General features: G+C 56.4%; 1 protein-coding gene across 1 annotated transcript; it reads left to right on the top strand.

Annotated features, from left to right (window-relative positions):
• The first annotated feature begins 43758 nt into the window (after positions 1-43758).
• On the top strand, positions 43759-55917 carry LOC147091101 (claudin-7-like). Its single transcript, XM_085977577.1, has 4 exons — positions 43759-44254; positions 51228-51392; positions 54304-54388; positions 55335-55917. The coding sequence occupies exons 1-4, from the start codon at positions 44032-44034 to the stop codon at positions 55501-55503; spliced, it is 642 nt and encodes a 213-aa protein (XP_085833703.1). The 5' UTR covers positions 43759-44031; the 3' UTR covers positions 55504-55917.
• Positions 55918-72089: the final 16172 nt, after the last annotated feature.

The following is a 72089-nucleotide window of genomic DNA, read 5'->3' as shown; positions in this document are numbered from 1 at the left end:
CAGGCATGCGGACAATGTGACCCGTCCATCGGAGCTGATTGAGCGTGGTCAAAGCTTCGATGCTGGGGATGTTGGCCTGAGCAAGAACACTGACGTTGGTGCGCCTCTTCATTCCAATGGATTTGCAGGATCTTGTGGAGTCAACGTTGGTGGTACCTCGCCAGTGCTTTGAGGTGCCTGCTGTGCATGGTCCATGTCTCTGAGGCATACAGCAGGGTGGGTATCACTGCTGCCCTGTAGACCGGGTTTGAGGTCCTGGTCTTCAAACACTCTCTTCCTCAGGCGACCAAAGGCGGTGTTGGACTTCGTCGTCGACGTCTGCCCTTGTTGACAGTAGGCTCCCGAGGTATGGAAAGTGGTCCACATTGTCCAAGGCCTTGTTATGGATTTTGATAATCGGGGGACAGTACTGTGTGGCGGGGGCAGGTTGGTAGAGGACCTTTGTCTTACGGATGTTTAGTGTAAGGCCCATGCTCTCGTACGCTTCGGTGAAGGTGTTGACGGGTCCCTTAGTAGAGGGGTCAATAACCAGGGGGCATAGTTTCAAAATAAGGGGCAGGCGGTTTAGAGGGGATTTGAGGAAAAACCTTTTCACCCAGAGGGTGGTTGGAATCTGGAACTCACTGCCTGAAAGGGTGGTAGAGGCAGGAACCCTCACAACATTCAAGAAGCATTTGGATGAGCACTTGAAACACCATAGCATACAAGGCTACGGACCAAGTGCTGGAAAATGGGATTAGAATAGACAGGGCTTGATGGCCGGCGCGGACACGATGGGCCGAAGGGCCTCTTTCTGTGCTGTATAACTCTATGACTCTATATCTGCTCAAGTATTGACGATTAAGGGGTGGTCTGCTGGATGTGGGGGTTCCTGGACGCCAATGAGATCCAGGACGAGACGTCTGCGGTAAGTGTCTGCGGCTCACAGTGCTTCGACTCAGAGTTGATGAGCTGGAGGCTGAGCTGCGGACTCTGCGAGGCATCAGGGAGGGGGAAAGTTACCTGGACACTTTATTCCAGGAGGCAGTCACACCCCTCAGGACAGGGTCTTCTGATTTGGTCAGTGGTCAGGGACAGGAGGATGTGACTGAGTGAGGCAGGTATTGTTGAGTCTGAGTGTCCCAGATATGCTTATTCTAAATCACTGGACACAGACAACAAGAATAACTTAAACAGGTCTTTACTAATCGAAGGTCAGGGCTGAACTGCTTAGCAAATTACTACACAGAGTTTATATACCGGTGTGGTCACCACCGGTACTACAATATACAGTAGCCAAGAGAAAGTAGTCCATCTCTTAAGGTAGTCTCTTAAGGTGGTACAGGTTACATACACCACAGGTATGGGGACCCAGGAGGTGGAGGAGCCTCAGCCTTTGCAATTATCCAATTGGTTTGAGGTTCTTGCGGCCTGTATGGATGAAAGCGGTGGCTGCAGGGTGGATGAGCAAACTGACCATGGCACTGAGGTACAGGAAGCCATTCAAGCAGGGGGGAGTTAATAGGAATGTAGTGGTAATTGGTGACGGCATAGTCACGGGGGATAGATACAGTTCTCTGTGGCCAAGAGCGAGAGTCCAGACGGCTGTGTTGCCCGCCCAGTGCCAGGGTTCGGGACATCTGCTCTGGGCTGGAGAGGAACTTGCAGTGGGAGGGGGAGGAGCCAGTGGTTGTGGTCCATGTAGGTACCGATGACATCGGTAGAACTAGGAAAGAGGTTCTGCTGAGGGAGTATGAGCAGCTAGGGGCTAAATTAAAAAGCAGAACCTCAAGGGTAATGATGTCTGCATTATTACCTGAGCCACTAGCAAATTGGCACAGGATAAATAAAATGAGAGAGATGAATGCGGGGCTCAAAGACTGGTGTGGGAGAAATGGGTTTCGATTCCTGGGGCACTGGCACCAGTACTGGGGAAAGTGGGATCTGTCTCGTTGGGACGGTCTTCACCTGAACCGTGCTGGGACCAGTGTTCACACGAGTCGTATAAACTAGGGCGGTAGAGAGGGCTTTAAACTAAATAGTGGGGGCATGGGATCAAATTTGGGTCAAAATCCTGGAACTTGCCCCCCCCCCCCACTAACAGCACTGTGGGAGCACCTTCACCACACGGACTGCAGCGGTTCAAGAAGGTGGCTCACCACCATCTTCTCGGGGGCAATTAGGGTTGGGCAATAAATGTTGGCCTTGCCAGGGATGCCCACATCCCAGGAATGAATAAAAATAAAGATGTTTAAGATAATCAAAGGAGCTGATAGGGTGGAGAGAGAGGAACTATTTCCTCTGGTGGGGGGAGTCCAGAAAAAGGGGCATGTTGTGTCGGTACCTTTCTACCTAGACACAATTTAGGACTCAGAACTCAGAGATTCAAACATGAAGTGCTTTATTGGAAGGAAAGGAAGTTCTGGCAAGTTCCGAACAAAGAGAGCTAAACTTAACAGAGAACACCGAACCGTTTATCTGCTGTGACAGCGCCACCACAGTTGGGAGGAGAACACACAATACATAACATTTCCTCCCCTCTTAAATGGAAGGTCCACATTATTCCTCAACAGGTAAGTTACTTTCAATGCACTCAACGAACCTAGGGTAGAGGTAGACTGCCTCAAACCCTGACTTTACCCTGGGGTTTATTCTGCCCCAGTCTTGTGGGTAAGTCACTAAGCCTACAGATCCAAGCGTCTTGGAGGCCGCCGCTCTCTGACAGGATACCGGCGGTCATCGCTGGCTTCCACAGCAGTAGGCATTGACACAGGCCTGGATGGAGAAGGTGCCTGTGTCAGTCAAAAGTCAGGAGTTTGCACAGGTGGAACAGTCTCTTTGACTTCCTGTGTTGGAGGATGCAAAGGATGCTGGTTTGCGGTATCATCCGGAAACAGTTCAGGCCAACCAGCCGTTGGAGCCTCTGTGGCTGTCTCTGCTCCTAGCAACAGTTGATCTGTGTGTCTTCTCCAGACGACGTCCTCAGCAGTCTCAACCGTGTAAGACACAGGGCCCGTCTGCGCGATCACCGTAGCAGGAACCCATTTCGGTCCAGTGTTGTAGTTTCGAGCTAGGACGTGCTCTCCAGGGTGAAACCGTCTCTCCTTGGCTCTTTTCTCTCTCTTTTCAACTTGAGCTTGTTGTTGACAATGGACAACCTGTTCTGCCCTTGGAGGTTTGAGTAAGTCAAAACTTGTCCGCAACTGCCTCTTCATCATGAGCGAAGCGGGGGAAGTTTGGTTGTGGCATGCGGCTCGTTCCTGTAGGACAACAGGAAGCTGTTCAGACTTTGGTGGATTGAGCCCTGACCTTGCGATGCCTTCAAGGCGTGCTTCAAAGTTTGCACAAACCTTTCTTCCTGGCCGTTAGTAGAGGGATGATAGGGCGCAGACCTGATGTGTTGGACACCATTCACATGCAGGAAGGTTGCAAACTCCTGTGATACAAATTGTGGACCGTTGTCACTTACGAGTTGTTCTGGTGAGCCATAATGGCTGAACATCTCACCAAGTTTCTCAATTGTTTTCTCTGCCGTGGTAGACCTCATCACAGCGACCTCCGGCCACTTGCTACGAGCGTCCACAACCACCATAAACATCTTCTCTTCGAAAGGACCGGCGAAGTCCACATGTACTCGCTGCCACACTTCTGCAGGCCAATCCCAGGGGTGTAGGGTTGCCAGCTGTGGAACATTCCGGACCCTTTGACATGGGGAACATGTTTTGGCTTTCTCCTCAATATTCCCATCGAGACCTGGCCACCAGAAGTAGCTTCTTGCCATTTCCTTCATCCGAACCATCCCACAGTGGCCTGTATGAAGTTGTTGCAGTATAGGTTCCCTCAGAGGTGGCAGAATGATGACACGGCGTCCCCAAAGAAGACAACCTGCCTGGACGGAGAGCTCATTTCTTTTTGAAACGTAAGGTTTCAAACTAGGAGAATCTCCTATAACTCTCCCTCGAATGACATCGTCCATTACCTCAGACGACTGGATTGTTGCGGGTGTACCTTCGCACCTGAACTGCAGTGACAGGTGCTCCCTCCACTTGTCTAAAGTAGAAGATGTCTATCTGACGAGGCTCTGGGGGAGTAACAGGCAAGGGTAGCCTCGAGAGACCGTCTGCGTTGCCGTGCAAGTCTGATTTGCGATATTTGATGTCGTATATGTGTCCTGACAATAGTAAAGCCCACCTTTGCATCCTGCTTGCAGCGAGAGACGGAATTCCGGTGTGGGGCCCGAAGATTGAAGTCAATGGACGGTGGTCCGTCAGGAGTGTGAACCTTCTCCCAAACAGGTACTGATGAAATTTTCGAATTCCAAAAACGATTCCCAAGGCCTCGCGCTCGATCTGCGCATAGTTACTCTCGGCCTTGTTCAAGGTGCGTGATGCGAAGGCGATAGGTTTCTCTTCACCCGAAGGCATGATGTGGGATATGACTGCTCCCACACCATATGGTGATGCATCACATGCTAGCTGCACGGGTAGCTTTGGGTCGAAGTGTGTCAGGACCTCCGATTTCAGCAATGCTTTCTTTGCTTAGGCGAAAGCTTCGTTGCACAGTTCAGTCCATTTCCATATTTTGCCTTGACATAGCAACTGATGTAACGGCTTCAGCAATGTTGCTAAGTCTGGAATAAACTTCCCATAGTAGTTAAGTAGCCCCAGAAATGAACGTAACTGGCTCACATTCTGGGGTGCTGGGGCCTCCACGATCGCCTTATGCAGGCCAGTAGTGTCAATCACATGCCCCAGGTACTCAACTGAAGACTGAAAGAATTCACATTTGTCTTTACGAACTCTGAGTCCATACTCTTTCAGTCGTTGTAGTGTCGCATCCAAGTTCAGAAGATGATCCTCCTCATTTGTCCCAGTGACAAGGATGTTGTCCAGGTAGCACTGGACTCCTGGCATTCCACTCAAAATCTGATCCATTGCCCTTTGGAATAGAGCAGGGGCCGACGTAATTCCAAACGGAAGGCGGCAGTACCTGTATAGCCCCTTGTGTGTCACAATTGTCAGCAGCTCCTTTGATTTGTCATCAACATGCATTTGTAGATAAGCCTGGCATAAGTCTATTTTGCTGAACTTTTGCCCTCCGGCCAGGCCCGTAAAAAGATCATCAATGAGGGGAAGAGGGTACTGTTCCGCAGACAGCACCGGGTTAATAGTCACTTTAAAATCCCCGCAGTCGAACAGATCCATCCTTTTTCAGGACAGGAACAATGGGTGTGGCCCATTTGCTCACGCTCACAGGCTCCAGGACTCCATTCTCGACTAAGGCCTCCAAGTTAGCCTCAACTTTTGGCCTAATTGCATAGGGTACAGGTCGGGCTTTGTGAAACTTCGGCTTGCTGTCAGGTTTAATGTCCAGTCTCACGCTGATCTTTTTCATGCTCCCAAGTTCCCCATTGAAGAGTTCTGCATGTTTGTTTAACACTGCAGTCAGACCTGACTCCCCTTTTGACATCATGCGGACTGCAGGCCAGTCCAGCGTGATTTTCTCTAGCCACGCACGTCCCAGTAGCGATGGGTAATTTCCCTTTACCACATATAGTGGCAGTTTTGCAGTCTGTCCGTTCAATTTAACTGTCACCTCAATGACGCCTCTCATGGCCACAGGTTCGCCGGTATACGTCTTTAGCACAATGTTTGTTGGCTGAAGGGTAAGATGCTTTAGCATTTTGTTGTAGACAGTGTCTGAAACAAGGGACACAGCCGCGCCTGTGTCCACCTCCATCCGCACTGATTGTCCCTCCACCAGTGGTGACACCCAGTAGCCATTTAAATCACCTGCAACCGTCAGTATGTGCACCTCTTCCTCCTCAGAGGTGTCGCTCCCCTCTGTTTTGCTTGTTCCATCATACTGCACTGAATGAACACTCTTTTTCCTCTCTTGTCCAAATACAGACATTTTGCTTCCATGCTTCCCAGCTCTGTCTGTTCTTTTTTTACCTCTACAGGCGCGTTCAATGTGACCCTTTTTGCCACAATTTCGGCATTCCAGCTCCGTACACCAGCAGTCCTTAGCGTGATGGCCCGTTTTCCCACAATGGTAACATGTGCCGTTCCGTGCACCTTTAGGCTTAGACGACACCTTGTGAACTCTCCCTGTTGAACTCAACTGGTGAGCCTCCTTTTCCGCCATCTCCATGGAGACACTAACTTCAATGGCCTTTTCAAGAGTAAGGTTGTCCTCAGTAAGAAGGCGCTTCTGTGTGGCTGCATTTTGCAGACCACACAAGTCTGTCTCTAATGGTGTCATTCAGCACCTCCTTGAACTGGCAGTGTTCCGACAACCTTTTTAAAGCAGCAATAAACATCGTCACTGATTCCCCCTCCTCTTGATTCCGTTTATGAAATCTAAATCTCTCAGCAATAACCAGAGGTTTTGGTGAAAAATGTGCTCCAAGAATTTCCACTAGTTGCTTATATGTTTTAGTTCCTGGCTTATCTGGTTGCACGAGGCTGCGAAGTAAATTGAATGTCTTCGGCCCGATTACACTCAAAAAGGTAGGCATGACCTTTTCATTTGCCACCGCATTCGCCAATACAAAATAGTCAAAACGTTCTGTATAAGCGCTCCATTGCTCCATATTTTCATCAAAATCACCGATGTTTCCTAATATAGTAGCCATCTCACGTTTCAAATTAAATTTTCTGTTTACTCACTGCACCCGTAACATACGCAGATTCATTCGCTCCTCGGTGCCACTTGTTGTGTTGGTACCTTTCTACCTAGACACAATTTAGGACTCAGAACTCAGAGATTCAAACATGAAGTGCTTTATTGGAAGGAAAGGAAGTTCTGGCAAGTTCCGAACAAAGAGAGCTAAACTTAACAGAGAACACCCAACCATTTATCTCCTGTGACAGCGCCACCACAGGTGGGAGGAGAACACACAATAGAACACACAATACATAACAGGGCAGAACCTTAAAATTGGAGCCAGGCCGTTCAGAGTTTAGAATGAGAGGGGATCTCATTGAAACGTATAAAGTTCTGACAGGGCTAGACAGACTGGATGCAGGAAGGATGTTTCCCCTGGCTGGGGCATCTAGAACCAGGGGTGACAGTCTCAGGATACGGGGTAGGACATTTAGGACTGAGATGAGGAGAAATTTCTTCACTCAGGGTGGTGAACCTGTGGAATTCTCTACCACAGAAGACAGTTGAGGCCAAGTCACTGAATATATTTAAGAAGGAGATAGATAGATTTCTAGACACAAAAGGCATCAATGGGTATGGGGAGAGAGCGGGAATATGGTATTGAGATAGAGGATCAGCCATGATCATATTGAATGGTGGAGCAGGCTCGAAGGGCCGAATGGCCGACTCCTGCTCCTATTTTTCAATGTTTCTATGTTCAGGGGTGATGTCAGGAGGCACTTCTTCACACAAAGGGTGGTGGAAATGGAACTCTCTCCCCCAAAAAGCTGTCGAGGCCGGGGGTCAATTGGAAATGTCAAACCTGAGATTGAAAGATTTTTGTTGGGTAAGGGGATTCAGGGTTACGGAACCAAGGCGGGTCGATGGAGTGAAGATACAGGTCAGCCCCGATCTCATTGAATGGTGGAACAAGTTGCTAATGGTTCGGTTACAACTCTTTCTAATTGCCAATTAGGATGATTTTTTCGTCAGTCGAAGTCAAACTAACAAAAGTGCCCCTTTTTAAAGTGGCACAATTAATAAACACCAAATTAAAATAAAACAAAAGGAAATTTATCAGACTGAATCATCTGTTGTTCTCCGTACTGACTATTCCCAAAGGACCCTCCTGTGCCCAGTGGTCGCGGAAAACCTTAAGCGGACTGGTGGACACCGCGGGCACCACAGGGACACCGCAGGCTCCACAGGGACACCGCGGGCACCACAGGGACACCGCGAGCACCACAGGGACACCGCGGGCACCACAGGGACACCGCGGGCACCACAGGGACACCGCGAGCACCACAGGGACACCGCGGGCACCACAGGGACACCGCGAGCACCACAGGGACACCGCGGGCACCACAGGGACACCGCGGGCACCACAGGGACACCGCGGGCACCACAGGGACACCGCGGGCTCCACAGGGACACCGCGGGCACCACAGGGACAACGCGGGCTCCACAGGGACACCGCGGGCACCACGGGGACACCGCGGGCACCGCGGGCACCACAGGGACACCGCGGGCTCCACAGGGACACCGCGGGCACCACAGGGACACCGCGGGCACCACAGGGACACCGCGGGCTCCACAGGGACACCGCGGGCACCACAGGGACACCGCGGGCACCACAGGGACAGTGCGGGCTTCACAGGGACACCGCAGGCTCCACAGGGACAGCGCGGACACCACAGGGACACCACGTGCACCACAGGGACACCGCGGGCTCCACAGGGATACCGCGGGCACCACAGGGACACCGCGGGCACCACAGGGACACCGCGGGCACCACAGGGACACCGCGGGCTCCACAGGGACACCGCGGGCACCACAGGGACAACGCGGGCTCCACAGGGACACCGCGGGCACCACGGGGACACCGCGGGCACCGCGGGCACCACAGGGACACCGCGGGCTCCACAGGGACACCGCGGGCACCACAGGGACACCGCGGGCACCACAGGGACACCGCGGGCTCCACAGGGACACCGCGGGCACCACAGGGACACCGCGGGCACCACAGGGACAGTGCGGGCTTCACAGGGACACCGCAGGCTCCACAGGGACAGCGCGGACACCACAGGGACACCACGTGCACCACAGGGACACCGCGGGCTCCACAGGGATACCGCGGGCACCACAGGGACACCGCGGGCTCCACAGGGACACCGCGGGCACCACAGGGACACCGCGGGCTCCACAGGGACACCGCGGGCACCACAGGGACACCGCGGGCACCACAGGGACACCGCGGGCTCCACAGGGACACCGCGGGCACCACAGGGACACCGCGGGCTCCACAGGGACACCGCGGGCTCCACAGGGACACCGCGGGCACCACAGGGACACCGCGGGCTCCACAGGGACACCGTGGGCATCACAGGGACACCGCGGGCTCCACAGGGACTGTGCGGGCTCCACAGGGACACCGCGGGCACCACAGGGACACCGCGGGCACCACAGCGACACCGCGGGCTCCACAGGGACACCGCGGGCACCACAGGGACACCGCAGGCTCCACAGGGACACCGCGGGCACCACAGGGACGCCGCGGACACCACAGGGACGCCGCGGGCTCCACAGGGACACCGCGGGCACCACAGGGACACCGCGGGCACCACAGGGACAGTGCGGGCTCCACAGGGACACCGCGGGCTCCACAGGGACAGTGCGGACACCACAGGGACACCACGGGCACCACAGGGACAGTGCGGACACCACAGGGACACCGCAGGCACCACAGGGACAGTGCGGACACCACAAGGACACCGCGGGCACCACAGGGACACCGCGGGCTCCACAGGGGCAGTGCGGACACCACAGGGACACCGCGGGCTCCACAGGGACAGTGCGGACATCACAGGGACACCGCGGGCACCACAGGGACACCGCGGGCACCACAGGGACACGGCGGGAACCACAGGGACACCGCGGGCTCCACAGGGACACCGCGGGCACCACAGGGACACCGCGGACACCACAGGGACACCGCGGGCTCAACAGGGACACCACGGACACCACAGGGACTCCGCGAGCACCACAGGGACACCGCGGGCACCACAGGGACACCGCGGGCACCACAGGGACACCGCCGGCACCACAGGGACACCGCGGACACCACAGGGACACCGCGGGCACCACAGGGACACCGTGGGCTCCACAGGGACACCGCGGGCACCACAGGGACACCGCGGGCACCACAGGGACACCGCAGGCTCCACAGGGACACCGCGGCACCGCGGGCACCACAGGGACACCACGGGCACCACAGGGACAGTGCGGACACCACAGGGACACCGCGAGCACCACAGGGACACCGCGGGCACCACAGGGACACCGCGAGCTCCACAGGGACAGTGCGGGCACCACAGGGACACCGCGGGCTCCACAGGGACACCGCGGGCACCACAGGGACACCGCGGGCACCACAGGGACACCGCGGACACCGCAGGGACACCGCGGGCACCTCAGGGACACCGCGGGCTCCACAGGGACACCGCGGGCACCACAGGGACACCGCGGGCACCACAGGGACAGTGCGGGCTCCACAGGGACACCGCGGGCTCCACAGGGACAGCGAGGACACCACAGGGACACCGCGGGCACCACAGGGACATCGCGGGCTCCACAGGGACACCGCGGGAACCACAGGGACACCGCGGACACCACAGGGACACCGCGGGCTCCACAGGGACACCGCGGGCACCAGAGGGACACCACGGGCTCCACAGGGACACCGTGGGCACCACAGGGACACCGCGGGCACCACAGGGACACCGCGGGCACCACAGGGACAGTGCGGACACCACAGGGACACCGCGAGCACCACAGGGACACCGCAGGCACCACAGGGACACCGCGGGCACCACAGGGACACCGCGGGCACCACAGGGACACCGCCGGCACCACAGGGACACCGCGGACACCACAGGGACACCGCGGGCACCACAGGGACACCGTGGGCTCCACAGGGACACCGCGGGCACCACAGGGACACCGCGGGCACCACAGGGACACCGCAGGCTCCACAGGGACACCGCGGCACCGCGGGCACCACAGGGACACCACGGGCACCACAGGGACAGTGCGGACACCACAGGGACACCGCGAGCACCACAGGGACACCGCGGGCACCACAGGGACACCGCGAGCTCCACAGGGACAGTGCGGGCACCACAGGGACACCGCGGGCTCCACAGGGACACCGCGGGCACCACAGGGACACCGCGGGCACCACAGGGACACCGCGGACACCGCAGGGACACCGCGGGCACCTCAGGGACACCGCGGGCTCCACAGGGACACCGCGGGCACCACAGGGACACCGCGGGCACCACAGGGACAGTGCGGGCTCCACAGGGACACCGCGGGCTCCACAGGGACAGCGAGGACACCACAGGGACACCGCGGGCACCACAGGGACATCGCGGGCTCCACAGGGACACCGCGGGAACCACAGGGACACCGCGGACACCACAGGGACACCGCGGGCTCCACAGGGACACCGCGGGCACCAGAGGGACACCACGGGCTCCACAGGGACACCGTGGGCACCACAGGGACACCGCGGGCACCACAGGGACACCGCGGGCTCCACAGGGACACCGCGGGCTCCACAGGGACACCGCGGGCACCACAGGGGCACCGTGGGCTCCACAGGGACACCGCGGGCACCACAGGGACAGTGCGGACACCACAGGGACACCGCGGGCACCACAGCGACACCGCGGGCACCACAGGGACACCGTGGGTACCACAGGGACACCGCGGGCTCCACAGGGACACCGCGGGCACCACAGGGACACCGCGGGCTCCACAGGGACACCGCGAGCACCACAGGGACACCGCGGGCACCACAGGGACACCGCGGGCACAACAGGGACACCGCCGGCACCACAGGGACACCGCGGGCTCCACAGGGCACCGCGGGCACCACAGGGACACCGCGGGCACCACAGGGACACCGCGGGCTCCACAGGGACACCGCGGGCACCACAGGGACACCGCGGGCTCCACAGGGACACCGAGGGCACCACAGGGACACCGCGGGCACCACAGGGACACCGCGGGCTCCACAGGGACACCGCGGGCACCACAGGGACACCGCGGGCACCACAGGGACACCGCGGGCACCACAGGGACACCGCGGGCTCCACAGGGACACCGCGGGCACCACAGGGACAACGCGGGCTCCACAGGGACACCGCGGGCACCACGGGGACACCGCGGGCACCGCGGGCACCACAGGGACACCGCGGGCTCCACAGGGACACCGCGGGCACCACAGGGACACCGCGGGCACCACAGGGACACCGCGGGCTCCACAGGGACACCGCGGGCACCACAGGGACACCGCGGGCACCACAGGGACAGTGCGGGCTTCACAGGGACACCGCAGGCTCCACAGGGACAGCGCGGACACCACAGGGACACCACGTGCACCACAGGGACACCGCGGGCTCCACAGGGATACCGCGGGCACCACAGGGACACCGCGGGCACCACAGGGACACCGCGGGCACCACAGGGACACCGCGGGCTCCACAGGGACACCGCGGGCACCACAGGGACAACGCGGGCTCCACAGGGACACCGCGGGCACCACGGGGACACCGCGGGCACCGCGGGCACCACAGGGACACCGCGGGCTCCACAGGGACACCGCGGGCACCACAGGGACACCGCGGGCACCACAGGGACACCGCGGGCTCCACAGGGACACCGCGGGCACCACAGGGACACCGCGGGCACCACAGGGACAGTGCGGGCTTCACAGGGACACCGCAGGCTCCACAGGGACAGCGCGGACACCACAGGGACACCACGTGCACCACAGGGACACCGCGGGCTCCACAGGGATACCGCGGGCACCACAGGGACACCGCGGGCTCCACAGGGACACCGCGGGCACCACAGGGACACCGCGGGCTCCACAGGGACACCGCGGGCACCACAGGGACACCGCGGGCACCACAGGGACACCGCGGGCTCCACAGGGACACCGCGGGCACCACAGGGACACCGCGGGCTCCACAGGGACACCGCGGGCTCCACAGGGACACCGCGGGCACCACAGGGACACCGCGGGCTCCACAGGGACACCGTGGGCATCACAGGGACACCGCGGGCTCCACAGGGACTGTGCGGGCTCCACAGGGACACCGCGGGCACCACAGGGACACCGCGGGCACCACAGCGACACCGCGGGCTCCACAGGGACACCGCGGGCACCACAGGGACACCGCAGGCTCCACAGGGACACCGCGGGCACCACAGGGACGCCGCGGACACCACAGGGACGCCGCGGGCTCCACAGGGACACCGCGGGCACCACAGGGACACCGCGGGCACCACAGGGACAGTGCGGGCTCCACAGGGACACCGCGGGCTCCACAGGGACAGTGCGGACACCACAGGGACACCACGGGCACCACAGGGACAGTGCGGACACCACAGGGACACCGCAGGCACCACAGGGACAGTGCGGACACCACAAGGACACCGCGGGCACCACAGGGACACCGCGGGCTCCACAGGGGCAGTGCGGACACCACAGGGACACCGCGGGCTCCACAGGGACAGTGCGGACATCACAGGGACACCGCGGGCACCACAGGGACACCGCGGGCACCACAGGGACACGGCGGGAACCACAGGGACACCGCGGGCTCCACAGGGACACCGCGGGCACCACAGGGACACCGCGGACACCACAGGGACACCGCGGGCTCAACAGGGACACCACGGACACCACAGGGACTCCGCGAGCACCACAGGGACACCGCGGGCACCACAGGGACACCGCGGGCACCACAGGGACACCGCCGGCACCACAGGGACACCGCGGACACCACAGGGACACCGCGGGCACCACAGGGACACCGTGGGCTCCACAGGGACACCGCGGGCACCACAGGGACACCGCGGGCACCACAGGGACACCGCAGGCTCCACAGGGACACCGCGGCACCGCGGGCACCACAGGGACACCACGGGCACCACAGGGACAGTGCGGACACCACAGGGACACCGCGAGCACCACAGGGACACCGCGGGCACCACAGGGACACCGCGAGCTCCACAGGGACAGTGCGGGCACCACAGGGACACCGCGGGCTCCACAGGGACACCGCGGGCACCACAGGGACACCGCGGGCACCACAGGGACACCGCGGACACCGCAGGGACACCGCGGGCACCTCAGGGACACCGCGGGCTCCACAGGGACACCGCGGGCACCACAGGGACACCGCGGGCACCACAGGGACAGTGCGGGCTCCACAGGGACACCGCGGGCTCCACAGGGACAGCGAGGACACCACAGGGACACCGCGGGCACCACAGGGACATCGCGGGCTCCACAGGGACACCGCGGGAACCACAGGGACACCGCGGACACCACAGGGACACCGCGGGCTCCACAGGGACACCGCGGGCACCAGAGGGACACCACGGGCTCCACAGGGACACCGTGGGCACCACAGGGACACCGCGGGCACCACAGGGACACCGCGGGCACCACAGGGACAGTGCGGACACCACAGGGACACCGCGAGCACCACAGGGACACCGCAGGCACCACAGGGACACCGCGAGCTCCACAGGGACAGTGCGGGCAACACAGGGACACCGCGGGCACCACAGGGACACCGCGGGCTCCACAAGGACACCGTGGGCTCCACAGGGACACCGCGGGCTCCACAGGGACACCGCGGGCTCCACAGGGACACCGCGGGCACCACACGGACAGTGCGGACACCACAGGGACACCGCGGGCACCACAGGGACACCGCGGGCTCCACAGGGACAGTGCGGGTACCACAGGGACACCGCGGGCTCCACAGGGACACCGCGGGCTCCACAGGGACACCGCGGGCACCACAGGGGCACCGTGGGCTCCACAGGGACACCGCGGGCACCACAGGGACAGTGCGGACACCACAGGGACACCGCGGGCACCACAGCGACACCGCGGGCACCACAGGGACACCGTGGGTACCACAGGGACACCGCGGGCTCCACAGGGACACCGCGGGCACCACAGGGACACCGCGGGCTCCACAGGGACACCGCGAGCACCACAGGGACACCGCGGGCACCACAGGGACACCGCGGGCACAACAGGGACACCGCCGGCACCACAGGGACACCGCGGGCTCCACAGGGCACCGCGGGCACCACAGGGACACCGCGGGCACCACAGGGACACCGCGGGCTCCACAGGGACACCGCGGGCACCACAGGGACACCGCGGGCTCCACAGGGACACCGAGGGCACCACAGGGACACCGCGGGCACCACAGGGACACCGCGGGCTCCACAGGGACACCGCGGGCACCACAGGGACACCCCGGGCACCACAGGGACACCGCGGGCTCCACAGGGACACCGCGGGCACCACAGGGACACCGCTGGCACCACAGGGACACCGCGGGCTCCACAGGGACACCGCGGGCACCACAGGGACACCGCGGGCACCACAGGGACAGTGCGGGCTTCACAGGGACACCGCGGGCTCCACAGGGACAGCGCGGACACCACAGGGACACCGCGGGCACCACAGGGATACCGCGGGCACCACAGGGACACCGCGGGCTCCACAGGGACACCGCGGGCACCACAGGGACACCGAGGGCTCCACAGGGACACCGCGGGCACCACAGGGACACCGCGGGCACCACAGGGACACCGCGGGCTCCACAGGGACACCGCGGGCACCACAGGGACACCGCGGGCTCCACAGGGACACCGCGGGCTCCACAGGGACACCGCGGGCACCACAGGGACACCGCGGGCTCCACAGGGACACCGTGGGCATCACAGGGACACCGCGGGCTCCACAGGGACTGTGCGGGCTCCACAGGGACACCGCGGGCACCACAGGGACACCGCGGGCACCACAGCGACACCGCGGGCTCCACAGGGACACCGCGGGCACCACAGGGACACCGCGGGCTCCACAGGGACACCGCGGGCACCACAGGGACGCCGCGGACACCACAGGGACGCCGCGGGCTCCACAGGGACACCGCGGGCACCACAGGGACACCGCGGGCACCACAGGGACAGTGCGGGCTCCACAGGGACACCGCGGGCTCCACAGGGACAGTGCGGACACCACAGGGACACCACGGGCACCACAGGGACAGTGCGGACACCACAGGGACACCGCAGGCACCACAGGGACAGTGCGGACACCACAGGGACACCGCAGGCACCACAGGGACAGTGCGGACACCACAAGGACACCGCGGGCACCACAGGGACACCGCGGGCTCCACAGGGGCAGTGCGGACACCACAGGGACACCGCGGGCTCCACAGGGACAGTGCGGACATCACAGGGACACCGCGGGCACCACAGGGACACCGCGGGCACCACAGGGACACGGCGGGAACCACAGGGACACCGCGGGCTCCACAGGGACACCGCGGGCACCACAGGGACACCGCGGACACCACAGGGACACCGCGGGCTCAACAGGGACACCACGGACACCACAGGGACTCCGCGAGCACCACAGGGACACCGCGGGCACCACAGGGACACCGCCGGCACCACAGGGACACCGCGGACACCACAGGGACACCGCGGGCACCACAGGGACACCGTGGGCTCCACAGGGACACCGCGGGCACCACAGGGACACCGCGGGCACCACAGGGACACCGCAGGCTCCACAGGGACACCGCGGCACCGCGGGCACCACAGGGACACCGCGGGCACCACAGGGACAGTGCGGACACCACAGGGACACCGCGAGCACCACAGGGACACCGCGGGCACCACAGGGACACCGCGAGCTCCACAGGGACAGTGCGGGCACCACAGGGACACCGCGGGCTCCACAGGGACACCGCGGGCACCACAGGGACACCGCGGGCACCACAGGGACACCGCGGACACCGCAGGGACACCGCGGGCACCTCAGGGACACCGCGGGCTCCACAGGGACACCGCGGGCACCACAGGGACACCGCGTGCACCACAGGGACAGTGCGGGCTCCACAGGGACACCGTGGGCTCCACAGGGACAGCGAGGACACCACAGGGACACCGCGGGCACCACAGGGACATCGCGGGCTCCACAGGGACACCGCGGGAACCACAGGGACACCGCGGACACCACAGGGACACCGCGGGCTCCACAGGGACACCGCGGGCACCAGAGGGACACCACGGGCTCCACAGGGACACCGTGGGCACCACAGGGACACCGCGGGCACCACAGGGACACCGCGGGCACCACAGGGACAGTGCAGACACCACAGGGACACCGCGAGCACCACAGGGACACCGCAGGCACCACAGGGACACCGCGAGCTCCACAGGGACAGTGCGGGCAACACAGGGACACCGCGGGCACCACAGGGACACCGCGGGCTCCACAAGGACACCGTGGGCTCCACAGGTACACCGCGGGCTCCACAGGGACACCGCGGGCTCCACAGGGACACCGCGGGCACCACACGGACAGTGCGGACACCACAGGGACACCGCGGGCACCACAGGGACACCGCGGGCTCCACAGGGACACCGCGGGCACCACAGGGACACCGCGGGCTCCACAGGGACACCGTGGGCATCACAGGGACACCGCGGGCTCCACAGGGACTGTGCGGGCTCCACAGGGACACCGCGGGCACCACAGGGACACCGCGGGCACCACAGCGACACCGCGGGCTCCACAGGGACACCGCGGGCACCACAGGGACACCGCGGGCTCCACAGGGACACCGCGGGCACCACAGGGACGCCGCGGACACCACAGGGACGCCGCGGGCTCCACAGGGACACCGCGGGCACCACAGGGACACCGCGGGCACCACAGGGACAGTGCGGGCTCCACAGGGACACCGCGGGCTCCACAGGGACAGTGCGGACACCACAGGGACACCACGGGCACCACAGGGACAGTGCGGACACCACAGGGACACCGCAGGCACCACAGGGACAGTGCGGACACCACAGGGACACCGCAGGCACCACAGGGACAGTGCGGACACCACAAGGACACCGCGGGCACCACAGGGACACCGCGGGCTCCACAGGGGCAGTGCGGACACCACAGGGACACCGCGGGCTCCACAGGGACAGTGCGGACATCACAGGGACACCGCGGGCACCACAGGGACACCGCGGGCACCACAGGGACACGGCGGGAACCACAGGGACACCGCGGGCTCCACAGGGACACCGCGGGCACCACAGGGACACCGCGGACACCACAGGGACACCGCGGGCTCAACAGGGACACCACGGACACCACAGGGACTCCGCGAGCACCACAGGGACACCGCGGGCACCACAGGGACACCGCCGGCACCACAGGGACACCGCGGACACCACAGGGACACCGCGGGCACCACAGGGACACCGTGGGCTCCACAGGGACACCGCGGGCACCACAGGGACACCGCGGGCACCACAGGGACACCGCAGGCTCCACAGGGACACCGCGGCACCGCGGGCACCACAGGGACACCGCGGGCACCACAGGGACAGTGCGGACACCACAGGGACACCGCGAGCACCACAGGGACACCGCGGGCACCACAGGGACACCGCGAGCTCCACAGGGACAGTGCGGGCACCACAGGGACACCGCGGGCTCCACAGGGACACCGCGGGCACCACAGGGACACCGCGGGCACCACAGGGACACCGCGGACACCGCAGGGACACCGCGGGCACCTCAGGGACACCGCGGGCTCCACAGGGACACCGCGGGCACCACAGGGACACCGCGTGCACCACAGGGACAGTGCGGGCTCCACAGGGACACCGTGGGCTCCACAGGGACAGCGAGGACACCACAGGGACACCGCGGGCACCACAGGGACATCGCGGGCTCCACAGGGACACCGCGGGAACCACAGGGACACCGCGGACACCACAGGGACACCGCGGGCTCCACAGGGACACCGCGGGCACCAGAGGGACACCACGGGCTCCACAGGGACACCGTGGGCACCACAGGGACACCGCGGGCACCACAGGGACACCGCGGGCACCACAGGGACAGTGCAGACACCACAGGGACACCGCGAGCACCACAGGGACACCGCAGGCACCACAGGGACACCGCGAGCTCCACAGGGACAGTGCGGGCAACACAGGGACACCGCGGGCACCACAGGGACACCGCGGGCTCCACAAGGACACCGTGGGCTCCACAGGGACACCGCGGGCTCCACAGGGACACCGCGGGCTCCACAGGGACACCGCGGGCACCACACGGACAGTGCGGACACCACAGGGACACCGCGGGCACCACAGGGACACCGCGGGCTCCACAGGGACAGTGCGGGTACCACAGGGACACCGCGGGCTCCACAGGGACACCGCGGGCTCCACAGGGACACCGCGGGCACCACAGGGGCACCGTGGGCTCCACAGGGACACCGCGGGCACCACAGGGACAGTGCGGACACCACAGGGACACCGCGGGCACCACAGCGACACCGCGGGCACCACAGGGACACCGTGGGAACCACAGGGACACCGCGGGCTCCACAGGGACACCGCGGGCACCACAGGGACACCGCGGGCTCCACAGGGACACCGCGAGCACCACAGGGACACCGCGGGCACCACAGGGACACCGCGGGCACAACAGGGACACCGCCGGCACCACAGGGACACCGAGGGCTCCACAGGGACACCGCGGGCTCCACAGGGCACCGCGGGCACCACAGGGACACCGCGGGCACCACAGGGACACCGCGGGCTCCACAGGGACACCGCGGGCACCACAGGGACACCGCGGGCTCCACAGGGACACCGAGGGCACCACAGGGACACCGCGGGCACCACAGGGACACCGCGGGCTCCACAGGGACACCGCGGGCACCACAGGGACACCGCGGGCTCCACAGGGACACCGCGGGCACCACAGGGACACCGCGGGCTCCACAGGGACACCGCGGGCACCACAGGGACACCGCGGGCACCACAGGAACACCGCGGACACCACAGGGACACCGCGGGCACCACAGGGACACCGCGGGCTCCACAGGGACACCGCGGGCACCACAGGGACACCGCGGGCACCACAGGGACAGTGCGGGCTCCACAGGGACACCGCGGGCTCCACAGGGACAGCGCGGACACCACAGGGACACCGCGGGCACCACAGGGACATCGCGGGCTCCACAGGGACACCGCGGGCACCACAGGGACAACGCGGGCTCCACAGGGACACCGCGGGCTCCACAGGGACACCGCGGACACCACAGGGACACCGCAAGCACCACAGGGACACCACGGGCACCACAGGGACACCGCGGGCACCACAGGGACACCGCCGGCACCACAGGGACACGGCGGACACCACAGGGACACCGCGGGCTCCACAGGGACACCGCGGGCACCACAGGGACACCGCGGGCACCACAGGGACACCGCAGGCTCCACAGGGACACCGCGGGCACCACAGGGACACCGCGGGCACCACAGGGACACCGCGGGCTCCACAGGGACACCGCGGGCACCACAGGGACACCGCGGGCTCCACAGGGACACCGCGGGCACCACAGGGACACCGCGGGCACCACAGGGACACCGCGGACACCACAGGGACACCGCGGGCACCACAGGGACACCGCGGGCTCCACAGGGACACCGCGGGCACCACAGGGACACCGCGGGCACCACAGGGACAGTGCGGGCTCCACAGGGACACCGCGGGCTCCACAGGGACAGCACGGACACCACAGGGACACCGCGGGCACCACAGGGACACCACGGGCTCCACAGGGACACCGCGGGCACCACAGGGACACCGCGGACACCACAGGGACACCGCGGGCTCCACAGGGACACCGCGGACACCACAGGGACACCGCGAGCACCACAGGGACACCGCGGGCACCACAGGGACACCGCGGGCACCACAGGGACACCGCGGGCTCCACAGGGACAGTGCGGGCACCACAGGGACACCGCGGGCTCCACAGGGACACCGCGGGCACCACAGGGACACCGCGGGCTCCACAGGGACAGTGCGGGCACCACAGGGACACCACGGGCACCACAGGGACACCGCGGGCACCACAGGGACACGCGGGCTCCACAGGGACACCGCGGGCACCACAGGGACACCGCGGGCTCCACAGGGACACCGCGGGCAGCACAGGGACACCGCGGGCACCACAGGGACACCGCGGACACCACAGGGACACCGCAGGCTCCACAGGGACACCGCGGGCACCACAGGGACACTGCCGGCACCACAGCGACAGTGCGGGCTCCACAGGGACACCGCTGGCTCCACGGGGACAGTGCGGATACCACAGGGACACCGCGGGCACCACAGGGACAGTGCGGACACCACAGGGACACCGCGGGCACCACAGGGACACCGCGGGCTCCACAGGGACAGTGCGGACACCACAGGGACGCCGCGGACACCACAGGGACGCCGCGGGCTCCACAGGGACACCGCGGGCACCACAGGGACACCGCGGGCACCACAGGGACAGTGCGGGCTCCACAGGGACACCGCGGGCTCCACAGGGACAGTGCGGACACCACAGGGACACCACGGGCACCACAGGGACAGTGCGGACACCACAGGGACACCGCAGGCACCACAGGGACAGTGCGGACACCACAGGGACACCGCAGGCACCACAGGGACAGTGCGGACACCACAAGGACACCGCGGGCACCACAGGGACACCGCGGGCTCCACAGGGGCAGTGCGGACACCACAGGGACACCGCGGGCTCCACAGGGACAGTGCGGACATCACAGGGACACCGCGGGCACCACAGGGACACCGCGGGCACCACAGGGACACGGCGGGAACCACAGGGACACCGCGGGCTCCACAGGGACACCGCGGGCACCACAGGGACACCGCGGACACCACAGGGACACCGCGGGCTCAACAGGGACACCACGGACACCACAGGGACTCCGCGAGCACCACAGGGACACCGCGGGCACCACAGGGACACCGCCGGCACCACAGGGACACCGCGGACACCACAGGGACACCGCGGGCACCACAGGGACACCGTGGGCTCCACAGGGACACCGCGGGCACCACAGGGACACCGCGGGCACCACAGGGACACCGCAGGCTCCACAGGGACACCGCGGCACCGCGGGCACCACAGGGACACCGCGGGCACCACAGGGACAGTGCGGACACCACAGGGACACCGCGAGCACCACAGGGACACCGCGGGCACCACAGGGACACCGCGAGCTCCACAGGGACAGTGCGGGCACCACAGGGACACCGCGGGCTCCACAGGGACACCGCGGGCACCACAGGGACACCGCGGACACCGCAGGGACACCGCGGGCACCTCAGGGACACCGCGGGCTCCACAGGGACACCGCGGGCACCACAGGGACACCGCGTGCACCACAGGGACAGTGCGGGCTCCACAGGGACACCGTGGGCTCCACAGGGACAGCGAGGACACCACAGGGACACCGCGGGCACCACAGGGACATCGCGGGCTCCACAGGGACACCGCGGGAACCACAGGGACACCGCGGACACCACAGGGACACCGCGGGCTCCACAGGGACACCGCGGGCACCAGAGGGACACCACGGGCTCCACAGGGACACCGTGGGCACCACAGGGACACCGCGGGCACCACAGGGACACCGCGGGCACCACAGGGACAGTGCAGACACCACAGGGACACCGCGAGCACCACAGGGACACCGCAGGCACCACAGGGACACCGCGAGCTCCACAGGGACAGTGCGGGCAACACAGGGACACCGCGGGCACCACAGGGACACCGCGGGCTCCACAAGGACACCGTGGGCTCCACAGGGACACCGCGGGCTCCACAGGGACACCGCGGGCTCCACAGGGACACCGCGGGCACCACACGGACAGTGCGGACACCACAGGGACACCGCGGGCACCACAGGGACACCGCGGGCTCCACAGGGACAGTGCGGGTACCACAGGGACACCGCGGGCTCCACAGGGACACCGCGGGCTCCACAGGGACACCGCGGGCACCACAGGGGCACCGTGGGCTCCACAGGGACACCGCGGGCACCACAGGGACAGTGCGGACACCACAGGGACACCGCGGGCACCACAGCGACACCGCGGGCACCACAGGGACACCGTGGGAACCACAGGGGCACCGCGGGCTCCACAGGGACACCGCGGGCACCACAGGGACACCGCGGGCTCCACAGGGACACCGCGAGCACCACAGGGACACCGCGGGCACCACAGGGACACCGCGGGCACAACAGGGACACCGCCGGCACCACAGGGACACCGAGGGCTCCACAGGGACACCGCGGGCTCCACAGGGCACCGCGGGCACCACAGGGACACCGCGGGCACCACAGGGACACCGCGGGCTCCACAGGGACACCGCGGGCACCACAGGGACACCGCGGGCTCCACAGGGACACCGAGGGCACCACAGGGACACCGCGGGCACCACAGGGACACCGCGGGCTCCACAGGGACACCGCGGGCACCACAGGGACACCGCGGGCTCCACAGGGACACCGCGGGCACCACAGGGACACCGCGGGCTCCACAGGGACACCGCGGGCACCACAGGGACACCGCGGGCACCACAGGAACACCGCGGACACCACAGGGACACCGCGGGCACCACAGGGACACCGCGGGCTCCACAGGGACACCGCGGGCACCACAGGGACACCGCGGGCACCACAGGGACAGTGCGGGCTCCACAGGGACACCGCGGGCTCCACAGGGACAGCGCGGACACCACAGGGACACCGCGGGCACCACAGGGACATCGCGGGCTCCACAGGGACACCGCGGGCACCACAGGGACAACGCGGGCTCCACAGGGACACCGCGGGCTCCACAGGGACACCGCGGACACCACAGGGACACCGCAAGCACCACAGGGACACCACGGGCACCACAGGGACACCGCGGGCACCACAGGGACACCGCCGGCACCACAGGGACACGGCGGACACCACAGGGACACTGCGGGCTCCACAGGGACACCGCGGGCACCACAGGGACACCGCGGGCACCACAGGGACACCGCAGGCTCCACAGGGACACCGCGGGCACCACAGGGACACCGCGGGCACCACAGGGACACCGCGGGCTCCACAGGGACACCGCGGGCACCACAGGGACACCGCGGGCTCCACAGGGACACCGCGGGCACCACAGGGACACCGCGGGCACCACAGGGACACCGCGGACACCACAGGGACACCGCGGGCACCACAGGGACACCGCGGGCTCCACAGGGACACCGCGGGCACCACAGGGACACCGCAGGCACCACAGGGACAGTGCGGGCTCCACAGGGACACCGCGGGCTCCACAGGGACAGCACGGACACCACAGGGACACCGCGGGCACCACAGGGACACCACGGGCTCCACAGGGACACCGCGGGCACCACAGGGACACCGCGGACACCACAGGGACACCGCGGGCTCCACAGGGACACCGCGGACACCACAGGGACACCGCGAGCACCACAGGGACACCGCGGGCACCACAGGGACACCGCGGGCACCACAGGGACACCGCGGGCTCCACAGGGACAGTGCGGGCACCACAGGGACACCGCGGGCTCCACAGGGACACCGCGGGCACCACAGGGACACCGCGGGCTCCACAGGGACAGTGCGGGCACCACAGGGACACCACGGGCACCACAGGGACACCGCGGGCACCACAGGGACACGCGGGCTCCACAGGGACACCGCGGGCACCACAGGGACACCGCGGGCTCCACAGGGACACCGCGGGCAGCACAGGGACACCGCGGGCACCACAGGGACACCGCGGACACCACAGGGACACCGCAGGCTCCACAGGGACACCGCGGGCACCACAGGGACACTGCCGGCACCACAGCGACAGTGCGGGCTCCACAGGGACACCGCTGGCTCCACGGGGACAGTGCGGATACCACAGGGACACCGCGGGCACCACAGGGACAGTGCGGACACCACAGGGACACCGCGGGCACCACAGGGACACCGCGGGCTCCACAGGGACAGTGCGGACACCACAGGGACACCGCGGACTCCACAGGGATAGTGCAGACACCACAGGGACACCGCGGGCACCACAGGGACACCGCGGGCACCACAGGGACACCGCGGGCTCCACAGTGACACCGTGGGCACCACAGGGACACCGCGGACACCACAGGGACACCGCGGGCTCCACAGGGCCACCGCGGACACCACAGGGACACCGCAAGCACCACAGGGACACCGCGGGCACCACAGGGACACCGCGGGCACCACAGGGACACCGCCGGCACCACAGGGACACCGCGGACACCACAGGGACACCGCGGGCTCCACAGGGACACCGCGGGCTCCACAGGGACACCGCGAGCACCACAGGGACACCGCGGGCTCCACAGGGACACCGCGGGCACCACAGGGACACCGCGGGCTCAACAGGGACACCGCGGGCACCACAGGGACACCGCGGGCTCCACAGGGACACCGCGGGCACCACAGGGGCACCGCGGGCACCACAGGGACAGTGCGGACACCACAAGGACACCGCGAGCACCACAGGGACACCGCAGGCACCACAGGGACACCGCGAGCTCCACAGGGACAGTGCGGGCACCACAGGGACACCACGGGCACCACAGGGACACCGCGGGCTCCACAGGGACACCGCGGGCTCCACAGGGACACCGCGGGCTCCACAGGGACACCGCGGGCACCACAGGGACAGTGCGGACACCACAGGGACACCGCGGGCACCACAGGGACAGTGCGGACACCACAGGGACACCGCGGGCACCACAGGGACACCGCGGGCTCCACAGGGACAGTGCAGGCACCACAGGGACACCGCGGGCTCCACAGGGACACCGCAGGCTCCACAGGGACACCGCGGGCACCACAGGGACACCGTGGGCTCCACAGGGACACCGCGGGCACCACAGGGACAGTGCGGACACCACAGGGCCACTGCGGACACCACAGGGACACCGCGGGCTCCACAGGGACACCGCGGGCACCACAGGGACAGTGCGGACACCACAGGGACAGTGCGGACACCACAGGGACTCCGCGGGCTCCACAGGGACACCGCGGGCACCACAGGGACAGTGCGGACTCCACAGGGACACCGCGGACACCACAGGGACACCGCGGGCTCCACAGGGACAGTGCGGGCACCGACATAGCCGCGGAAAAGAGGCAGGCGGGTGGGTCTATTATCCCATCGACCGCACTCTGCCTTGACCTGTGGGCGGCCACCAGGACCAGGCCTATGGCTCGCTTACAGGCCCCGGTTGCTGTGGTCGGATTACAGGCCCCAGTTGCTATGGTGGGATTACAGGCCCCGGTTGCTATGGTGTGATTACAGGCCCTGGTTGCTGTGGTGGGATTACAGGCCCCTGTTGCTATGGTGTGATTACAGGCTTCGGTTGCTATGGTGGGACTACAGGCCCCTGTTGCTATGGTGGGATTACAGGCCGCAGTTGTTATAGTCAGATTACAGGACGTGGTTGCTATGGTCGGATTACAGGCTGCGGTTACTGTGGTCAGATTACAGGCCGCGGTTGCTATGGTTGGATTACAGGCTGTGGTTGCTATGGTGGGATTACAGGCCATGGTTGCTATGTTCGTATTACAGGTCCTGGTTGCTAAGGTCGGATTAAAGGCCGTGGTTGCTATGGTGGGATTACAGGCCCCGGTTGCTATGGTGGGATTACAGGCCCCGGTTGCTATGGTCGGATTACACGCTGCGGTTGCTGTAGTCGGATTGCAGGCCACGGTTGCTACGGTTGAAGTACAGGCCACGGTTGCTATGGGCGGATTACAGTCCCCTGTTGCTATGGTCAGATTACAGGCCCCGGTTGCTATGGTCGGAATACAGACTGCGGTTGCTATGGTTCGTATTACAGTCCACGGTTGCTATGGTCGGATTACAGGCCGTGGTTGCTACAGTCGGATTACAGGCCGCGGTTGCTATGGTCGGATTACAGGCCGTGGTTGCTGTGGTCGGATTACAGGCCGCGATTGCTATGGTCGGATTACGGGTCGCGGTTGCTATGGTCGGATTACAGGCCGTGGTTGCTATGGTCAGAGTACAGGCCGCGGTTGCTATGGTGGGATTACAGGCCATGGTTGCTATGGTCAGAGTACAGGCCGTGGTTGCTATGGTCGGAGTACAGGCCGCGGTTGCTATGGTGGGATTACAGGCCGCGGTTGCTATGGTTGGAGTACAGGCCGTGGTTGCTATGGTCGGAGTACAGGCCGTGGTTGCTACGGTCGGTGTACAGGCCATGGTTGCTGTGGTCGGTGTACAGGCCCCGGTTGCTAAAGCCGGATTACTGGCCACAGTCGCTATGGTCGGAGTACAGGCCATGGTTGCTATGGTGGGATTACAGGCTGTGGTTGCTATGGTCGGATTACAGGCCGTGGTTGCTAAACTGGGATTATAGGCTGCGGTTGCTATGGTGGGATTACAGGCCACGGTTGGTATGGTCGGAGTACAGGCCGCGGTTGCTATGGTCGCAGTACAGGCCCCGGTTGCTATGGTGGGATTACAGGCTGCGGTTGGTACGGTCAGAGTACAGGCCCCGGTTGCGATGGTCGGGTTACAGGCCACGGTTGCTATGGTGGGATTACAGGCCGCGGTTGCTATGGTGGGATTACAGGCCACGGTTGCTATGGTTGGATTACAGGCCCCGGTTTCTATGGTCAGAGTACAGGCCCCGGTTGCTATGGTGGGATTACAGGCCGCGGTTGCTATGGTCGGAGTACAGGCCCCGGTTGCTATGGTGGGATTACAGGCCCCGGTTGCTATGGTTGGGGTACAGGCCACGGTTGCTATGGTGGGATTACAGGCCCCGGTTGGTACGGTCGGAGTACAGGCCACAGTTGCTATGGTCGCAGTACAGGCCCCGGTTGCTATGGTGGGATTACAGGCCGCGGTTGCTATGGTCGGAGTACAGGCCCCGGTTGCTATGGTGGGATTACAGGCCCCGGTTGCTATGGTTGGAGTACAGGCCATGGTTGCTATGGTGGGATTACAGGCCCCGGTTGGTACGGTCAGAGTACAGGCCACGGTTGCTATGGTCGCAGTACAGGCCCCGGTTGCTATGGTGGGATTACAGGCCGCGGTTGCTACAGTCGGAGTACAGGCCCCGGTTGCTATGGTGGGATTACAGGCCACGGTTGCTATGGTGGGATTACAGGCCGCGGTTGCTATGGTGGGATTACAGGCCATGGTTGCTATGGTCGGATTACAGGCCCCGGTTGCTATGGTCGGAGTACAGGCCCCGGTTGCTATCGTGGGATTACAGGCCGCGGTTGCTATGGTCGGAGTACAGGCCCCGGTTGCTATGGTGGGATTACAGGCCCCGGTTGCTATGGTGGGATTACAGGCCACGGTTGCTATGGTCGGAGTACAGGCCCCGTTTGCTATGGTGGGATTACAGGCCCCGGTTGCTATGGTTGGAGTGCAGGCCACGGTTGCTATGGTGGGATTACAGGCCCCGGTTGCTATGGTCGGAGTACAAGCCGCGGTTGCCATGATCAGAGTACAGGCCCCGGTTGCTATGGTGGGATTACAGGCCCCGGTTGCTATGGTCGGAGTACAGGCCCCGGTTGCTATGGTGGGATTACAGGCTCCGGTTGCTATGGTGGGATTACAGGCCCCGGTTGCTATGGTCGGAGTACAGGCCCCGGTTGCTATGGTCGGAGTACAGGCCCCGGTTGCTATGGTGGGATTACAGGCCGCGGTTGCTATGGTCGGAGTACAGGCCCCGGTTGCTATGGTCGGAGTACAGGCCCCGGTTGCTATGGTGGGATTACAGGCCGCGGTTGGTACGGTCGGAGTACAGGCCCCGGTTGCTATGGTCGGATTACAGGCCACGGTTGCTATGGTGGGATTACAGGCCGTGGTTGCTATGGTGGGATTACAGGCCGCAGTTGCTATGGTCGGATTACAGGCCCCCGTTGCTATGGTCAGATTACAGGCCGCGGTTGTTATGGCTTCGCGCTTCCACCTGAGGTGATTTATTCCTGTTTGTCGTGAAGCAGGAGGTGGATGAGGTAATCGTTTCCGCCCCTGAATTGCAAAGTGGAATTCCCAGTTCTCCCAGTTCTGTTCGACCTTCTGGAACCTTCTGTTGCAATGAACAACAATGAGAAAATTCAGATTCCCTCTCGTTAGTTAATGTTTGTTTTCAATCCTCTCACTTTATGCTGTTGCTACTGCCTCACCCTGAGGAGGTTGAAAGCAGCGAGCAAGAGATCAATCCTCAGGCCCAGGAATGCCCCTCTGGGACCAGTTAGTGGAATGGGGGGGTCACTGGGTCAGAGAGGGTCCCTGCTCCTGATCACTGTTCCTCTCTTATCCAGGGGTCACGGGACAGTGATCAGGAGCAGGAACCCTCTCTAACCCAGGGGACACTGGACAGTGATCAGGAGCAGGAACCCTCTCTATCCCAGGGGTCACTGGGCAGTGATCAGGAGCAGGAACCCTCTTTAACACAGGGGACACTGGGCAGTGATCAGGAGCAGGAACCCACTCTAACCCAGGGCTCACTGGGCAGTGATCAGGAGCAGGAACCCTCTCTAACCCAGGGGTCACTGGGCAGTGATCAGGGGCAGGAACCCTCTCTAACCCAGGGGACACTGGGCAGTGATCAGGAGCAGGAACCCTCTCTAACCCAGGGGTCACTGGGCAGCGATCAGGAGCAGGAACCCTCTCTAACCCAGGGGTCACTGGGCAGTGATCAGGAGCAGGAACCCTCTCTAACCCAGGGATCACTGGGCAGTGGTCAGGAGCAGGAACCCTCTCTAACTCAGGGTCACTGGACAGTGATCAGGAGCAGGAACCCTCTCTAACCCAGGGGTCACTGGGCAGCGATCAGGAGCAGGAACCCTCTCTAACCCAGGGGTCATTGGACAGTGATCAGGAGCAGGAACCCTCTCTAACCCAGGGGTCACTGGACAGTGATCAGGAGCAGGGACCCTCTCTAACCCAGGGGTCACTGGACAGTGATCAGGAGCAGGAACCCTCTCTAAACCAGGGGTCACTGGACAGTGATCAGGGGCAGGAACCCTCTTTAACACAGGGGTCACTGGGCAGTGATCAGGAGCAGGAACCCTCTCTAACCCAGGGGTCACTGGGCAGTGATCAGGAGCAGGAACCCTCTCTTACCCAGGGGTCATTGGACAGTGATCAGGAGCAGGAACCCTCTCTAACCCAGGGGTCACTGGGCAGTGATCAGGAGCAGGAACCCTCTCTAACCCGGGGGTCACTGGGCAGTGATCAGGAGCAGGAACCCTCTTTAACCCAGGGGACGCTGGGCAGTGATCAGGAGCAGGAACCCTCTCTAACCCAGGCGACGCTGTGCAGTGATCAGGAGCAGGAACCTGTAATATTATATTATCTTAGTATTAAGAGGCTTACGAGTAGATATCGTTGACTACTCTTTATTAGGTCTTGAGTCAGTGCCAGCTCGTGCAGTACTGCCGCATGGCCAAGATGGCTTCCTATTTATCTGACTGCCATCAAGCAGCTGTCTTTACTACAGCTACCGTAAAGCAGCTGTCTTTACTACAGCTACAGTTATCTGTACAGAACCCTCTCTAACCCAGGGGACACTGGACTGTGATCAGGAGCAGGAACCCGCTCTAACCCAGGGGTCACTGGACAGTGATCAGGAGCAGGAACCCTCTTTAACCCGGGGGTCACTGGGCAGTGATCAGGAGCAGGAACCCTCTCTAACCCGGGGGTCACTGGGCAGTGATCAGGAGCAGGAACCCTCTTTAACCCAGGGGACGCTGGGCAGTGATCAGGAGCAGGAACCCTCTCTAACCCAGGCGACGCTGTGCAGTGATCAGGAGCAGGAACCTGTAATATTATATTATCTTAGTATTAAGAGGCTTACGAGTAGATATCGTTGACTACTCTTTATTAGGTCTTGAGTCAGTGCCAGCTCGTGCAGTACTGCCGCATGGCCAAGATGGCTTCCTATTTATCCGACTGCCGTCAAGCAGCTGTCTTTACTACAGCTACCGTGAAGCAGCTGTCTTTACTACAGCTACAGTTATCTGTACATCTTTCCCCCTCAACGATGACATAAACAGTAAACACCATAACATAACATAACACATAGAACACATATTAACAACATATAAAAACAATCAGTGTAACTACTATTAATTACTATTAACATTTAAAAACTGTCAGTGTAACTATACCTTGCAATAACTGCCGGTACATATAAACACTACCCACACCCAGAGGTCCATTAGCTGTTTACAGTCTTTCCCTTGTCTACAGGTCGAGTCTAACGACAGGCTTTCTGGTGCGCTGTGACCTGCGTAGCTGAGCGGGTATTTGCTGGGCCAACCCAGTTGTGTCCATTAAGTTCATGTCTGTACCACACGGATCCCTTGTCTCATTGTCACCCCTGTGTACTTCATCACTTTGTGGCATTGCCCTCGTCTCCTCATCACTCTGTCGGATTTCCATCATCAGCTCATCCTCTCTGTCCTCCTGCGGCTGATAGGTCTCGGTGGTTTTCAGTAGGTGCCTCCTGTTTCTGCGATACACATTGCCATTTTCTGTCATGACACTGTATGACCTGGGGGCGACCTGTTGTAGAACGGTGGCTCTTTGATTCCATGACCCAGGCCCTTCAATGCGAACTACATCCTTCTCCTGTAGAGGCACTAGTGCAGTGGCTGTGCGGTCATGGAGCGTTTTTTGTTTCTGCGGAAGTTTCCGGGCCTTGTCTGCCCATACCTCATCTCTGTGATCAGGTGTGACGTGCCTGGGAAGTCGAGTACGGATTTTGCGACCCAGTAAGAGCTCAGCTGGAGACTTGCCACTTTCCAGCGGGGCCGTCCTGTACGACATCATGGCCAGATATGGGTCAGTGTTGCTGTGTGCTGCTTTCTTTAATAGTCTTTTCACAATCTGTACCCCCTTCTCCGCTTTTCCATTGGCTTGAGGGTAGAGCGGGCTGGAGGTTACATGCTTAAACTCATACTCTGTAGCAAACGACTGAAACTCATGATTGGCATAGGGAGAGCCATTATCAGAGACCAGAGTTAGAGGGATGCCCTGCCTGGAAAAGATTGACTTCAGGTGAGTTATCACAGCTCTTGACGTGGTGCTGGGTAGGAGAGCAATCTCAGGATAATTAGAGTAATAATCAATAACTAACAAATAGTCTTTTCCTTCGTAGTGAAAAATATCAGTTCCGACCTTTTCCCAAGGTTGTGATGGGAGGTCTGTGGTAATGAGGGGCTCTTTTGTTTGCTTGTAGTGATACTCCTGACATGTAGCACACTCACTGATCATCTGGTCAATATCGGAGTTCATGTTTGGCCAGTAGAGTGCCTCACGTGCTCTCCTTTTTGACTTTTCCACACCCAGGTGCCCTTCATGTATCCTGTGAAGCATTTCTCGTCACATAGAGATGGGCACTACAATCCTGTCACACTTAAGCAGTAGTCCATTGACCACAGAAAGCTCAGACTGAATATGATGATATTGTTCACATGACCCTTTCTCCCAACCCTCTTGAAGATTTCTCATCACTTTCCTCAGAACAGGGTCCTTTGATGTCTCTGTGGCTATCTTTGATAGTTGTTCCTGTGAGGCGGGCAATGCTGCATAGACCATATCCACATGAAGGGCCACATCCTCCTCTGTTTCACTGTTTTGTGTGGCACGAGGCGCAGCCCTGGATAGTGTATCTGCAATGAACATTTGTGTCCCTGGCACATTACCGGCACCCGGCTACCGACCATAGAGAACATCTACCAGAAACGCTGTTTACGGAGGTCACTGACCATCATCAAAGACCCTACCCACCCCAGCCACAGTCTGTTCGCCCCCCTGCCATCTGGGAGACGCTACAGATGCATTCGCACCCGAACGACCAGATTTAGGAACAGCTTCTTTCTCAGGGCTGTCATCCTACTGAACTCCACAAATAAACTCTAAAGCCTGCACATCTGCCAATGCACTTTATTGTGTTTATGTTTATGTTAATGTATTACAAGCCAAATGAATGTTGAATGTTTAAATGTCTTAATCTAAATGTACACTCTCGGGAGCCGCAAGCCTACATTTCGTTGTACTGCACTTGTGCACTAACAATGACAATAAAAGTTGATTATGATTATGATGTGAGCTCAAAATCATAACATTGTAATCTCATCATTAGGTGCTGTATCCGTGATGACATGTCACACAGATTCTTTTTTGCGATCCCTAGCAGTGGCTTATGGTCAGTTTCTAGGATAACCTTGGGAAGTCCATAGATGTAGGTATGAAATTTTTTACACCCAAATGCCAAGCCCAGGCACTCCTTCTCTATTTGCGCGTACCGGCACTCTGTAGCCGTCATGGAGCGTGACGCATATGCCACTGGTCGCCATTCTCCTTCATCTTCCTGTAGAAGGCCAGCCCCTAATCCATCCTTAGAGGCATCTGTGGACACTTTTGTCCTATTTTCAGGGCAGAAGAACTTCAGTAGGGGTTCACTTGCTAGAATGTGTAGCAGCCCCTTCCATTCATTCTCATGTTCATGTCCCCATTGGAACTCTGTCTCTTGGTGCAGCAGTTTTCTCAAGTGAGCGGCTTTCACTGCCAGATTTGGAATGAATTTCCCTAGGTAATTAACCATGCCAAGGGCCCGCTGAACCCCTTTCTTGTCCTTTGGTTTTTCCATGTCATGACTTGTCTGGCTGAATCCCTTCTGCAGAAATCTTGTCCCCGAGGAATGTGATTTCATTGACGCTGAACTGACATTTGTCTTTATTTAGTTTGAGTCCATACTGCCGTATCCTCTGAAGTGTTTTTTCCAGTCTGGTGTCGTGCTCTCACAATTCACAATTCACAATTCAAATCGCTTTATTGGCATGATAAGTTACATCTTATGTTGCCAAAGCATCAAAATACATTTATGGTTTAGCACATAAACGCAGTTCTATTCATACATTGTATAAACAGGTATATCCCTGAGTGTATAAATATACATTCGCATTGTTTATATATATTCTTTTCTTAGTTTACTGGTTGTCCCTCTGTTCATGGCAAGCTGTAACATAGTGTGCCGCCAGTGTTATACAGCTTCTCTCCTCTCCCAGTAGGAATGGGAGTTTTTGGTTGTCATTCAGATTTCTGAAATCAGGGCATATTTGTGAGAATTTTTGGTAGAAATTCTCCCTGATGCCCTGATATTTTCCACAAGCTGTGAGGCTCCCTGAGTGGAGCCCCATACTACAGGTAGACTACCCTTTATCCGAACTTCCGAAAACCGAAACCCTCTAAAAACCAAAGGTTTTTTTGTTCAGCGTAAGTCGTGCGCACGACCCCCCGCGGACCCCCGCTGACCCCCCCCGCCGACCCCAACCCCCGCCGACCCCCCCCGCGGACCCCCCCGCGGACCCCCGCCGGCCCCGACCCCCGCGGACCCCCCCGCCGACCCCGACCCCCGCCGACTTACACTGAGCGTCAGCGTAAGTCGTGCGCACGACCCCCCGCGGACCCCCGCCGACCCCCCCGCCGACCCCCGCCGACCCCCCCGCGGACCCCCCCGCGGACCCCCGCCAGCCCCGACCCCCGCCGACCCCCCCGCCGACCCCCGCCGACCCCGACCCCCGCCGACTTACGCTGAGCGTCAGCGTAAGTCGTGCGCACGACCCCCCACCGACCCCCCCGCGGACCCCGCCGGCTCCGACCCCCGCCGACCCCCCCCGCCGACCCCCCCGCCGACCCCCCCGCCGACCCCCGCCGGCCCCGACCCCCGCCGACCCCCCCCGCGGACCCCCGCCGACCCACCTTCCGAAATCCGAAATTCTCCGAAAACCGAAACACGGCTGGTCCCGAGGTTTTCGGATAAAGGATAGTCTACCTGTACCAGGTCATCCACGTACACCCGCACACCATCCAGGCCCTCGATGATTTGCTTCATTGCTCTGTGGAAGATTTCTGGGGCGGAGTTCATGCCGAAGGGCAGGCGCTGGTAAGAGTATCGACCAAACGGGGTGTTAAAGGTGCACAGCTTAGTACTCTCTTCATCAAGATTCAGCTGCCAGAATCCATGCGAGGCGTCCATCTTGGAGAAAAATTTTGCTCCTGTCATTTCGCTGACTATTTCCTCTCTCTTAGGGATTTGATGGTGCTCTCTTTTTATATTAGCATTAAGGTCCTTGGGATCCATGCAGACACGCAATTTATCAGTCTTTTTTGAATTGACGCAAACCATGGAATTTACCCAGTCAGTTGGTTCCTCAGTCTTCTTTATGACACCTAGTCCCTCCATGCGGTCTAGCTCTTTCCGCAGTTTCTCACGGAGGGCCACCGGAACTCTCCTGGGTGCGTGAATCACAGGTTGTGCGTCATCTCTCAGTTTGATGGAGTATGTAAAGGGCAGTGCTCCGAAACCCTGAAATACGTCTGCGTACTTGTGTGTTATAGCATCATGCTTTATATTTGTACTGTCTTGGGGGGCACTCTGCACACAGTTCAGTTCATTAATAGTATAGACTCGTTTTACCAAGCCCAAATCCACACATGCCTTATCCCCCAACAGTGACTCATGTCCTTCAGGCACTATAACAAACGTCAATGGGTGAATGCGATTTTTTACCTTAACATTCAGCCTACACGTTCCTTTTGTTTCAATACTTTGTCCATTGTACGCCTTCAAAGCCACTGTCTTGTTCAGTATTTTTGGTCTCACTTTGAGATTCCGTGCATCACTCCAGCTTATGAGGTTTGCCTTAGCACCTGTATCTAGCTTGAAGGGAACAATGGTGCCATTTACCAGCAAGGGGGCTATCCAAACTTCAGTCTTTAGTCCTACGGAATGTACTTCCTTTTCCATATCTTTACCCTGTTTTAAGTCATTTTGCACCATTCCAACATACAAAGTCTCTGATTCTGTGTCTTCAGTCTCAATAGCATGCACTGTCTTTTTACCTTCGGTTTTCTCTTCCCAAAAGCACATTTTAGCAAAGTGATTCCTGCCTTTACATTTTGCGCAGTTCTTCCCATAAGCCGGACATTGTCTTCCCACGTGTCTATTGCCGCACCGTCTGCAATCGTATGGCGTCATAGTCCTGAACTCTGTGCGCCCTCTTGTGTCCCTTCTGTGTACTACATCCACTGGTAGGTTGTCCAGTCCCAGTGCTCTCACGCCCATTGCTGTAGTTCTCGCATCGAATGTTTGCGTGTGCATGGCTGAGAGTTCACTAGCATGACATATTTTTACTGCAGCATCCAAAGTTAAGTCATTGTCCCTAAGCATTCTCTCCCTCACCTTCTTGTCAAGTATTCCGAAAACGACCTGATCGCGTATCATCGATTCCTTCAAGTCTCCAAAGTTACATGTTTGTGCTTTTGTTTTCAAGTCCGTCAGAAAAACATCAAAGGATTCTCCTTGCTTTTGCGTGCGGGAGCGAAAAACAAATCTCTCGAACGTTTCATTCTTTTTAGATGTGCAGTATTTATCGAACAAATCTATCACCTTGTCCAGATCATTTTTGTCACCTTCAGCTGCAAACGTAAATGTATTATACAGCTCGATTGCCTGCGAGCCAGCCACTGTTGGCAACAAAGCTACCTTACGTGTTCCAGAGCTAGTCGTGGCGTCGATCGCTGTGAGGTAGAGAAGAAAGCGTTGTTTGAATTCGCGCCAATTTTCGTCCAGATTTCCTTCAAGTTGCAGGCTAGTCGGTGGTTTTATCCCTTCCATTGTTGTGGTATGCCTGTATCATGCATTCTATAAATCCTGGTACCATGTAATGTTATCTTATCTTAGTATTAAGAGGCTTACGAGTAGATATCGTTGACTACTCTTTATTAGGTCTTGAGTCAGTGCCAGCTCGTGCAGTACTGCCGCATGGCCAAGATGGCTTCCTATTTATCTGACTGCCGTCAAGCAGCTGTCTTTACTACAGCTACCGTAAAGCAGCTGTCTTTACTACAGCTACAGTTATCTGTACAGAACCCTCTCTAACCCAGGGGACACTGGACTGTGATCAGGAGCAGGAACCCGCTCTAACCCAGGGGTCACTGGACAGTGATCAGGAGCAGGAACACTCTCTAACCCAGGGGTCACTGGACAGTGATCAGGAGCAGGAACCCTCCCTAATCGAGGGGTCACTGGACAGTGATCAGGAGCTGGAACCCTCTCTAACCCAGGGGTCACTGGACAGTGATCAGGAGCAGGAACATTCTCTAACCCAGGGGTCATTGGGCAGTGATCAGGAGCAGGAACCCTCTCTAACCCAGGGGTCACTGGACAGAGATCAGGAGCAGGAACCCTCTCTAACCCAGGGTTCACTGGACAGTGATCAGGAGCAGGAACCCTCTCTAACCCAGGGTTCACTGGACAGTGATCAGGAGCAGGAACCCGCTCTAACCCAGGGGTCACGGGGCAGTGATCAGGGGCAGGGGCCCTCTCTAACCCAGGGGTTCACTGGACAGAAATCAGGAGCAGGGACCCTCTCTAACCCAGGGGTCACGGGGCAGTGATCAGGGGCAGGAACCCTCTCTAACCCAGGGGTCACGGGGCAGTGATCAGGAGCAGGAACCCTCTCTAACCCAGAGGTCACGGGGCAGTGATCAGGGGCAGGAACCCTCTCTAATCCAGAGGTCACGGGCTAGTGATCAGGGGCAGGGGCCCTTGTCTGCTGCCAATTGCAGACCCCCAACTATCAACCCACTGAGATCAGATACCTCAGCACAGACCAGGAGTCAAGCCTGGGGCATTGCTGGTCGGTGAGGCTGAGAGATGGAGCCTCCAACATCAACATCCCGCTCAGGAGGAAGCAACTGGTGCCCTTATTAGGCCTCCAGGTTACGTCACTAAGAACCGACAAACTATTTCCAAATATTTCCTCTTTCCAGCAGAAGTGACTCACTGTCTCTACTCCATGGGGAATCGGGATGACAACACTGGGAAGGGGTGGGGGCAGAGTCTGTATCTGCTTGAATAAATTAGTTTCAGTCCAGCCTTGACGCACCGATGACGTTCCCGAGGGGCTGAGACAACGAGAAGCAAAGAGAGAGAGAGAGAAACAGAGACAGAGAGAGAGAGAGAGAGACAAAGAGTGAGAGAGAGAGAGAGAGAGACAAAGAGAGAGCGAGAGAGAGAGAAACAGAGAGAGAGAGAGAGAGAGAGAGAGACAAAGAGTGAGAGAGAGAGAGAGAGAGAGACAAAGAGAGAGCGAGAGAGAGAGAAACAGAGACAAAGAGAGAGAGAGACAAAGAGTGAGTGAGAGAGAGAGAGAGAGAGACAAAGAGAGAGCGAGAGAGAGAGAAACAGAGACAAAGAGTGAGAGAGACAAAGAGTGAGAGAGAGAGAGAGAAACAGAGACAAAGAGTGAGAGAGACAAAGAGTGAGAGAGAGAGAGAGAGAGAGACAAAGAGAGAGCGAGAGAGAGAGAAACAGAGACAAAGAGAGAGCGAGAGAGAGAGAGAAACAGAGACAAAGAGAGAGAGAGACAAAGAGTGAGAGAGAGAGAGAGAAACAGAGACAAAGAGAGAGAGAGACAAAGAGTGAGAGAGAGAGAGAGAAACAGAGACAAAGAGAGAGAGAGACAAAGAGACAAAGAGACACAAAACAGAGACAGACCCTCACCAGGTACAGACTAAGCGACCACCAACTGGAAATTGAAAAAGGCAGATACAAGAAATCCTGGCAGCCTAGAGAGAATAGAATATGCGATCAATGTCTGGCTGGCGAGGTTGAAACAGAAATGCATTTCCTCCTAAAATGCGAAAAATTCAACACATCAAGAAACATATTATTCAACAAGCTAAGCCAAACAACCCCAGATTTCAAGGAATTGGATGACCTGTCAAAATTGAGATTAGTCCTGGGAGAAGGAGACAGACCATACCTTGGGGCCAAATATGTAACAACATGTCACAACCTGAGGACTGTTTAAAATTAAGACTGTTTAAAATTAATATTGAACGTACCAAATGAAGTACAAAGACTGTTTAAAATTAATATTGTTTAAAAGTAATATTGTATGTACCCAACAAATGTCAAATCGATTGACACCTACAGAATGTTTGAAAATGTACCTTTTTGCTATGTAAGCTTTGGCAATATGGTTCTCTGTAAACTTTCATGCCAATAAAGCATTTGAATTGAAATTGAATTGAATTGAGTGAGAGAGTGAGACTGTCAATTTTTTTTTGTCTTATAACACTCCTGCGCTATATAAAATACAGGTTGTTGTTGTTAGTGAGAGATGGAAATTGGAGAGAGGAGTCAGAGAAGAGAGACAGAGAGAGACAGAGAGAGAGTCAAAGAGCGGGACAGCAAGAAACAGAGAGACAGAGGGAGGGACAGCGAGAGAGAGAGAGACAGAGAGAGGGAGACCGAGAGAGAGAGGACAGGAGAGAGAGGGAGACAGAGAGAGAGACAGAGAGAGAACAGAGAGAGAGACAGAGAGAGGACCGAGAGAGAGGGACAGGAGAGAGGAGACAGAGAGAGAGACAGAGAGAGAAGACAGAGAGAGAGACAGAGAGAGAGAGAACAGAGAGAGAGACAGAGAGAGAGAGACAGAGAGAGAGACAGAGAGAGACAGAGAGAGAGACCGAGAGAGAGACAGAGAGAGAGACAGAGAGAGACAGAGAGAGAGACAGAGAGAGAGACAGAGAGAGACAGAGAGAGAGACAGAGAGAGAGACAGAGAGAGAACAGAGAGAGAGACCGAGAGAGAGACAGAGAGAGACAGAGAGAGAGACCGAGAGAGAGACAGAGAGAGAGACCGAGAGAGAGACAGAGAGAGACAGAGAGAGAGACCGAGAGAGAGACAGAGAGAGACAGAGAGAGAGACAGAGAGAGAGACAGAGGGAGACAGAGAGAGAGAAGACAGAGAGAGAGACAGAGAGAGAAACAGAGAGAGAGACAGAGAGAGAGAGACAGAGAGAGAGAGACAGAGAGAGAGACAGAGAGAGACAGAGAGAGAGAGAGACACAGAGCGAGAGAGAGACAGAGAGAGAGAGAGACACACACAGAGAGAGACAGAGAGAGAGACAGAGAGAGGGACCGAGAGAGAGGGACAGGGAGAGAGGGAGACAGAGAGAGAGAGACAGAGAGAGAAACAGAGAGAGAGACAGAGAGAGAGAGACAGAGAGAGAGAGACAGAGAGAGAGAGACACACAGAGCGAGAGAGAGAGAGAGACAGAGAGAGAGAGACACACAGAGAGACAGAGAGAGAGACAGAGAGAGAGACAGGGATAGAGTGGAGAAACAACCAGTGATAATGTCCGCGGAGTGAAATGAATGGAGTGTTAAGCACGCTGATTTTGCCAGTTTCCCCCCTCCACCCCTCCGGACTCACCGGGGGGGGTGCAGGTCGATGGGAAGGGGGCGCCGACAGCAATTTAAAAACAGACTCCCTCCCTTGTAAAAGCTCCCCCTGCCTTCCTGTGTCTATCGGGGACCCCTTGCTACAGGGGCCTCCGGGGCCTCCCCCATTCCTGGTGCCACTCCGCTCATTACCAACACTCGCGAACCACAATCGCTACGTGTTATAACATTAAATGGAAAAATGAATGACATTTGGGTTAATCCCCGTTCAACAGGTCGCCTTTCCACAAGGTAAGCTCAAGACTCACTCTCCGTGACAGATACCGAATGGAAATGGATCCTGGGCTCTTCCTGCTTGGTGTGTGGGGCTCAGTACCGTACCGGGTAATCCCCTGGGTCAGTGCAATTGGGGGAGAAAACTCGGCGGAGAAATGGAATTGGCGGGAGTGCTTCTCTGGAATGGGAATGGGAATAGGAATGGTTAAACAACGCCTCGATTTCAAAATTCTCATCCCTGTTTTCAAATCCCTCCATCAAATCAAATCAAATCAATCAATCAATCAAATCAAATCAAATCAACTTTTATTGTCATTGTTAGTGCACAAGTGCAGTACAACGAAATGTAGGCTTGCGGCTCCCGAGAGTGTACATTTAGATTAAGACATTTAAACATTCAACATACATTTGGCTTGTAATACATTAACATAAACATAACCATAATAAAGTGCATTGGCAGATGTGCAGGCTTTAGAGTTTATTTGTGAAGTTCAGTAGGCCCTCGCCCCCCTCCCTATCTCTGTAAGCTTTGACCACGCTCGATCAGTTCCGATGGACGGGTCACATTGTCCGCATGCCCGATACGAGACTCCCGAAACAAGCGCTCTACTCGGAGCTCCGGCATGGCAAGAGAGCCCCAGGTGGGCAGAGGAAACGCTTCAAGGACACCCTCAAAGCCTCCTTGAAAAAGTGCAACATCCCCACCGACACCTGGGAATCCCTGGCCCAAGACCGCACAAAGTGGAGGAGAAGCATCCGGGAAGGCGCCCGAACACCTCGAGTCTCTTGGCCGGGAGCAAGCGGAAGCCAAGCGCAGGCAGCGCAAGGAGCGCACGTCAACCCAAGCACCCACCACCCACCCGCCCCTTCAACCCACCGTCTGCCCCACCTGTGACAGAGACTGTAGGTCCCGCATTGGACTCATCAGTCACCTGCGAACTCATTTTTTAATGTGGAAGCAAGTCATCCCTCGGTTCCCAGGGACTGCCCAAGAAGAGATCTCTGTAATCTCCCCCAGCCCCACAACCCCCCCGAGATCTCTGCGCTCCTCCAATTCTGGCCTCTTGAGCAGCCCCTGATTTTAATCGCTCCACCATTGGCGGCCGTGCCTTCAGCTGCCTGGGCCCCAAGCTCTGGAATTCCCTCCCTAAACCTCTCCGCCTCTCTCTCCCCTCCTTTAAGACGTTCCTTAAACCCTACATCTTTGACCCAGCTTGTGCTCACCTGCCCTAATGTCTCCTTATGTGGCTCGGTGTCAAATTTTGTTTGATAATCGCTCCTGCGAAGCGTCTTGGGACGCTTTACTACATTAAAGGCGCTATATAAATGCAGGTTGCTGTAAAGTGCTCGTCAAACACACTGTCATGAAGGAAGAAAGTCTTGCATTTCTATAGCACCTTTCACGACCACCGGACGTCTTAAAGCGCTTTACAGCCAATGACGTGCTTTTTGAAGTGTGGTCACTGTTGTAATGTGGGAAACGCGGCAGTCAATTTGCGCACAGCAAGCTCCCACGCACAGCAATGTGATAATGACCAGACAACCTGTTCCTGTTATGTTGGTTCCTGTTATGTTGGTTGAGGGAGAAATATTGGCCCCAGGACAGCGGGGAGAACTCCCCCTGTTCTTCTTCGAAATAGTGGCCGTGGGATCTTTTATGTCCACCTGAGAGGGCAGCCGGGGCCTCGGGTTAATGTCTCATCCCGAAAGACGGAAGAATGAAGTTAAGGGTGCTGTGGCTTCCCTCTCTTACACACGCAGTTCCTTAAATGTTTAACAGGCTCTTTAACCCTGGAATTAATCTTCAAACTATATTAAAACAGTTCAGAGGGAGCCTGCTACGTCACTGCTTGCTTTAATCTCTGTGTGGATTGGAAACATCGTTCCTGTTTACTATTCAAGCTGACCCCCGCCCCCACACCGTGGGGTTGCTCCTGGCTGGCTGTCTGGCCTCTGAGGGTTGCCTGCTCTCTCGAGTTGTTTGTAACCTGGCCCGGCCCTGTCTGAGGTGTGCTAGGGCTGGGAAGCTCCCAGTGGCTCAGCACCCTCCCTTCTCTGGGGCTCAGGAGGTCCTGGGTTCGAGCCCCAGTCATGGAGTCTGTGAATCTGTGTTAAACCCCACCCCCACCCCCCGTGGCGTGGGACTGCTCCGTGAACACCCGCCACGCCGAACCCCCCGGTGGAAAAATGGGGAGGACTCCCGCCTAGAGAGCCCTCCACCGGGGACCCCCGCCTCCTCCGGACAGTGAGATAGTGTGCCAAGGGGTGTCTGGGCGGTGAGACGGTACGCCAAGGGGTGTCTGGACGGTGAGATAGTGCGCCAAGGGGTGTCTGGACAGTGAGACGGTACGCCAAGGGGTGTCTGGGCGGTGAGATAGTGCGCCAAGGGGTGTCTGGACAGTGAGACGGTACGCCAAGGGGTGTCTGGACAGTGAGGTGGTACGCCAAGGGGTGTCTGGACGGCAAGACGGTACGCCAAGGGGTGTCTGGACAGTGAGATAGTGTGCCAAGGGGTGTCTGGACGGCAAGACGGTACTCCAAGGGGTGTCTGGACGGTGAGATGGTACGCCAAGGGGTGTCTGGAAAGTGAGACGGTACTCCAAGGGGTGTCTGGACAGTGAGACAGTACGCCAAGGGGTGTCTGGATGGCGAGACGGTACGCCAAGGGGTGTCTGGACGGCGAGATAGTGCGCCAAGGGGTGTCTGGACGGTGAGATGGTACGCCAAGGGGTGTCTGGACGGCGAGATAGTGCACCAAGGGGTGTCTGGACGGTGAGACGGTACGCAAGGGGTGTCTGGACAGTGAGATGGTACCCCAAGGGGTGTCTGGATGGTGAGACGGTACTCCAAGGGGTGTCTGGACGGGAGACAGAACGCCAAGGGGTGTCTGGACGGCGAGAACGTACGCCGAGGGGTGTCTGGACGGTGAGACGGTATGCCAAGGGGTGTCTGGACAGTGAGACGGTACACCAAGGGGTGTCTGGACGGTGAGATGGTACGCCAAGGGGTGTCTGGACGGTGAGACGGTACGCCAAGGGGTGTCTGGGCGGCGAGAACGTACAGGGGTGTCTGAATGGCGAGACGGTACGCCAAGGGGTGTCTGGACGGTGAGACGGTACGCCAAGGGGTGTCTGGACGGTGAGACGGTACGCCAAGGGGTGTCTGGACGGTGAGACGGTACGCCAAGGGGTGTCTGGACGGCGAGAACATATGTCAAAATCCAGACAGCGGGTGAGGATGATGGAGTGAGCGGGAACAGCCTGTACAGGAATCCCCCCCATTCCACGCGGAATGGCGCGGAGGTGATTTCCGAGAGGGGGCTGGACGCGAGACACCTCTCTCTCTCTCTCTCTGTGTGTCTCCTCCTTTAATTCACTCCTTAATTCACCTCTTCCACAACATCTGTCCTAAAATCTCTCCTTATGTGGCTGGGGGGGGGTGGGGGGGGGGGTCCAATCTGTGTTTGATGACACTCCTGTGAAGAGCCTTGGAGGGCTGGGCACCTGCAAATGATTGTGGTGGTTGGGGAGAATTCTGCAATCCTTTGCTCTCGAAACTCGTTTCTGGTTTTGTCGAAACCCCGGCGCGCGTTCCCGAGGAGGCGGGGCGCGCCCCCGGCGATCCCAGTTAAAAACAGGTGCAGGTGGGGCTGAGCCAGGTAGAGGAGGCGAGAGTTGCATCGGATCAGACCAGACCAAGAGAGAGAGAAAGGAAACAGACAACAAACAAGCAGCAAAACTTCGAGCAAGTGGACAAAGTTTGCACTGAAAGTTTCCTGCCTTATTCTCAATTTCAGTCCAGTTTCTCCCGTGTTGATTTCACCCGCAATGGCCAACTCGGGTTTGCAAATCCTGGGCTTTGCCCTGGCCCTGCTGGGCTGGATGGCCGTGGTGGCCAGCACCATCATGCCCCAGTGGAAGATGTCCAGTTATGCCGGGGACAACATCATCACCGCCCAGGCCATATACCAGGGGCTGTGGATGAACTGCGTCTTTCAGAGCACCGGGCAGATCCAGTGCAAGGTGTACGACTCCATCCTGGCTCTGGGAGGTGAGGAGCGTGGGGACCGGGGCTGGGGGTTGGGCTGGACCGGGTCTGTGTCTGTGTTGGTGTGGTGTGTGTTGGGGAGGGCTGGACTGTGTGTCTGTGTCTCTGTGTGTGTGTGTGTGTGTGTGTGTGTGTGTGAGGGCTGGACTGGGTCAGTATGTGTGTTTGTCCCCTTTTGCTGGGACTCTTGTTACAGCCCTCTGACTGTGAAGCTGTAAATTGCTGGGCAATGTTTTGGGATTAAACGTGTGTGTGTGTGTGTGTGTCACTGTGTGTGTCTTTTTGAGTTGTTTTGAAGTTGCCACCAGTTCCATTGCAGTAGGCACTGGAAGCCATCTTGTGTGGCCTTATCTTATCTTGTTGGTGGAGTTTTAACACACACTGATAAACCCACAAGCTAAGGTCAGATTGGGTACACAGTGTAACAATAAAAGTGAAATGTCGGCCATAAACAAGCATTGTTTGATCGAGATACTGTACAACCGCGAGAGATGGGCGATTGTGCTTGGCTGGACAGGGGCTTTGGGTCTCCAGCAGGGCCTAGGGACAGGGTGGGGGTGGGGGGCAGTGTTTGGTGTACTGCTTCCTGTGATTGGGGGGGGGGGGGTGATGTCTACCTCTTTCCAGTCTGTTTCTGAAGCAGTGTGGTCGATGTTTGCCCCCCCCAACAGATTCACTGGGTTAATAGTGTGAGCCGATACCGAACCTTTACAGACTGGGTGGGACCCAGCCAGGTTCCACCCATGTTTCTGCTGGGTTAACTGGTCTCGGGTGGGCTGGTGGTACCTCTTGCTGCGAGTCGTGTGAATGCCCTGGGCTGGGAGGAACCTGCTGCTGGTGGTGTGTGAGTATTGGGTGGTGACTGGATCAGTCTTGGTTGTGATGCAATTGGCTGAGGGGGTTGGGGAATCCCCAAGCTGGGTTCTTCCGTCTCCACTGAGCTCTCCTAGAAAGGGATACGTGTGCACTTGTTGGGTGAGAGCAATGGCGTGCCCGGTTGTGAAGCTCCCCCCGCCCACCCCCAGCAATCGAGCGCGCAGTGTGCAGTCTTGGGCCCACTTGGCAAGATACTGGAAGGGACGGGTCTGACAGAGAACGGAGGAAATGGCTTTAGAATGAGAGGGGATTGTGAACATAGAAGATAGGAGTAGGCCATTCGGCCCCTCGAGTCTGCTCCACCATTCAATGAGATCATGGCTGATCATCCAAATTCAGTACCCTGTCCCTGCCTTCTCCCCATATCCCTTTAGCCTTAAGAAATATACCTAACTCCTTCTTGAATATATTTAATGAATTGGCCTCTACTGCCTTCTGTGGTGGAGCATTCCACAGGTTCACCACTCTCTGGGTGAAGAAATTCCTCCTCATCTCTGTCCTAAATGGCTTACCCCTTATCTTTAGACTGTGACCCCTGGTTCTGGACTCCCCCGCCATCGGGAACATCCTTCCTGCATCTAGTCCTGTCAGAATTTTATAAGTTTCAATGAGATTCCCCTCTCATTCTTCTAAACTCCAGCGAGTAGAAGACCAATCTCTCCTCGTACGTCATTCCTGCCATCCCGGGTATCAGTCTGGTGAATCTAATCCTGGAACGCGAGTCCCCGTCGGAGGAAGGGGCCTTTGTGTGCGCACTTGGTGCTCAGATTCAAGATGGTGGCGCTCAGATTCAAGATGGCGGTGTGGTCGGACACTCTAGCCAATTCGGTCAGTGCAGTGCCGCCTGCCTTCCAGTTGGGACATGATGTCCTGCCTTTCCTCCCCTTCCGCCCCCCCCCCCCCCCCCCCCCCCCCAAAACCATCTCCAAGGCACTCTGTGTGAGTCACGGTTCTGTGTGTTTTTTGACGCATTCTGTGTTCCTGGGCTTTGTCTTGGTGACTGTTTCGAAACTCAACAACGCAACTGCCCAATCGCAGATGGGCCAGTGACCGCTTTTGCTCGCTCTGCCGAAATCCACAAGTCTCGCTCGTGTTCTCTCTGGAAAAGGCAGCGGGCTGCGCCAGGGAAAATCACCCAGCCGTTACTGACCTTCGAATAATGTTCCTGGAGCTGGTTCTCCAAACAGTATAAGGTTTTTTTTTAATATAGGATTCTGCTCCTGGTGTCCCTGTGAGGAATGATTGTCTCTGCTGGACCATCATTCTCTCAGCGGCGGAGGAGAATCGACCAGGGGTTGTCCAACCAGTGACCCCCCTACTAGAGAGAGACAACACGGATGGATGTCCAGCAATGACTGAGGTCCCCATGAGGAACAGCCAGACAATATCTAGATTCATTAGAAGAATGGGCACTTGAATAAGATACCAGGGAACGATTTTGGTGCCAACTCTTCAACTCTTGGATGGAATGGGCGGAATTTCGGCCTCTTGCTCATCCCCAATTTCCATCGCTCCACCATTGGCGGCCGTGCCTTCAGCTGCCTGGGCCCCGAGCTCTGGAATTCCCTCCCTAAACCTCCAAGACCTTCCTTAAAACCGAATACCTCGTTATCAACTTTTGTTCTGTCTGATTACACTCCTGCGAAGTGCCCTTGGGACCTTTTACTATGTTAAAGGTGCTAGTTGTTTGGGGGGGGGGGGGCGCAAAGGGAGCAAGAGAGGCTTCTGAGCGCAATAACCCAACAGTCCCTTTCTTCTACATGTTGAGGATCTGAAGCCACTTTTCGGATTAACTATGGGCTCCAGCAGTGAGCCCAGTTCTCGAGCTGTGCCCTTCACCCTGGGCTGTGAGCTACCCAGGGAGGGAGACCGACCGTCCGTGTAAATGCCCGGAGGTGTTGGCTGGATTTGGGACTTTCTCCTGAGAGCACAACCCTTGAAATCTTCCTTTTTTTTTTGGAGAATTTTTGTTCTTGGCACACTCTGACCTTTTGGCACTTGCGTTGCTTTGAAGGCGGCCCTTGCCCCGGTCTAACTCCCCTGTAAGATGCACAAGGCCGAGTTATGAGGACTGTGGGCTTCGACCTTGACGGGGGGGGGGGGGGCGGGTGCCAGAGTGGGAGGATTATCTGGTAGATAGGGAAGGGAGATTGGGAGCGTTAATTCAAGGTAACCATGGAAACCGTGCTGGGGACATGCTCTGGAAGGGCATATTTAGGCCTGATGGACGTGGCGAGAGCTTTAGGCCGTGATGTCTCTGGGGGTGGCGCTCCTGTTCTGTACATCATTGACCAACAACTCGTTGGCCTCAGGATCCTAGTGATGAAGTTGCTGATCTGCCATCGCCCAATGGGAGCCAAGACCCCCCCCCCCCCCCCCATTACCCGCGACTCTTGCGCTGCGCCCCCCCCCCCCCCCCCCCCCCCCCCCGGGGCTGGCTGGGTGGTTTGTGGTGTTCAAGGAGCCCGGTTGGTTCCAGCGAGTCTGTATTGACTCCCCCAGGCCACCACTCCAGGTTCTGTCCCGATTTCTTGGGCACATTCGCGCTCTTCCTCGCTCAGCTTGGCTATCGGTGATAAATTGGTCTCCAATGTTCAGGGTGAACGGGAGGGTGAGCGGGAACATGAGGGTAGTGCAGGAAGGCTATGGGGGAAGTGAGGGGATGGGGGCTGAGACAGTAGGGATGGAGTGAAGGGGGTGGGAAGAGATTAGGGGTTGAGAGAGTGAGACTAAGGGTTGGCAGAGGGTGGGGGAAGAGGCTGTAGGGGCTGGGAGGGAGCGAGGAGATGGCTGGGAGGGAGCGAGGAGGTGACAGAAGAGACTAAGGATTGGGAGAGGGTGAGGGAAGAGGCTGTAGGGGTTGGGGGAGTGAGCGAGGGGAAGAGACGGGGTTGGGGGAAGGGGCTGTAGAGTTTGGACTGAGAGGGAGGGGAGGCCCTGGTTGCTCGCGAGCTGTTTAGCACCTTCCTTGTACGTATTTACCTTGTGGTTTTTCAGAATAGTTCCTGTAAAATGTAAATGTGTGTGGGAGTGGGGGGGGGGTGGCGGGGGGAGGGAGGACGCTTGTGTGGCCTGCAGAAGAGAACTTTCCAGTTCGAACCGGTTTTGGCCACACCTGTGTTAAGCCAAGCATTTACTGTTCTGTTTTATTCCGAATGGTTGGGGGGAGGGGAGTGGAGGGTGAAGTGCCTCTTGGCTGTTCCTATGTTCTCACTGCGAGCTTTCTGTGGAGCACAGTACGTCAAGGCTACGACATGGAAACAGGTCACTCGGCCATCCATGCCCTGCCGGCGGTTAAACGTCACACACGCGGGGTCACGCTCTCTCGCCATGTTCCCCAGTTCTAAATCTCTTCGTTCTTGACTCCCAAGCACTCAGTGGGTAGCTCGCTCTCGCCTCCTTGATCAGATTATGGGTTTGAGTCCTGCTCCAGAGCCTTGAGCACACAATCCCAGTGCAGTACTGAGGGAGCGCCGCACTGTCGGAGGGGCAGTACTGAGGGAGCGCCGCACTGTCGGAGGGGCAGTACTGAGAGGGCGCCGCACTGTCGGAGGGGCAGTACTGAGAGAGCGCCGCACTGTCGGAGGGGCAGTACTGAGAGGGTGCCGCACTGTCGGAGGGGCAGTACTGAGGGAGTGCCGCACTGTCGGAGGGGCAGTACTGAGGGAGTGCCGCACTGTCGGAGGGGCAGTACTGAGGGAGCGCCGCACTGTCGGAGGGGCAGTACTGAGGGAGCGCCGCACTGTCGGAGGGGCAGTACTGAGGGAGTGCCGCACTGTTGGAGCTGCCGTCTTTCAGACGAGACATTAAACCGAGGCCCCGTCTGCCTCTTTGGGTGGATGTAAAAGATCCCACAACCACTATTTCGAAGAAGTGCAGGGGAGTTGTCCCTGATGTCCTGGGGCCAATATTTATCCTGCAACCATCATTTTTTTTTTTTAAACACATAATTTGGTCATTTATCACATTGCTGCTTGTGGGAGCTTGCTGTGTGCAAATTGGCTGCTGTGTTTCCCACATTACAACAGTGACTACACTTCAAAAAGTACTTCATTGGCTGTAAAGCACTTTGGCACATCCTAAGGTGCTGGAGAAATGCAATTTATGAACCTTTTATAAAACACTGGTTCGGCCTCGACTGGAGTGTTGTGTTGAGTTCTGGGCACCGCACTTTTTAGGAAGGGTGTGAAGGCCTTAGAGGGTGCAGTAAAAAAGATTTACGAGAATGGTTCCAGGGATGAGGGACTTCAGGTACGTGGAGAAGCTGGGGTTGTTCTCCTTGGAGCAGAGAAGGTCGAGAGGAGATTTGATAGAGGTGTTCAAAATCATGAGGGGTCCGGACAGAGTAGATAGAGGGAAACTGTTCCTGTTGGCTGAAGGATCGAGAAGCAGAGGACACAGATTTAAGGTGATTGGCAAAAGAACCAAAGGCGTCGTGAGGAACAACTTATTTCCGCAGCGAGTGGTTCGGATCTGGAATGCGCTGCCGGAGAAAGCGGTGGAGGCAGATTCAATCTTATCTTTCAAAAAGGAATTGGATAAGTACCTGAAGGGAAAAAAAAAATGTGCAAGGCTACAGGGAAAGGGCGGGGGAGTGGGACTAGCTGAATTGCTCTTGCAGAGAGCTGGCATGGGCTCGAGGGGCTGAATGGCCTCCTGTGTGGTAACCGTTCTGATTCTATGACTTTCTCCCTGGCAAGTGCCTTTCTGCTATTTTGAGCGTTGCCTGCAGTGGTTAGCTGGTGCTTTGTTTGTCGTGCGTGCCGTGACCTTTTTTAATATATAACTGACTGGTGGCGTGTGACCGAGGCTCTTCACTTCCTTCTGCTCCTTGAGCACTGCCGTTTGTTCTCCAAATCCTCCTGCGAGGTAACCCTTTCATCACCGTCCCGAGTTTCTCCTCCTGTTCCTGGCAGCAGCCTATCCGCACGTGCGTTCCTCCGCCGGCGGGGCCACTCTCTGGTGCCTTTTAGTTCATGGACTCCTACAGCGTAGAAGGCCGTTCGGCCCCTTGAGCCTGTGCCGGCTTTCTTTTGAAAGAAAGAATTTCATTTAGTAATGTCTTTTGTGAGCTTGGGATGTTCCAAAGTGCTTTACAGCCAATGAGGTTCTCTTGCAGGGCAGGTGCTGTTGCAATGTAACTATAATTGCTACCAAGAGTCTAGCCTCTCCCGGTAACAGATCCTGAAAGGGCTCAATTACGAGGACTGGGCTTGTATTCCATCGAGTTTAGAAGATTAAGGGCTGATCTAATCGAGGTGTTTAAGATGATTAAAGGAGTTGATCGGGTGGATCGAGAGAAACTATTTCCTCTGGTGAGGGGGGGGTCCAGAACAAGGGGGCAGAACCTTAAAATAAGAGCCAGGCCGTTCAGGGGTGATGTCAGGAAGCACTTCTCCACACACACACACAATATAGGAGGAGTCGGCCCCTCGAGCCTGCTCCGCCATTCAATGAGATCATGGCTGATCATCCAAATTCAGTACCCTGTCCCTGCCTTCTCCCCATATCCCTTGATCCCTTTAGCCTCAAGAAATATATCCAACTCCTCCTCGAATATATTTAATGAATTGGCCTCCGCTGCCTTCTGTGGTAGAGAATTCCACAGGTTCACCACTCTCTGGGTGAAGAAATTCCTCCTCATCTCTGTCCTAAATGGCTTACCCCTTATCCTTAGACTGTGACCCCTGGTTCTGGACTCCCTGACCAGCGGGAACATCCTTCCTGCATCTAGTCTGTCTAGTCCTGTTGGAATTTTATAAGTTTCAATGAGATCCTGTGTAACAGGCTAGAGGGGGCTGAATGGGCCTCCTCCTGTTCCTGTGTAACAGGCTCGAGGGCTGAATGGGCCTCCTGCTGTTCCTGTGTAACAGGCTCGAGGGGCTGAATGGGCCTCCTCCTGTTCCTGTGTAACAGGCTCGAGGGCTGAATGGGCCTCCTGCTGTTCCTATGAATCGGGGTTTCTGCAATGTCACGCCGGTGGGTGGGAGGGAGGAGGGGCTGATTTGTGGAAATTCCCAGCCAAGGTGTGTCGGATTGGGCTGCTGTGGGTCTAACTGCATTCTAACCCTTGGATTCTCTTTCTCCCCTTCGTTTTCAGCCTCCATTCAAGCGACACGTGCCCTGATGGTGGTGGGCATTGTGGTCGGGGTCCTCGCCGTGGGCATCAGTACCGTGGGGATGAAGTGTACCAGATGTGGCGGAGACGACAAAGTGAGGAAGTCTCGTCTCGCGATGAGCGGAGGGATCGCTTTCATCCTTGCAGGTGAGGTCGGCACGTCTCGCTTCTTCTCCCACTTGGCTGGTCCTTCCAAGTTTGGGGGCCCAACTCGGTGGGGGCCCGTGAACCTTGAGGTCCGCGAATCCTGTTGCGGGGGTTGCTAGCCGCTGGGGCACGGCAATTGCTTTCTGGGTTAGCGAACTGAGAGGCAATCAACGGGGGTCCCGACTCCTCGCTTGCTGCCCAGTGACTCCTGACTCGGAGCTGCGTAGCTGGGACCTGTGGAGCTGTGTCAGCGAGGGGTGGTTTGAACAGAGTCCCGCAATGTTCCTGTTGAGCTGGGCAGCTGGCTGGAAGTCCCACCAGCTTTTCAATGGGACATGCACAAATTGAACAGGTCTGTGCAGTCTGTTAAAGGGACCATGCACACCCCAGAACAAAAATCCAGGGTACATGGCCATCTGGTCTGACTTCTTGAAGCTGGGTTGAGATGGGATCTATTTAGGACCTTGGTCTTGGCTAGCACTCTCTCTCTCGCGCCTGAGTCAAAAGGTTGTGGGTTCAAGTCTCACTCCAGGGACTTGAGCACATAAAGCTAGGCTGACGCTTACAGTGCAGTGCTGAGGGAGCGCCGCACCGTCGGAGGGGCAGTGCTGAGGGAGCGCCGCACCGTCGGAAGGGCAGTGCTGAGGGAGTGCCGCACTGTCGGAGGTGCCGTCTTTCGGATGAGACGTTCAACCGAGGCCCCGTCTGCTCTCGGGTAAAAGATCTCATGGCACTATTTCGATGAAGAGCAGGGGAGTTCTCCCCGGTGCCCTGGCCAATATTTATCCTTCAACCAACATAAGAAAAACAGATTATCTGGTCATTTTCACATTGCCGTTTGTGGGAGCTTGCTGTGCGCAAATTGGCTGCTGCATTTCCCACATTACAACAGTGACCACACTTCAAAAAGTACTTTAGCAAAATACTGCAGATGTTGGAAATCCGAAATAACAACAGAAAATGCTGGAAAAACTCAGCAAGTCAGGCAACATCCGTGGAGAGAAATTTGAGTTGACGTTTCGGGTTTGACCCTTCTTCAAAACTGGAGAGAAAAGGAACTAGATCGAAGGCAGGGCTGCGATCGGACAAAAGAATTAAAGAACCAAAAGAAGTAAAAGAGATTAGAAGCTAATCTCTTTTACTTCTTTTGGTTCTTTAATTCTTTTGTCCGATCGCAGCCCTGCCTTCGATCTAGTTCCTTTTCTCTCCAGTTTTGAAGAAGGGTCAAACCCGAAACGTCAACTCAAATTTCTCTCCACGGATGTTGCCTGACTTGCTGAGTTTTTCCAGCATTTTCTGTTGTTATTTCAAAAAGTACTTCATTGGCTGTAAAGCACTTTGAGAGGTGGTCGTGAAAGGCGCTGGAGAAATGGGAGTCTTTCTTTCACAGGTAGATGATCTTCATTTATCCCCCCCTCTTTTTGGGAGGGGCTGGATTCCACCCTGGTGAAGGGGGGGCACTGGTCTGAAGGACCCCAGCTTTCCTCTTTAAATGGGCATCCATCCTGTCTGCCTGCCTGCTCTGTTGGGGCCCGTCGGGGGGTGAAGGGTGTTGGCTGGAATGCACTGTACGGGGCGTCGCCTTTCCAAGGATCTTGCTGTCTGCTGAGCTTTAGAGCAAAGGATGTGAGCGAGTCGGTAAATGTTGGGCGGGCCAGCGCTCCCAAGCTGGGTGTTTGAATTGGCCATTGTGAGCGCTCCTAAGATGGCTGGGCTTGGCTCCGGCAGTTCTGCTCCTCCGTTCGCCCGCTAGGAGTTCAGATATTTTACAGACTGAATCTGACCTCCTCGCTCGCTGCCCGTCTCTCCTGGACTGAGTCGAGGTGTCGGTGTCCATCCAGCGAGTGACCAGCGCCGTTTCCAACCCTGCCGGTTCCCTCCCTCCCTCTCCCTGGCCGCTATCTCGGGCTGACCCAGCCCAGTTTGCCGCCTCGCTGTCCGATCTGACCCCCATACTGTCGCCATCATCAAGACTGCCAACTTCCACCTCCACAACATCGCCCGTCTCCGCCCTTGCCTCAGCTCCTCCGCTGCCAAAACCCTCATCCATGTTTTTTGAGACTTCCGGACATGACTATTCCAACACTCTCCATAGAAACATAGGAGCAGGAGTCGGTCATTCGAGCCTGCTCCGCCATTCAATATGATCATGGCTGATCCTGTATCTCAATACCATATTCCCGCTCTCTCCCCATGCTGACCTCCCGTCTCCCACCCTCCCTAAACTTGAGCTCCTCCAAAACTCGCCCATCACCCCCCCCCGTGCTCCCTGACCTACATTGGCTCCTGGTCTGGCAACGCCTCGATTTCAAAACTCTCGTCCTTGTTTTCAAATCCCCCTCCACGGCCCTCGCCCCCCCTCCTCCCTATCTCTGTAAACTCCTCCAGCCCTACAACCCTCCCTATCTCTGTAACCTCCTCCAGCCCCACAACCCTCCCTATCTCTGTAACCTCCTCCAGCCCCTACAACCCTCCGAGACCTCTGCGCTCCTCCAATTCTGGCCTCTTGAGCATCCCCCCCTGATTTCCATCGCTCCGCCATTGGCGGCCGTGCCTTCAGCCGCCTGGGCCCTGAGCTCTGGAATTCCCTCCCTAAACCTCTCCGCCACTCTCTCTGCTCCTTAATACCTACCTCTTTAACCCAGCTTTTGATCACCTGCCCTGGTGTCCTCCTTTTGGCTCGGTGTTAATATTTTGCCTGGTGTGCGCTATTTTGAAGTGCGGGGGGGGGGTTCTTCTATGTTAAAGGTGCTATATAAATGCAACTTGTCGTTGGCGGGGGTTTTTTGAGCTGAAATGAATTCCTGATCGGGGCAGACACCTCGCGTTTCCATGTGAAACGCTGGTAACCTCGGCTGCAGTCTCTGGCACTCCATGTTCTAACCGCCAGTCTCCTCCTCTCTCTCCGCAGGCCTGTGTGTGCTGATTGGTGCCTCGTGGTATGGAAATCAGATTGTGCAAGACTTCTACAACCCCCTGACTCCAGTTAACACCAAGTAATTCGCTGCTCTGCTTCTTCGGGGCGCGGTTCCTGGGAGCTCAGCTCTGCTCAGTGTTTCGGCGTGACGCCTTTTTAAAATTTAATTTACTGTCGGTTCCTGCCCCGTGGGCCAGCTCTTGTGAAATCCTGCCGGCTGTTCGACTTGAAGTCGAACCGGTCTGTTGTGTTTCTGCAGTAATTGGATCCGCCTGTGGTGGATGTTCTGTTGTGTAATGCTGTGCGCAGGGTGGCTGTGCTCCCGACTTGCACAAGGAAAGACACTGCTGGGCAGCAGACCTCAGGATGGCTCCCTGGTCTGTGTCGGGTTCAATGACCTCAGTCAGGACGGCACAAGAGGAGGGACAGTTGACCACCAGTACTGTACCCCAGTGTTACACAGTGACAGACCCGTACCCACCAGTACTGCACCCCAGTGTTATACATAGACAGACCTGTGCCCACCCGGCACTGTACCCCAGTGTTCTACAGTGACAGACCTGTGCCCACCAGTACTGTACCCGTGTTATACAGTGACAGACCTGTACCCACCAGTACTGTAGCCCAGTGTTATACAGTGACAGACCTGTACCCACCAGTACTGTACCCCAGTGTTATACATAGACAGACCTGTGCCCACCAGTACTGTACCCGTGTTATACAGTGACAGACCTGTACCCACCAGTACTGTAGCCCAGTGTTATACAATGACAGACCTGTACCCACCAGTACTGTAGCCGTGTTATACAGTGACAGACCCGTACCCACCAGTACTGTACCCGTGTTATACAGTGAGACCTGTACCCCAGTGTTATACAGTGACAGACCCGTACCCACCAGTACTGTACCCGTGTTATACAGTGACAGACCTGTACCCACCAGTACTGTACCCCAGTGTTATACATAGACAGACCTGTGCCCACCCGGCACTGTATCCCAATCTAACGCTCCTGTCTCCTTTCCAGGTACGAGTTTGGATCGGCCATCTTTGTCAACTGGGCTGGTGCTGCCCTGGTCCTGATCGGCGGTGGCATGCTGAGCTGCTCGTGCCCCAAGAAGGGCAACTACCCCAGGTCCTACCCGAAATCCAAGGCCCGGTCCACTGCTCCCAGCAGCAACAAAGAGTTTGTGTGAAGCCCTGCTGAGGTGCCCTGCTGGGCCTGAAGCCCCCAGGATCATTTTAAAACCTCAACCTGACCTGTTCACTGAAGGAGCAACATTAGGACCCTGTGGAATGAAGAGAGGATCATCTATATTGAGTAGAACAATGTAAATTTATGCTAGTGGGATTATTATTTTTTGAACAATAACTTGTGGATTTGTGATTTGTTGTTTAGAAGCTTTTTAAGTGTGTTTTTATTTTTTGAAAAGCGCGACATTCCCTTTGTTTAGAAACGGGCGGGCGGCGGGGGAGTTCACTGGATTGGGCTAGTAAAGGTGAACTTCGTTTTGATCGAGGTTTAGTTAATTTATATAAAAAAAAAAAATTAAAAAAAAATGCGTCCTAATATTTCAGTCAGTTCTGGGGTCCCTGAGATTGGCTAGGGGCTGGGGAATTCGGAGGGGGTCGGTGCGGGTGGGGTGTGTGAGAATGTGTTGGTCGAGTCTTCTACCCTTGACTCGAGGGACTCTGGCGGTCCCCACTTCCTGTAAGTCCTGCATTTATTTATTATTATTATTATTTGGTTCTTTTTGGCGAAGGAGATTTATTTTTTAATCGTCCTTTTGTGCTGGACCGGGATCTTTCTCTGTTGCGCCAGCTTAAATGCTGTGCTTGGAAATTCTCTCTTGAATTCGTGACCAGCTTGCGAGGGATCGGCAGAGCGCGCGGAGTTCTGAAGCCAACACTTGTGATTTTTTTTGTTGTTGCTTTGCTCGCTTAATCTGATCCCGCATCACGAACCCCCCTCCTTCCTGCACTGTCCCTTCAGTCACCAGTCCCTAAACCCCCTTTCGCCCCCTCCCCGGTGTCCTGGGGCCAATATTTATCCCTCAACCAACATAACAAAAACAGATGACCCCGGTCATTGTCACATTGCTGTTTGTGGGAGCTTGCTGTGCGCAAATTGGCTGCCACGTTTAACACATTACAACAGTGACTCCATTTCCAAAAGTACTTCATTGGCTGTAAAGCGCTTTGGGACGTCCGGCGGTCGTGAAAGGCGCTATAGAAATGCGCCAGATAAGCCCTTCTAAATGTGGAGTGATTCAACCCCTCCCCTGCACCCTTTTAAAGATCGTCTCTCTCTGTCCGAGGGGGTCAATCCTGACCTCATCCACTGTCCCTCGGGGACTGTTGACTCGCAGCCACCCCTCGGTTGTACACTGACCCTAGAGTTGCAGCCCTCACTGGGAGAGAGGCCTGCTCGTAATCAGGGAAAGAGGCCTGGGTTCTGCCTGTTCCCTCGCTATCGTGTGAATCGTTTTTTTTCTAAAATGTTAAGTTTGTAATTTTTACAGTGCTGTACCAGTGCCTGGAATGGAGGGGTTTTTAAAGAGTTAGAGTTTTTTAAGGATTGTACCTGTACATTTTGTTATAAAAATAAAATTCTTAATCTTCTGCTGTTGTAAAAGTTTTGTGTTCCCTGTGTGTGTGTCTCTCGCACTTGTACTCACACGCGCTCTCTCTCCTTTCCCACTCCTGTGGGTGTGGACGGTTGTTGGGGGGGGGGGGGAAAAAGAGGAGAGATTGGGAGGGGGGGGAGAGATGGGGGCGCGCTCTCTCTCCCTCCTGTGCATGCTGACTCTCGTGCTTTGGTTCGATGGCAGTTCTGGACACTGAGCGATTTGGGGTTTTCCTGGGCGTGGACCAGCCCGGGCCTAGTTCAGGCTGCGATGTTCCGTTACAATCGATTGCCGTTGCTGCCTGTCTCGGAGGGACGAACCTTTGCTGAGGGCGGTCAGTGCCCGTTGTGGACCCCGTGTCAGCCAGCGAGACTCGGTCAGGCACTGCAATTGGCGAAGGTGCATAGGCCATGCAGGATTGGTGACCTCCAGCTGACCCCTCCCCTATTAACATGGTGAAGCAAGGCCGGACTGATTTCTCAAATGAAGACGTTCTCGTCTGATCTAAGCTCGGACAGCTCTCCTGCCCAATCAGTTTACCCCCTGGCGTTAACCCTTTGAGGCCCACTAGGGCTGCCATTGACTGACCGTCCCACCTGGTCAAACAGCCTTTCTCGCAGCGCCAATAACGAGTGTTCTCAAATAAACTGAGGGGGGGAAAAACAAACCCTTTAATGCCCCTATGATTTTTCTCCTGGGTTTTTGCTTGAAGCCGTGTCCTTCAGATTAATCTTCAAGGCCTGGAGACTCCAGGCTGACCCTAGAGGGTCGAGGACCCCAAAGGCCCACCGAGCAGGAAACATCCCGCTCCCTCCAATTTTTACCCCTTCCCCGACGGGACTCGCTCACCCTAGCAGTTTTGTGAAGCCGCGACCACCCTCCAGAACCTCACGAGTGCCCGTTCTTCATCTGGAAGCTCATCTGCGAGTGTCATGAGGCTATTCCGCCATGGTGTGTGTCGTAGCTTAGCCCAATCCTGTCTTTTTAACCCTCGAGCCACACCAGATCAACAACGACAACATATTTATATAGCGCATTATAAAACAAAAAAATTTGACACCGAGCCACATAGAAACCTAGGAGCAGGAGTAGGCCATTCGGCCCCTCGAGCCTGCTCCGCCATTCAATGAGATCATAGCTGATCATCCAAATTCAGTACCCTGTCCCTGCTTTCTCCCCATATCCCTTTAGCCTTAAGAAATATATCTAACTCCTTCCTGAATATATTTAATGAATTGGCCTCCACTGCCTTCTGTGGTAGAGAATTCCACAGGTTCACCACTCTCTGGGTGAAGAAATTCCTCCTCATCTCTGTCCTAAATGGCTTACCCCTTATCCTTAGACTGTGACCCCTGGTTCTGGACTCCCCGGCCATCGGGAACATCCTTCCTGCATCTAGTCTGTCTAGTCCTGTTAGAATTTTATAAGTTTCAATGAGATCCCCTCATTCTTCTAAACTCCAGTGAGTATAAGCCCAATCGACCCAATCTCTCCTCATACGTCATTCCTGCCATCCCAGGTATCAGTCTGGTGAATCTTCGCTGCACTCCCTCCATGGCAAGAACATCCTTCCTCAGATAAGGCGACCAAAACTGCACACAATACTCAAGATGTGGTCTCACCAAGGCCCTGTACAACTGCAGCAAGACATCCTTGTTCCTGTACTCGAATCCTCTCGCTATGAAGGCCAAATACCATTTGCCTTCTTAACCGCCTGCTGCACCTGCATGCTTACCTGCAGCGACTGGTGCACAAGGACTCCCAGGTCTCGTTGCACTTCCCCTTTTCCCAATCTATTGCTGTAGAGATATTAGGACAGGTGACCAAAAGCTTGTTCAGAGAGGGAGGTTTTAAGGAGCGTCTTAAATGAGGAGAGAGATGCAAAGAGGTTTAGGAAGGGAATTCCAGAGCTCGGGGCCCAAGCAGCTGAAGGCACGGCCACCAATGGCGGAGCGATGGAAATCGGGGGATGCGCAAGAGGCCAGAATTAGAGGAGCGCAGAGATCTCATAAGAACATAAGAAATAGGAGCAGGAGTAGACCAATCGGCCCCTCGAGCCTGCTCCGCCATTCAATAAGATCATGGCTGATCTGATCCTAACCGCCAATCTACTATCACAGAACCATCTCCTGAATCTAACAGAATTAGACACACGAAATAGGAGCAGGATCAGGCTACACGGCCCCTGGGCCCGCTCCGCTACCCACAGGGCCATGACCAATCCGAACCTAGACTCATGTCCAAATTCCTGCCCGCTCCCCGTAACCCTTAATTCCCTTTACTTCTAGGAAACTGTCTATTTCTGTTTTAAATTTATGTAATGATGCAGCTTCTACAGCTTTTTGGGGCAGCATATTCCATGGACCTACCACCCTCTGAGTGAAGTAGTTCCTCCTCATCTCAGTTTTGAAAGAGCAGCCCCTTATTCTAAGACTATGCCCCCTAGTTCTAGTTTCACCCATCATCGGGAACATTCTCCCCGCATCCACCCGATCCAACCCCTTCACAATCTTATATGTTTCAATAAGATCGCCTCTCATTCTTCTGAACTCCAATGAGTAGAGTCCCAATCTACTCAACCTCTCCTCATATGTCCATCCCCTCATCCCCGGGATTAACCGAGTGAACCTTCTTTGTACTGACTCGAGAGCAAGTATGTCTTTTCTTAAGTATGGACACCAAAACTGTATGCAGTATTCCAGGTGCGGCCTCACCAATACCTTGTACAACTGAAGCAATGCCTCCCTATTTTTATATTCTATCCCCCTAGCAATGAAAGCCAACATTCCATTGGCCTTCTTAATCACTTGCTGCACCTGCGTACTAACCTTTTGAGTTTCGTGCACCAGGACCCCCAGATCCCTTTGTACTTCAGTACTTTCCAAGATAATAACTTGCTCTACGATTTTTCCTGCCAAAGTGCATAACCTCACACTTTCCAGTATTGTATTCCATCTGCCAAATCTCTGCCCACTTACTTAGCCTGTCTATGTCCCCTTGCAGGTTTTTTATGTCCTCCTCACTCACTACTTTCCCCCCCATCTTAGTATCATCTGCAAACTTTGATATGTTACACTCGGTCCCCTCCTCCAAATCGTTAATATAGATTGTAAAGAGTTGGGGACCCAGCACCGACCCCTGTGGAACACCACTAGTTACTGATTGCCAGTCTGAGAATGAACCATTTATCCCAACTCTCTGCCTTCTGTTAGATAGCCAATCCTCTATCCATGCCAGAATATTACCCCCAATCCCGTGATTTTTTACCTTAAGCAATAATCTTTTGTGTGGCACCTTGTCAAATGCCTTTTGGAAGTCTAAATACACTACGTCCACTGGTTCCCCTTTATCCACCCTATATGTTACTTCCTCAAAGAACTCCAGCAAATTTGTCAAACATGACTTCCCCTTCATAAAACCATGCTGACTTTGTCCTATTAAATTATGATTATCCAAATGTCCTGTTACTGTCTCCTTAATAATGGACTCCAAAATTTTACCTACCACAGATGTTAGGCTAACCGGTCTATAGTTTCCAGCCTTCTGTCTACTGCCCTTTTTAAATAAGGGTGTTACATTAGCAGTTTTCCAGTCTGCCGGGACCTTTGCCGAGTCCAGGAAATTTTGGAAAATTATTACCAATGCATCCACAATCCCTACCGCCACTTCCCTCAAGACCCTAGGATGTAAGCCATCCGGTCCAGGTGATTTATCCGCCTTGAGTCCCATTATTTTACCGAGTACCACTTCCCTAGTGATTTTGATCGTGTTTAGCTCCTCCCCCCCCATAGCCCCCTGTTTGTCCAGTGTTGGGATATTCTTAGTGTCTTCTACTGTAAAGACTGATACAAAATATTCATTCAGTGTTTTTGCCATCTCCATATTTCCCACCATTAATTTCCCGGTCTCATCCTCTAAGGGACCAACATTTACTTTAGCCACCCTTTTTCTTTTTATATAACTGTAAAAACTCTTACTATCTGTTTTTATATTTTTTGCTAATTTACTTTCATAATCTATCTTCCCTTTCTTAATCAATCTTTTTGTTATTTTTTGCTGTCTTTTAAAGTTTTCCCAATCCTCTATCCTCCCACTAGATTTGGCTACCTTATATGCCCTTGTTTTTAGTCGAATACTATCCTTAATTTCTTTACTTAGCCACGGATGGCTGTCTTTTCTTTTACACCCTTTTCTTCTCAGTGAAATATATATTTTTTGGAAGTTGTAAAATAACTCCTTAAATGTACACCACTGATCATGTATCGTCTTACCCTTTAATCTATTTTCCCAATCCACTCTACTCAATTCCGCTCTCATACCTTCATAGTCTCCTTTATTCAAGCTTAGCATGCTTGTTTGAGATCCAACCTTCTCACCCTCTAATTGAATATGGAATTCAACCATGTTATGGTCACTCATTCCAAGGGGATCCTTTACTAGGACATTTTTAATTAATCCTGTCTCGTTACACAGGACCAGATCTAAGGTTGCTTGCCCCCTGGTCGGTTCAGTTACATACTGCTCAAGAAACCCATCCCTAATACACTCAATGAACTCATCCTCATGGCAGCTCTGCCCAATTTGATTTGTCCAATTAATATGATAGTTAAAATCCCCCATAATTATAGATGTTCTCTTATTACAAGCCTCAACTATTTCCTGATTGATACTCCGTCCAACAGCGTTGCAACTGTTCGGAGGCCTATAGACTACGCCCACTAGTGTTTTTTTCCCCTTATTATTCCTTATCTCCACCCAAACTGTTTCATTATCCTGATCTTTTGACCCAATATAATTTCTCTGTATTACAGTGATTCCTTCCTTCATTAACATAGCCACCCCACCTCCCCTTCCTTCCTGCCTGTCCTTCCTGATCGTTAAATAACCTGGTATGTTTAATTCCCAGGCATTGTCACTCTGCAGCCATGTTTCTGTAATGGCCACAAGATCATACCCATATGTAGTTATTTGTGCCATTAACTCATCTATTTTGTTATGAATGCTACGTGCATTCAGATAGAAAACTTTCAAATATGTTTTGTGACACTTAGTTCCTGCTTTTGCCCTCGGAGGGTTGCAGGGTTGGAGGAGGTTACAGAGATAGGGAGGGAGCGAGGGCTGCGGAGGGATTTGAAAACCAGGATGAGAATTTTGAAATCGAGGCATTGCTGGACCGGGTGCCAATGTAGGTCAGCGAGCACAGGGGGTGATGGGTGAACGGGACTTGGCGTGAGTTAGGATACGGGCAGCCGAGTTTTGGCTTGATCTCATTGATTGGCAGAACAGGCTCGAGGGAGTCAATGGCCTACTCCTGTTCCTATATTCCTAGGTTCACTGGATAGTGATCAGGAACAGTTCCTTTCCCTGCACCCCATCCCAGGAATACCAATTATCTTCAATCTGTGTCCTCTGGCTACCGACCCTCCTGCCACTGGAAACAGTTTCCCCTTATTTACTCTACCAAAAACCTTTTATGATTTTGAATGCCTCTATTAAATCTCCCCTTAACCTTCTGTGCTCGAAGGAGAACAACCCCAGCTTCTCTAGTCTCTCCACGTCACTGAAATCCCTCAGCCCTGGGACTGTTCTAGCTTCTACCACTGAATTAACACTAGATTGCACTTGTACAAAGCCTTGGACAACGTGGACCACTTTCCATACCTCGGGAGCCTACTGTCAACAAGGGCAGACGTCGATGACGAAGTCCAACACTGCCTTCAGTGTGCCAGTGCAGCCTTCGGTCGCCTGAGTGTTTGAAGACCAGGACCTCAAACCCGGCACTAAGCTCATGGTCTAAAGGACCTGCTGTATGCCTCAGAGACATGGACCATGTACAGCAGGCACCTCAAAGCACTGGAGAGGCCTCTGCAAGATCCTGCAAATCCATTGGCAGGATAGGCGCACCAACGTCAGTGTTCTCGCTCAGGCCAACATCCCCAGCATCAAAGCTTTGACCATGCTCGATCAGCTCCGATGGACGGGTCATATCGTCCGCATGCCCGATACGAGACTCCCAAAACAAGCGCTCTACTCGGAGCTCCGGCACGGCAAGAGAGCCCCAGGTGGGCAGAGGAAATGCTTCAAGGACACCCTCAAAGCCTCCTTGAAAAAGTGTAACATCCCCACCGACACCTGGGAATCCCTGGCCCAAGACCGCACAAAGTGGAGGAGAAGCATCCGGGAAGGCACCGAACACCTCGAGTCTCTTCGCCGGGAGCAAGCGGAAGCCAAGCGCAGGCAGCGCGAGGAGCGCACGTCAACCCAAGCACCCCACCCACCCGCCCCTTCAACCACCATCTGCCCCACCTGTGACAGAGACTGTAGGTCCCGCATTGGACTCATCAGTCACCCGAGAACTCATTTTTAATGTGGAAGCAAGTCATCCTCGGTTCCGAGGGACTGCCTAAGAAGAAGACATTGCACTATTCCGCACTTCTTTGTCTGTCTGCACGCATCTAACTTGCTCCAGCACTTTTGCAAAGATCGCTTTACACTCCGCCTCCTGTTGTTCCCTGCTGGGAGCCGAGGTTAGCCGAAGCTAGCCGAGTGCAGGGGTGTGTCCCTACGCACTCCCCACCACGGACACAGAAACGAGAGTGGAGGCAGCTTATGTGGGGAATCCAACCTGGAGATGGGGCCTTGCACATCAGACACCAAATTAAATCCACTTCGGACCTGCTGACCATGAATAAAAAAGAGTTGCATTTCTACAGCGCCTTTCAGGACCTCCGGACATCCCAAAGTGCTCTGCGGCCGACAAAGCACTTTTTGAAAGTGTGGTCACTTTTGTAATGTACATCGGAACAGGAGTCGGCCATCCACAGGAAACGCAGCAGCCAGTTTTGTGCACAGCAAGCTCCCACAAACAGCAATGGGAGAAGTGGGCAGACCCTCTGGTTCTAGGTGTTGGCTGAGGAATAAATGTTGGCCCAGGACACCAGGGGAGGAGTCCCCTGCTCTTCGAATAGTACCTCTGAAAGAGCAATCCAATTAATCCCACTCCCGCTGCTCTTTCCCCACAGTCCTGCTACAGCATGTGGCAGATGAAATTTAACGCAGAAAAGTGCGAAGTGATACATTTTGGTAGGAAGAACGAGGAGAGGCAATATAAACTAAAGGGTACAATCCTAAAGGGGGTGCATGAACAGAGAGACCTGGGGGTATATGTGCACAAATCGCTGAAGGTGGCAGGGCAGGTTGAGGAAGCGGTTAAAAAAGCATACGGGATCCCGGGCTCCATAAATAGAGGCACAGAGTACAAGAGCAAGGAAGTTATGATGAACCTTTATAAAACACTGGTTCAACCGCAACTGGAGTTTTGTGTCCAATTCTGGGCACCGCACTTTAGGAAGGATGTGAAGGCCTTAGAGAGGGTGCAGAGGAGATTGACCAGAATGGTACCAGGGATGAGGGACTTTAGTTACATGGAGAGACTGGAGAAGCTGGGGTTGTTCTCCTTGGAGCAGAGAAGGTTGAGAGGAGATTTGATAGAGGTGTTCAAAATCATGAGGGGTCCGGACAGAGTAGAGAGAGAGGAACTGTTCTTGTTAAATCTGTGAGTTGTTCAAGTAATTAATACTCAGACTTAATCAGTAACAATAAAACAGGTCTTTACTGGTTGGAGGTAGGGACTATACATAGGTCTTTACTTCATGCCCACAGGCGGGAACTGAGGGGAGATCAGTACCCACAGTACTATTTATACCCCTATGGCCAGGAGTGGTACTGCGTATCACTACGCCCAACAAGTAGTGCAGTCCTGTCCATAGGTTCAAAGTAGCACACATATTACATACACAACATTCCTCCCTTCCTAGCTTTACAGTCATCTCCCCATTTAACATAACGTAATAACATATATACATATATAACTTCAGGTTTACATAACAGAATAACATAGATACATAGATAACTTCATGTCAAAACAGATCACAGATTCAGTCTCTGCGGAAAACAGTTCACAGATTCAATCTCTGTGGTGGAGTCGGTTCACGTTGCTGGAGTGACTCATTCAATAGTCCTTCCATGGATTTAACAGTTTGAACTTCCGAACTGAATTGGCTCCGTTCGGAGGGACCACGTGTGTGATCTGGTAGAGGTAATAATGGTTCAGATGGGTCATCTTCTGTTTTGACTTTTCCTTTTCTGCTTCTTGGAGACTCTCTGGGCTCCACTGTCAGCTGCCAGCTGCATGCGCAGTTCCTCCTTCTCTTCCTCCTTTTTCTGTAGTAGAGCCACCTTCTCCCGATGTTCCGTAGACTTTCGGTGCTCCTCCATGATTTCTGTATGGTGGGAGTCGAAGTTACAAGTTGGGCAGGACAGGACATAGTAATATTCGGTGTCGTCCTGATCTAGGCCAGCGAGAGGGTCTTCTATTTCCTCCATACCCAGCTGGGCGTTAGCCAGCTTTTGTTCCAAGTCCAGACATCTTTCCTGAAGAGACTTCTTCATGCGTACCTCTTCATCCAGCTTTTTCTGGGCTTTCAGCAAGTCGTTTACTAATGACCTCATTTGAGATTTTACTACTTCAACTTCTTTTGGAGATTGATTGATCGGACTATTCAATCCCTCTACCGGAGCAGCTGTTTCAGCGGTCTGTTGTTCTACGTTGACGTGAGTCAGCGTACTTTTGGCATCCAAGGGCTGCTCTGTTGCAGTCATCTCAGTCTGTGTTGCCACCTCAGCTCTTCCAATAACCTTTGAGAGCTCCGAACCCCTTTCGTTTGAATATTGAAGTTCGTGTTCAAGTTTTTCCCATTTCAGAGTCCTGTCCTTCAGCATATGCAGGAGTTGGCTGACCGTTAACTCCTCTGACATCAGACGTTTTGTGTGCTCCTGCTCCATTTTCTCCATCAGCTGCTTCTGTTGTCTTTCCAGATTCTCCAACTCTATATCAAAGAACTCTTTCGTTGCATTCAACTCTTGCTCAAAACGGCGAAGCATTTGTTCTAATTGCTGTTGTAGTTTGAAATGGAGTTGAGTTCGAGCCCGGTGTCCCTCAGAAATGGGCACATCAGTAGACTTGCCAGACTCAGAATCCACAGTTAAACTATGTTGTTGTTGCTCAGTGGAATTCTGTGCTGAAACTTTGTCTTTTGCACCTGAGTTGGGCTTACCATCATCCGTTCCAGAGTCTGGGCCGACTATCTTCACCGAGTTCTCACTCGTTATTGTTTGTAGGAAATGCCAGTCCATATTCATTTTCCTAATCCACTCCCGTCCTAGTAGTGGAGGACCTCCTTCAGATATCACATATAAGTCCATTATTTGACTGTCTTCGCCCTTGTGGACCACTGCAACCTCTATTTTCCCGATGGGGTACACTCTTTGCCCCGTGTATGTTTTCAATATAATCCCCGTATCCTGTAGGGGAATATGTTGGAATAACTTTCCGTAATCTTTCTTATTTATGACCGCCAATGCCGATCCAGTGTCCAATTCCAGTTTTACTTGGACTCCTTCTATCTGAAGAGTGACCCAAATTGTCTGGAGGTCTGCACCCTTACCAGCGTTGAGTACTCTTAAGCTAGCCAGTTCATTACAGCTTAAGCTAGCCAGTTCATTACTGCTAGCGTCTGAATCGGACTCCTGTTCGGTCACCTTGTGTACCTTTGCGTATTTTCCTTGCGGTGACTTCTTGTTGCTGGTCTTCTTCTCAGATTTTTTTTTTTTTTACTGCTATCCAAGATGGCGGCTTCCCGCTCTTGCCGTCGTCCTCCGCCCACAAAATGGCGGTTTTCCTGCGCTTGGCGGTCTTCACCCGTCCCCCAACGCCGTCTCCCTTCAGCCCCCGAGTGCGGCCCTTATCTTCGCCGCGATCGCCCGAGTGCGGCCCTTATCAGCGGATGCGATCGCTGGATCGCGAAGCGGCTCTCGGCTCTTATCAGGAGATGCGATCGCTCTGTTGAAACGCCTCCCGCTCGAAGCGGCTCTCGCGCCCTATTCCTCCAGCTCCCCCAGCCCCGTTCGTGCGGCCAACGCGGTCGACTGCCTGTCGCGTCGCTGCCCGGCTCAGACAACGGCTTACCCACCACCAAGCTGGAGAAGAAGCTGACGGTCGCCGATGGAGGCTCCGAGGTCAGGATGTCTTCCAGTGGGGTGGAGAGGGTGGAAACCTCTCTGCAACGTCCTGGCTGTGGACGAAGCTGCCGTGGAGTGACTGCCGCAGGGTCCGAATCAGACTCGTCGCCAGTGTTAAATCTGTGAGTTGTTCAAGTAATTAATACTCAGACTTAATCAGTAACAATAAAACAGGTCTTTACTGGTTGGAGGTAGGGACTTTTCATAGGTCTTTACTTCATGCCCACAGGCGGGAACTGAGGGGGATCAGTACCCACAGTACTATTTATACCCCTATGGCCAGGAGTGGTACTGCGTATCACTACGCCCAACAAGTAGTGCAGTCCTGTCCATAGGTTCAAAGTAGCACACATATTACATACACAACAGTTCCCATTGGCGGAAGGGTCGAGAACCAGAGGACACAGATTCAAGGTGATTGGCAGAAGAACCAAAGGCGACATGAGGGAAAACTTTTTTCCGCAGCGAGTGGTTGGGATCTGGAATGCTCTGTCTGAGAGGGCGGTGGAGGCAGATTCAATCATGGCTTTCAAAAGGGAATTGGAGAAGTACCTGAGGGAAATAAATTTGCAGGACTACGGGGAAAGGGCGGGGGAGTGGGACTAGCTGAAGTGCTCTCGCAGAGAGCCGGCACGGGCTCGACAGGCCGAAGGGCCTCCTTCTGTGCTGTAACTGTTCTATGGTTCTATGCGCCGTGCCGGTATTTCTGCTCCACACGAGCCTCCTCCCACCATAACTCATCTCACTCTATCAGCATTACCTTCTATTCCTTTCTCCCTCGTGTGTTTAACCAGCTTCCCCTTAAATGCATCTGTAATATTCACCTCCACCACTCCCTGTGGTAGCGAGTTCCACATTCTCACCACGCATTCTCTGTGGTGCAGGGCTTTGTCCAGATGATGTTGGCAATCCCCGACACAAAATACAGTCACAGCGTGGGGCCCAGAATCAAAGGCAGGGATAAATAGCAAAGAATCCCAATCGCAGAGAGTGAGGCCCTGAACCCCAATCGGAGAGAAAGTGAGGCCCTGAACCCCAATCGGAGAGAGAGTGAGGCCCTGAACCCCAATCGGAGAGTGAGGCCCTGAACCCCAATCGGAGAGTGAGTGAGGCCCTGAACCCCAATCGGAGAGAAAGTGAGGCCCTGAACCCCAATCGGAGAGAGAGTGAGGCCCTGAACCCCAATCGGAGAGAGAGTGAGGCCCTGAACTCCAATCGGAGAGTGAGGCCCTGAACCCCAATCGGAGAGAGTGAGGCCCTGAACCCCAATCGGAGAGAGAGTGAGGCCCTGAACCCCAATCGGAGAGAGAGTGAGGCCCAGAACCCCAATCAGAGAGAGAGAGTGAGGCCCTGAACCCCAATCGGAGAGAGAGTGAGGCCCAGAACCCCAATCAGAGAGAGAGTGAGGCCCTGAACCCCAATCGGAGAGAGAGTGAGGCCCAGAACCCCAATCGGAGAGTGAGGCCCTAAACCCCAATCAGAGAGAGAGTGAGGCCCTGAACCCCAATCGGAGAGAGAGTGAGGCCCTGAACCCCAATCGGAGAGAGAGTGAGGCCCTGAACCCCAATCAGAGAGAGAGTGAGGCCCTGAACCCCAATCGGAGAGAGTGAGGCCCTGAACCCCAATCGGAGAGAGAGGCCCTGAACCCCAATCGGAGGTTTTTTTTGGTGCCGGGCAGGCCGTTGCGCGGGTGGCTCACCCCACAGGGGGCGTGATGAAGTCACGCTGGCCAACAGCCTCAGAGTAGGCCCGGTCACTGGAATTGGGCAGGAGTGGAAGAGTGTCCAGAAGGAGCTCCTGTTTATACTGACGTCTCATCCTCCAGACATCCAGACATTACCTTGTTTGAAGTGTGGTCACTGTTGTAATGTAGGAAAGGCAGCAGCCAATTTGCGCACAGCAAGCTCCCACACACAGCAATGTGATAATGACCAGATCATCTGTTTTAGTGATGTTGGTTGAGGGATAAATATTTGCCCCAGGACACTGGGGAGAACTCTCGCTGCTCTTCTTCCAAATAGTGCTGTGGGATCTTTAACATCCACCTGAGAGAGCAGACGGGGCATCAGTACTGCCGCTCCAACAGTGCGGCGCTCCCTCAGTACTGCCTCTGCGACAGTGCAGCGCTCCCTCAGTACCGCCCCTGCGACAGTGCGGCGCTCCCTCAGTACCGCCCCTCCGACAGTGCGGCGCTCCCTCAGTACCGCCCCTCCGACAGTGCGGCGCTCCCTCAGTACTGCCCCTCCGACAGTGCGGCGCTCCCTCAGTACTGCCCCTTCGACAGTGCAGCACTCACTCAGTACTGCCCCTCCGACAGTGCGGCGCTCCCTCAGTACCGCCCCTCCGACAGTGCGGCGCTCCCTCAGTACTGCCCCTTCGACAGTGCGGCGCTCCCTCAGTACTGCCCCTCCGACAGTGCAGCGCTCCCTCAGTACTGCCCTTCCAACAGTGCCGGGCTCCCTCAGTACTGCCCCTCCGACAGTGCAGCGCTCCCTCAGTACTGCCCTTCCAACAGTGCCGGGCTCCCTCAGTACTGCCCCTCCGACAGTGCAGCGCTCCCTCAGTACTGCCCTTCCAACAGTGCCGGGCTCCCTCAGTACTGCCCCTCCGACAGTGCGGCGCTCCCTCAGTACTGCCCTTCCAACAGTGCCAGGCTCCCTCAGTACTGACCCTCCAGCAGATTTACGAGAATGGTTCCAGGGATGAGGGACTTCAGTTACGTGGATAGACTGGAGAAACTGGGGTTGTTCTCCTTGGAGCAGAGAAGGTTGAGAGATTTGATAGAGGTGTTCAAAATCATGAGGGGTCTAGACAGAGTAGATAGAGGGAAACTGTTCCCATTGGCGGAAGGGTCGAGAACCAAAGGACACAGATTTAAGGTGATTGGCAGAAGAACCAAAGGCGAGATGAGGAAAAACTTTTTTACGCAGCGAGTGGTTCGGATCTGGAATTCACTGCCTGAGAGGGCGGTGGAGGCAGACTCAATCGCGACTTTCAAAGGAGAATTGGATAAGTACCTGAAGGAAAGAAATTTGCAGGGCTACGGGGAAAGGGCGGGGGAGCGGGACTAGCTGAAGTGCTCTCGCAGAGAGCCGGCACAGGCTCATAGAAACATAGAAGATAGGAGCAGGAGTCGGCCATTCGGCCCCTCGAGCCTGCTCCACCATTCAATAAGATCGTGGCTGATCTTCTACCGCAACTCCACTTTCCTGCACTATCCCCATATCACTTGATTCCCTTAATATACAAAAAATCTATCGATCTCAGCCTTGAATATACTCAACGACTGAGCCTCCACAGCCCACTGGGGCAGAGAATTCCAAAGTTCACCACCCTCTGAGTGAAGAAATTCCTCCTCATCTCAGTCCTAAATGGCCGACCCCTTATTCTGAGACTGTGAGCCCTGGTTCTAGACTCCCCAGCCAGGGGAAACATCCTCCCTGCATCTACCCTGTCAAGCCCTGTAAGAATTTTGTATGTTTCAATGAGATCACCTCTCATTCTTCTAAACTCTAGAGAATATCGGCCGAGTCTACTCAATCTGTCCTCATAGGACAATCCCCCCATCCCAGGAACCAGTCTGGTGAACCTTCGCTGCACTCCCTCTATGGCAAGTATATCCTTCCTTAGGTAAGGAGACCAAAACTGTACACAATACTCCAGGTGTGGTCTCACCAGGGCCCTATATAATTGCAGTAAGACGTCTTTACTCTTATACTCAAATCCTCTTGTAATAAAGACCAACATACCATTTGCTTTCCTAATTGCTTGCTGTACCTGCAGGTTAACTTTCAGTGATTGGTGTACAAGGACACCCAGGTCCCTCTGAACACCAACATTTCCCAATCTCTCACCATTTAAAAACACTCTGCTTTTCTATTTTTTTCCTACCAGAGTGGATAACTTCCTATTTCTCCACATTATATTCCATTTGCCCTGTTCTTGCCCACTCACTTAGCCGATCTATATCCCCTTGAAGCGGTTCAAGGAAGCGGTTCCACCACCACCTTCTCGAGGGCGATTAGGGATGGGCAATAAATGCCGGCCTTGCCAGCGACGCCCAGATCCCAGGAACAAATTTTTAGAAAAGCCTACTTGCATCCTCCTCACAACTTACATTCCCAGCCGGCGGGGGTTGAATCTGAACCCCTCCTGGCTTGTGTGGTTCAGTATCATCGCGGCTGGGCCATTTACCAGGGGAGGTAAACGCACCAGCGATCTTTGGCACTGCCTTTTTCACAGGCACCCTTGAGCTAAAAGGGCCGACAACAATTCAGGTGAGGCGGGGTCCCATTATTTCTCCTCTCATTTCAATCAATGACTTTAAGAATGGGGTGCTCGTTCCTTCAAGGCTTTTGGGAGCAGCTTTTTGCACAGTGGTTTCTATGGGGATTAGTCACTATTCTATAAATATTAACCCAAGCACACAGGGCTGGGAGTGCAAAACACCTCGTGTGAGTCACAGCCTCGGGACGGTGAGTGTGGGGGGAATGTAACTGTGTGTGCGTGTGAGAGAGAGAGAGGGAAACAAGGAGGTTGTCAGTGAGAGCGAGAGACTGAGAGAAACAGAGTGAGGCAGACAGAACCAAGTTGTGAGAGGGATATATAGAGAAATAGAGACACACAGAGACTGAGATGCACTTCCTCACAGCTTGTGGAAAATATCAGGGCATAAAGGGGAATTTCTACCCAAAATTCACAAAAATATGCCCGGAATTCAAAAATTTGAATGACGACCAAAAACTCCCATACCTATTAGGGGAAGAGAGAAATTGCGTAACTTTAGCGGCAAACTACGTTACAGCTTGCCATAAGCAGAGGGACAACCATTAAATCTAAGAAAAGAGTATATACATATTGTATGAGTGTATATTTATACACACAGGGATATATCTGTTTATACACTGTAAGTGTAATACCCACTGGAAATGTTATGTACGCTAAGTATGGTTATCAATCTTTAACTTAGACACTGTATTATCATTGTTATAAATCCCTGGGTTAAAGTTGCCCATGTGAAGGTACGGCAAGAACTTTTAAGGACACAATGGGACTAAGAGCAGACTTTCCATAAT

The sequence above is a fragment of the Somniosus microcephalus genome, unplaced genomic scaffold (assembly GCF_052327205.1).
Source record: "Somniosus microcephalus isolate GS21.2 unplaced genomic scaffold, FLI_Smic_1.0 unresolved_chr4, whole genome shotgun sequence".
Taxonomy (NCBI): domain Eukaryota; kingdom Metazoa; phylum Chordata; class Chondrichthyes; order Squaliformes; family Somniosidae; genus Somniosus; species Somniosus microcephalus.
The sequence above is the reverse complement of the archived record's forward strand: the minus strand, read 5'-3'. Positions and strand labels throughout refer to the sequence as shown.

What these genes read in the sequence shown, in the direction of transcription:
- LOC147091101 (XM_085977577.1), top strand. Translation starts at nt 44,032, where the DNA reads ATGGCCAACTCGGGTTTGCAAATCCTGGGCTTTGCCCTGGCCCTGCTG. An exon ending in GATCGCTTTCATCCTTGCAG is followed by an intron (nt 51,393 to 54,303) that starts GTGAGGTCGGCA and finishes CTCTCTCCGCAG; the next exon opens with GCCTGTGTGTGCTGATTGGT. An exon ending in CTGACTCCAGTTAACACCAA is followed by an intron (nt 54,389 to 55,334) that starts GTAATTCGCTGC and finishes TCTCCTTTCCAG; the next exon opens with GTACGAGTTTGGATCGGCCA.